This window comes from Macaca nemestrina, chromosome 1 (genome assembly GCF_043159975.1).
Source record: "Macaca nemestrina isolate mMacNem1 chromosome 1, mMacNem.hap1, whole genome shotgun sequence".
NCBI lineage: Eukaryota > Metazoa > Chordata > Mammalia > Primates > Cercopithecidae > Macaca > Macaca nemestrina.
The window spans coordinates 177,868,136-177,940,224 of record NC_092125.1 but is presented as its reverse complement, the minus strand read 5'-3'; the positions used below and the strand labels follow the sequence as shown (position 1 = coordinate 177,940,224).

The window sequence follows — 72,089 nt, the reverse complement described above, 5'->3', positions numbered from 1 at the left end:
AATTTCATACAGAAGAACACTGTGTGCAAATGATTACATAATTGCATTTGTTAATGTCTTCAGGAGATGGCTGGTGGGTGAGTGCCCATGGACTAGAGTGCCTGAGCTAAGAGGGCCCTTGGGCCTCATCCATCAAACCCTCTATCTTGCAGATGGGGAGACTGAAGTTCAGCTAAGTGTAGTGACTTGCTCAGGCCACATAGCAAACTGGTGCCTTAATTTAAAGGTTTGTGTCCATTTCTGGTGCCAGAAGTGTACAATCCAAGAAGCTTGAAGGGAAGGCACATTCCGTTCACACAGATCTGTTCCCTGGGGGTTCTGATGGGGAGCCAAGTGGGTGGCACATACAGATCGCCATTGTCCCTGCCTCATTATGAGCCTGGAGTTCAGCCTGAGGTTCCAATGCAAACTCAGTGTAGCTTCACCTTCAACGTCCAGTTTTAATTCTGCTCCCTCCAGAAAGAGGTCCCAAACTTTTCTAGCACACACCAATCCCTCTCCTCATTCACCTCTTTACATTTTTGTCTATCCCGCACCACTTTGTCTTTCTACTGGGTACACATCTCCAAGGAAAAAGAATTAGCAGGTATTTAACACCTGCTCTGGGCCAGGATTTGCATGATTATCTCATTTAAGCCTCTCAGCAACCCATGAAGAGGATGTCATTATCCCTTTTTTGGAAGGCAGGGTGCTAATTCTCAGAATGGAGAGGTAGTTTGCCCAAGACTACACAGTAGTCTCATTAATTTAGTCAGTAAAATTTTATTATATACCTGCCATGTACAGGCACTGCTGTAGGTGGAGCAAAGCCCTTTATTTCATGCAGCTGATTTTCTAGTGAAAGAGACAGAAAATAAAAAGTAGACCAATTTACTTAAAGCTTTAGTCAAATGAAATTGCATATTGTTCTTGAAAATATTCCAGTTTTCCCAATTTTGTTCCTGCTTCTTTCCCCATCAGGAACTCTAATTTACGAATTTAAAATCTACACACCCTCTTGCCCCTCAAAGTGGGTCATAAAAGCTGACATTTATTGAGCATTTACTCCATGTCATAACAGAGGATTTAAGCTCATGATATGCTTTATCTCTTATCCTTGCAAGAGCTCAATGAGGTCAATACTATTATTATCCAATTTTACAGACAAGGAGACTGAGGCTCAGAAAGACCAAACTTGTCCCTTATTGCCTCCTTGTCAGCTGTGTCTAATATGTGGTAGAGTTAGGATTTGAATCTAGGCAGGTTGTGTCCAGAACCCATGTACTTAAGTATTACTTTATCTCGGTCAGACAGAACTCATTCCACCTCTTAGCTATGTTGGAGGATGCTGTATGAGGTAGTGTGGTGTGGGGAGAGATCATAAGAATGGTACACAGAAGGTCCAGGTCTGAGCCCAAATTCAAGCAATTGTATCACCTTTCTGGACTTATGTTCAAGACAAGCTGAGAGGTTCAAATATTCATCATACAGGACGATCTGTGTAGAAATACCTTCTGATATAGTCCCTTAGATTCATAATAGATGTTCAGTAAGTGCTTTTTTGCTGAATCTGAATCTGGGTGGAGTATATATCATAGCCTTTCCTCCCTGGCACATTGTGACTCTCCAATAAATTAAATTCCATTGATAATCTCTATCACTCCAACATGTCATGTTAGGAAAAGAATTTTTTTTTGTTCATCATCTGATTCATCTACATATAAGCTTTATGCCGACTGGACCATATCTTAATCACTTCCATAAACACAGTAGTCACCCAGCATATAACTTGCATAATACATGCAATAATTGTTTAATGAATGAAATGATTCCAAATAGCAAAGCCTGTTGCATTTGAATACCTGCCTTCCTGGCCACATATCCAAAGCTGCTGGCCCAACCTGAGTCCAGTGTCTATCCCGGGTCCATTTGATTTCTTTCTCTGAGGAATTTGGAATTGAGAGTTGGAGATGGAGTCAGTTGACTGTGGGAAACAAGACTGAGTCCTGTGAAGTTCAAGGCTATTTCTGTTCCCCTGGCTCTAAAACAGATTACCTTAGTAGTGTACATCAACCATTTATTTAGCTCATGGATTCTGAGGGTCTGGAATTTAGAAAGGGCACAGTGGGGACAACTTATTTCTGTTCTACTATATCTGGGGTCTTATGTTGAATGTGTAGAAGTCGGAGGCTAGAATTATCAAAAACCTTATTTACTCATGTCTGGCTGTTGATGCCAGCTGTCAGCTGATGGCCTCAGAACCTTTCCATGTGGTCTGATCACATGGGCCAGTCTGGACCCCTTTAAAACATGGTGACTGGATTGCAAGAATGAGTGTCTTCAGAGAGCGAGAAGCAGGTGGAACCATACTTCCTTTTCTGACCTAGCCTCAGATGTCATTCCATGTCACTTCCATTGCATTTTATTCATCAAGGCAGTCACAAAACCCTGCCCAGAAATAGACTCTGCCTCTTGATGTGGAGTGGCCAGTTTCTGGAAGAACTTGTAGAACTGAAAATGTTGCTGTAGTCAATTTGGAAAATACAATTTGCCACAGCTGCTGAGTAGGCCTTATGGAGGGTCCCATGATGGGTTATACCCAAGAAGAAAAGTTAAAGATAGTTCACAGGAAGAGAACTGTTGAATGGAGCAGAGAAACCAAGAAATGCAGAAAGAAAATACCATTTGGCCCAAAAGAGTCAGAGGTTTGAAGGTTGGGTTGTCCGAAGGAGATACTCAAAGTTTGGGGTTTATTAAGGATCAACACATGGGAAAGGAAGTGGGAAAAAGAAATACTGGACAGAGGGAGAAGTTGAGCCATCCTAGGGGCCTGACAAAGCCTCACCCAATCCAGCAGGTGATCTGGGGTGAAGTTTGCCCATCAGAGTTGCTCATTGTAAGGTTGAAAGTACTGCGCCTTTATACCCTACCTTACTTAGTCATGGAATGTGGGCTACCGGCAAGGGCATGGATGAGGCTGGTCTCTGTAGCTAAGGCAGTCCTGAAGGAGCTGGCAGCTGGAAACTGCCTGCTGATGGCACTTCCCTCAGCTGGGTACTGAGGTAAGTTTTACCTCCCAGGGGATCTGTGTAGTGCGTCTCTACGTCTAACACTGGGGGAGGGCTTTCCAGTTTCTGTGTGTTCTGATTGTCTGTCCTGTAAGTGGATTCCATGAAATTCCTTTCCCTATTTTCAATACAGCACTCTCCATTCAGCTGAATGTATTTCCATATCTTGCAACTCAATATGTCAGCCTGAGGCTCTTGGTCTGTCTCTCTACCTGTAGAGTGGGAGGTTGGATGGACCTTCCTGTTTTGCAATCTGGTGATTCTTATCCTCTTGGCTGATGCCTTTAACATAGCCAGCTCTGCAGAAAATGAAACACAGCTCACTTGTTGCCAAGTGCTTCTTATCAGATACAGACCCAGACAGACACAGTCTGGCTTGGCTGTCCACGTGATTTATTCACCCAGTTTAGAAGAAAGCACCAGGTGATATCTGAGCTGTGGCAGCAGCCAGCTGGCTCCCAACACATTCCAGGTATAAAAATAGTTTACAAGGAGCACCAAGCTCCAATAACTCTTACTTCAGACTCTAGGAACACCAAGACAGCCTGGAAAGTGTTGGCAAACTCAGTTCCTGCCTTGAATCCTCTGGGTTCTCATTTTGTGAGGCAGAACAGTGCCAATGGAGGCAGACTGCTGAGTGCACTTAGGATGTGGGTACTGGGAAGTTCCAGTGGTCAGACCTGATCACAGCGTTCTTCCAAGGAGCAGAGGTACACAGATTTGGGCAATACAGTATTGGAGTTGCACAGACCTGGATTTAAGTTCTTCATGCATCTTGTACTAATGACCTCACCGTAGTCTCTGTTTCACCTTCTTAAAAGTATATCTAAAACCTAGTTCATGGGCTTATTCTAAACAGTGACAAAACGATATGTTATAAAGCATCTAATATAATGCCAGGCATATTCTTGAATGAATATTGCTAGTGTCAAAGAGAAACAAACTTCCAGTTGTTGAGGATGTTTCAGGCACCATGATAAGTGCTAGGAAAATAAATATATCAAAATATGCTTCTGACCTCAAGGAATTTCAGTAACATGGATAAGAAATTATTGTTCTAATAGAAACTCTGTAACGTCCCAGCTAGGTGACCTTGGATGAATCATTCCACTTTTGTGGGTCTCAGTTTTCTATAAAATAGAGAAAATTATACCTAATTCATAGCATTGCAGTGATGACTAAATGAGATGGCACAGGACAAGATGCCTGGTACAGGGCTGCCATTTATGAAGTGTCTCTCATTACATCACAAGCTCTGATCTGGCCTGTTTGCCTTCATGTTTCCAAGGGCCACTCCCCAGAAGAGACTCCTAAACACCCTGAAACCTTAGGGAACCTTGCCCAGCCTCCTTGGCCATTTGACCCTGCTTCATACTTTACAGGCCATGTTAAGGAAAAAGTTTGAAATTACAGTGGACCAGGAGCCAGGAAACCCCAGGTTGAAGCTCTTGATTTGCCACTTTGAGGCTCAGAAAAATTAAAGTGCTACATAGTTATTTCTGCGTTTATCAGGGGAAGAGATTTGGAGTCGGGCAGCTTACTGTACTGGTTCTGCTCTTACTATGTGAAATCTGATGGATGAATCTCTCTTCGAAGCCTCGGCTTCCTTGTCTGTGCAATCTCTCTAGGCTACCCCTGCTTCATGGGAGTATTGTTGTATTCAGTGAGAGCATGTTTTCAATATATTTAGTACATTACCTGGCACAGAGTAGATGGTTAATACATTTTCTTTATTATCAAATATTTTTATAATTCAAGACAAACTTATGAGGTATGTAATAAAAATAGAGCTATAAGATGAAGAAATTAGTACTCAGAGAGGTAACTAACTTATTGTGATGTTTCATATATGTCATTTCAATGCAGGACACCTAGGAAGCACTCGATATATATTTGTTCTATCCTTCTCCAGATAAATGTCATTTTCAGTCCATGTATCATTTCTGAGATGCATTGCTTTTTTTAACATTTTTAGTCCGACTTTTTTTTCCCCCCAAGGAGCTGAAATCCTCTCCCTGTGGATAAAAGTTATTTTTTCTGACTGGGAAGCTTCAGGCAAGATATTCATTGGCAAAAGTTACAAAGGAAGCAAGATGTGTGCTTGTTATCAATCATGAATCAGGCCTGGGAATCCAGGGCCCAGATTACTTGGCATCAAGTCACACTCTAGGCCACTCATAGCTTTATTATTGCTTTTGGTGATTCGTGTAGAGGGAACGAGCGAGTCCCTTGTACTGACACGCACATGTACAAACTCCTAATGACTCACATCCTCTCCTAATGCCAGCCGATCATCGTGGAAAGCTGGAGGGCTCCAGGGAGAGGGGCTCCAGGGAAAGGGGCTCCAGTGGAGTGCCTCTCTCAGCCCCAAAACAGACTATATGGATGCTGTGACTCACGGCTCAAAAGGCAGTGAGAGAGAATGCCAGGGTCTGCTTGGCTACTGTGGATGATCTTGGAAACTATGAAGTCTGAAGATAGATCACATTTCTGGGCTTTCAAAAGAACTCTGAAACCCTCTAAATTTAGATTGGGCTCTCTCCTGGGATCAGTCATCTTAGAGAGATGTCATTTCATTAGGAAAACCTGAACTGAAATCATAATAGCTCATCATGCTGTGAATTCATATTCCTCTGGACCATGGAGCTCAGCCGGCAAGGCCTCCAGTTCACTTGCAGAGTTATTTTCCAGACCAAGCTCTAATCATCCCCAAACTGCTTAAAAGGTGCTAATAATTTCCAAGTGCCTCTTATGTCCTCTGTAGGCTTTCTGTTCAGTCTCTTGGTTAACCCTCTCCACACCATCACGAGGTAGGCACCATTGTTCCCGCTTTGCAGTGAGTTTAAAAAGACTCTCATTGTTTAAGTGACTCACCCAGGACCTCACAGGGGCAGAGCCAGGAAGTAAACCTTGGTTGGTCTGATTCTACAATCTCCTCTCTTTTCACTCCATCGCATGGGACAGAGTTGTGGTCCTGCCTCCTTCCCAAGATTTCTGCACCCCATGTGTCGTTAGATCCTCTGCTAACTTTAGATTCCAGTAAGAGCCCTGTTCCTGACACACTGTAGATACCCAAACAAAACTTAACTGAAATGAAAGTGTGGTGAAGTGTGTGACATTGGACAGGACCCAGGTTTTTCTATTCATAAAATGGGAGGTTGATGAGATGGTTGATGAGAGTTGTATGCTTTAGGGCAGTGGTTCTCAATATAGGCTATACATTTGAATTTCTTGGGGAGCTTTTCAAAAACACCAATACCCAAATATTTTTCCAGAAGTTTTGGTTCAATCAGTTTGGAGAGGGTCCCAGACATAGTATTTTATAAAAGCATACCAGTGATTCTAATAGGGAGGCAGGGTTGAGAAGTACTGAGCTGGAGTTCTCCAACCCTTCCATTCTTGCACCTGGTTGGTAAAAGCGATCGACTCATTGCTATGGTCAACTCTGTTCTATCTTACCACTGTCACATCTAATCTCACAAATTTTTCCACCTCCAATATTTGCTCCAATCTTCCCTGCTTTTTCTCTCTCTCCTGCTCACCCCTAACCCAAGACCATTATTCTTCTGCACCATTGCAGTAGCCACTGTGGTGGGAACTGGTGGTTGTCCATTTATTATTCACGTCCCTCTCCTTGTTCTTAATTGAAACTTGATTTTCTGTAAGCATTAATCTCTCCCACATGACTCAGGGAAGCTGCCATCACCTCCACTGGTCTAGTAGCACCACTCTTGGCATGGGATCCCCCCAGCAAATAGTATTAGACTTGGATTAGGCTTATGACCTAAGTAGCTTAATTAGATTGAAGGGAGGATAAAATTCTCCCTCTTTTCTGCTGCATATAAGCAAGGAAGCATATAGACTAGAATGCCTCTTGTAGCCATGCTGTGACTATGAAGAGAAACAGCTTTAGGCTGACATGGATTGGAGATATGTGTGTGTATATAATTATATATATATGTGTGTGTGTGTGTGTGTGTGTATAGTGACTGTACTTAATATAGTTTCTGGCACATATTAGACATGCAATAAATATATGATGAACTATGAAGGAACGAATGAATGAATGTGCTCATCTCATTGGAATCAAGTCAATCTGGGTCTCAGTATGCTCTCGAACAGGGGTTTGTCGGTAAACTTTTCCTGCAAAAGGACAGTTTGTGTAATTTTAGGCTTTGCGGAGGACAGAGTCTCTGTTGCAACTACTCAACTCTGTGGTTGTAGAGCAAAAGCAGCCATAGAAAATAAGCAAATGAATGAGGAGGGCTGTGTTCCAATAAGACTTTATTTTTAAATATAGACAGTGGGCCTGATTTGGCCTATGGGCTGCATGTTTGCTGACCTTTGGTATGGGGGGAAAAAAGTTTGGACGAGGTTAGGGATGACAATTCTTGGCCTGCCTGCAGACCCTCTGGCTCCCATGACAGACATCCCTAATCAATCATGCCCCCTTTTCATGCTGAGGCTGCATTCTTTCTCCCACACCTCAATCTAGCCCTAAATCAATCAATCAGAGTTGGTTTGCTGAATGCAACCTCTTTGCCATCTTTATCTAGATAGTACTTTAAGTTTCTTACAAAAGCTGTGGTTTGGAGCTCACAGAACTGGGTTTTAGACCTGGATTTTCCACTCATGTGCCGTGTGACATTGTCCTAGATATTTTCTCTGTATCTCAGATATTTCTAATGTTGAGTTTTGCTGACAGACCTATGAGATTACCTAGGTAAAGATTCCATAAAAAGGCCTGCCTGGTTTTAACTCTCCCTGTTGCTTTGTGGGTAATTAGGCAAAGAATAATAATTTAAGCCAGTTGTGATAATAGAGCTTTAGAACCTAAGCTCATGCTTTTTCCTTTGTACCTTGCTGAGTTATTAAGAGCAGACCATGACTTTAGTGGCAGAGAGCGGCCAACGTCCCATTCCAGAATGCCACCTTTCCTCCCATTGTGCCACTTGTCAAGATTTCCAAATATGCCCCCTTTCACCCTGCATTTCAATGCTATTTTCATTCTGAGGCTCCTGACGTGTTTAACTCCTTGGCTAAGCCCTCTCCCCATCCAAATGTCGCCACCCTTGTCATACAATTTATTTTCTACACACACATAAAATCAAACCTGAACATTTTTCTTTACTGTGAACTCTTGAGAAATAGCCTTTGGAGCAGCCATCCATCACAGTGGCAATCACACTCCAAAAGCAAATTCTTTTTTATTTGTTTAGCACTTCCCATTCTAGATCAGATTTCATCAAGGGCAGCCTGTGTCAGCAGGAAAATGCCCCTTCCTTGGGTATGCATCTATCCCATAAATCAATCAAGGAAAGAGAAAAACAATTATGAAGCACCTACTGTGTGCTAGCCATGTTGCTATGTGTGTTTACAAAGCAGTCCTGAAAGGGAGGGAGATTAGTCCCCATCATACTGATGAGAAAATAATTTGAGGGCGGTTAAATTATAAGAGAGGAGTTTGGAATAGGTTTGCTGAATCTTAGTTGTATCAGGGTTCTCCAGAGATACAGAGCCAATAGTATATGTGTGTGGATATGTGTGTGTGTATATATATGTGTGTGTGTGTGTGTATGTATATATACACACATATATATACATATACACACATATATACATATGTATGCATGTATACATTGCATGCATTTTCTCTATTAATCAGATTTATTTTAAGGAATTGGCTCACGCAATTATGCGGGCTGGTAAGTCCAAAATCTGCAGGGCAGGCTGGAAGTCTGGAAATTCAGTTCTGAGTTGACATGGTAATCTTGAGTCTCAAATCCATGGGACAGGACAGCAGCCTGGTAACTCGGGGAGTTTCTATATTACAGACTTAAGGCATAATTCCTTCCCTGGGAAACTTCAGCTTTTACACTTCAGGTCTTTGATTGGATGAGACCTCCCAAAGCATGGAGAGTAATCTGCTTAAAGTCAACTGACAAAACATTTTGTGAGTGTTAATTACATATGCAAAACATCTTCACAGCAACATCTAGTGTTTGATCAGTGCCCAGGGTAATAGCTGGCACATGGTAGACATATAATAAATATTTGTTCAGTATCAAGTGAAAAGAATGCAGTCTTTTCCCTTTCTCTTTTTTACACTGTTTCTAAGGCTTTTGTTCCCCCTCAAGTAAATTCTATCTGAATGTAAGTTCCTCTAAACACCTATCATTGTATCATAAATGTGACTAGGCACCATGGTCTAGCCAAGTTGGCACATAAAATTATTAAAATAGTCTTTTCCCCCCTTATTTCTCATCCTTTCTCAGACTTAAGAAAGCTTTCCTTTAGAGCTCACCTAAGTCTTCTTAGATTCAGTTGCTGATTTAGAGTGCACATAAAGACTGGCATAGGGGCCGGACCTTGGGAGACTCCTGAGTAATGAATGTGGCAGATAGGATCCTTCTATGGAGGATTTTTGGTTAGGATGTTGGTTGGGATCTTTCTTAAAGGACTGGATCTTTAGTGCTCTTAGGAAAAGGTCTGAGCATCCAGCATGGCTCCTAAGTCCCTTCACTGTAGGGCCTCTGCCTATTTCTGCAGCCTCCTGATGATCACTCCTCTGCATTCTCAATGCTCCCACTGCAGAGACATGTCATGTTTTAATAGCCAATGCTCTTTCTTACCTCTGTGCTTTCTCATTCATTTCCTCTGATGGGAACACACTCTTCCCTCCTCTGCTCCTGCCCATTCTCACATGAGTAACTCTGAGATGATCCCTTAGGTCTCAGCTTGATTGCCATTTTCTTGGGAACCTTCCCAAGTCTGCAGTGGGGGCCCTAATCTGCATGTTTTGACCATAGTGTTTATTACACTGCCTGCTTAGCTGTGAGTTCCATGTGGGCGGGGTTGATGTCTCATTTCCTTAGGCATCCAGTGCCCAGGGTAAGAGCTGGCACATGGTAGACATATAATAAATATTTGTTCAGTATCAAGAGAAGAGAAGAATGCAGTCTTTTCCCTTTCTCTCTTTTACAGTGTTTATAAGGTTTTTGTTCCCTCTCAAGTAAATTACTATCTGAATGTAAGTTCCTCTAAACACCTATCATTGTATCATAAGTGTTCCTTAGGAGGGACAATTAAAAGAGCCAAGAGGTGACACTCTTCTCAGAGGAATTCATGGCAAACACACAATTTGCTCTCTTCTTAGGACCAGGATCTGGTGAGCTGGCTTGAGCCCAAGTCATGAAGGATGAGTTGAACATGCAATCATTGCCCCATGGATGTACCCTAAAGCTGCTCCAAGAAGTGACGAAGATGACAGGGATGTGTATTCAAAATTACTTTGAGGTGGTCTCAGTCCTATGTACTGTCCCCAGGAGCCCTACGGACACATGAGCATCTTACATGGAGACAATGATGTATATATGTTTAGTCTGAACTTGTCCAGCATGGCTGCCTCACTACAGAGTACAGCTGCCTTGGAAAGTAGATAGATGGGGGTGTTCATCATTGTGGCAGGTCAGTTTTTCCTTCCTTTATCTATTTGCCAAGGCTGCAGGTCTGGTCACCATCTTATGGGATTTCTATTTTGCTTTTCTCTAAAAGTGAGAGATACGTCCTCCGTGTTAAAAACCTTAAGGAATTCAATTCAAATCCATATATTTCAGCATTTCCAGAATATTTTAAATGTATTCAAACATAATAAACATGCATTAGCTAGACACTGAATTATGCACTAGGAATGCAATCATGAGCAAGGAGTTGTAGACCCTGCCCTCCAGGAGCTTACAGTCTAGTGAGTATCTAGATGCCCAGAGAAGAAAATGCAGAAGTGGAAGACTTCCCCTCTTTCCTGTCTCCCCATAGCAGTTATAGTGTGTGGAGCACTGACTCCATACCAGGCACTCAGCCAGGTATTTTACAGCTGTCGTCTCATTTTGTCTTCACAACAGTCCTCTGAAGTAGGTATTATGATGACTATCTGGTAAGGAAACAGCCTGAGTCCTTATAATTTGCTTAACAGCTTAAAGTCAGGAAACAGTAGCATAGATTTGTACTAAGGTCAATTGGCCTTAAAGCCAAGCTAATTCCTCATCATAGTGCCCTGTTTCTATCTAGTATCAGAAGCTTCACATTGAATTTGATTATTAGTTTATCTAGATATTATAATCAAGGTGAGGACAGGACACAGAGGAAGCACAAAGGAAAAGTCATTTGGGCTGGGCTTCAGAGAATATGTAGCAGTCCATCCTGAGGAAGACTTGGGGAGGGAATTCCAGACATGGGCACAGGGCTGCCCTGGAATGTATGAAGGCTGCAGGGGTCAAGAGGTGGAGGGATGGAAGGAGAGGTGGAGGGATGGAAGGAGAGGTGGGGAAGGAAGGTGTCAAGGCAGAGTGAGATGAGGTTGTAAAGAGGAATCTTGACTGTTTCTTAGGAGATGGAAGCCATTGGTTATGTTTTAGTAGAGTGACAGAATCAGAGTGGAGAGTAAGAACGAACCCGAGAGGCAGTACATAGAATTGGCCAGTAGGGTATGACAGAGAGCACAAGGCTGGGAGAACATTAGGAAGGTTGTAAATCATGATTCTATGTTGTGGACCTATTGTTTCAGTCAGTCTGACATGTTCCACTGGGACATACTTTAGTTACCGGTTTTTTAGGTAGAAATAATTGTCCTACATCTCTCTTGTAATTACAGACTCAGGCCAATATCAGATTTTTTCAGTTATGAGGCAATAAAAAAAATCACTAATTTATATAATATATGATTTATATAATATACAATGTATAATTTATATAATAATGATGTAGGAAACACTGGGATGCATGACTCAGACCTCTGCTCTGTTCTAAAGAGGAGAGCAACTGGAGTTATTTCTCCAGTTGCTGAGAGGGCTGCCAGCAGACAGCCCTCAACTCTTAGTCCCCTTTGAGGATTGTAGCAGTTGAAGAGCACTGCTTCTCCCAATATCACACCCCTTTTCTGGGGCAGCCCATGTCCAGTGACTAAACTTTGCAGAGGTATAAATGCCTGACCCCCTTATCTTCATGTAGGGCAACTCTTAAAGACCCTTCAGCTTCAGAGCTTTCTTTAGTGATGGCTGAGATGTGTTGAGGCTGCACTGAAATTTATTTCTTCCTCTGCCTGACCCTGCTTCCTTCCCTTCCCATCTCACTGGGGCATCCCGAAAGCACTCCCTTATATAGTTTCTGTATGAACATCTCCATCTCAGCCTGCTTTTTGGGGGACCTACTCAATGGCAAATAATTGTAGCTAATGTTTGTGCCTGACTATATATAAGAGTTTATATACAGCCTCATTTTATTCTCACAATAAACATGGGTAGTAGGTTGCCTATAATATATTACCATACTCTTGCATAGGCACCAAAGAATTTTCCTGTCTATGATCTTAGGTGATTTTAACGCTTCCTGAAAGAAAGCAAGACAGGGATTCCTAACTCTTTTAGATGTATTTGAAACTGAGGCCAACAGGGAAATAATTTCCCTATAATCACAAATCTAGCAAGGTTGCAGAATTGTCTAACTTTCTGGTCAATTTCACTACATATAGATATTCCCATTTCTTTTCATGCCTTTTAATGTACTAAGATCCCAGGCAGGGTGGACCAAGGATTTCTGTCCCCTGGTCTAAAAGCTAGACATTTATCAGTTAGCACCCACCTTTAAAACTCTCATTTAAAACTTGTGGCCAAAGACAGAATGAAAAGGAATGACTCAGACAATCTCAGTGGCAAGAAGGCCCTTAGCCTCTAACCCAGGGGTTTTCAAACCATTTTCTACCCATCTGCCCCAGGGACTCTAGAGAGAAAAGAAAAGGGAGAGACCAAGAGAAGAATAGGGGATAAGGCCGGAGAAAGAAAGAAGAAAATAGGCTAGAGAGAGAGAAGAGAGGAGTGGAAGAGAGAGGGAAGGAAGAGAAGAGGAGGGAAGGAAGAGAAGAGGAGGGAAGGGAACAAAAGCTAGCCTGCAGCTCTAGGAAATGAACAATGGCAACTTTCCTGCCCATGAGCCAGTGTGTTATTTGGGGCTTTGAACTCCTCAGGACAGTATGCTTTATCATCTGGAATAATAAACACTGACCTGGTGGCCCAAGGAGCAGGCAGGCCACGGGTTGGGGGTGCAGCTCTGTGCTCTGCCAACAACGGGCAGCCTGCTGTCTGTGTCGGCACAGAGGAGCCTGCCCGGCTGGGTGTCCAGGAGACATTGGGGCCAGGAGGGCTCCCAGCTGGTGCTGAGTGAGCTTTTCAAAGTCAACAAGGTCTCCAGGGCCAGTGGGACCCTCCCGTTGGTGGTAACTCTGACACTATGTGGGCCCTGGAAGGAGCTTGGTATTTTTAGCTCTCCAGTTGCTTTGAAAGAAAGAAACAGAGCCACAGTGTGCAATTTATTATTTTTTAGGACATAATAGCTAACAGCTCCAAAAACATTCTGGATATGCTCCACAGCTCATCAACGAGCACATCACCAAAGAATGAGGAAAGGATAAACACCATATGTATCAGAGTGCTGCTGGTGTGCACGGTGTCGAGCAACCAGATCTGCCATTATCTCTCCTAAGGACTGAGGACAGTCACTCCCCTGTTGGATCCTGTTCCTGTCATGAAAACCATTCTGGTTTGATCAGACCAAAGTTGAAGTCCTAATTGCCTAGGCCACTAAGAGGTCATGGAAATCCCATGGGGTTGGAAGTGAGTTCAGGTCTTGAGCTATTAACCTGCCTGCTGTGGCCCTGGACACATCACATGGCTACCATGAGCCCAAGTAAAGCTCATAAATCTCTGAGCTTTAGCATTAAACACATCTTCAAAAGAACAACTGTAGAGAAGTCCTGAGAGGCCAGATGGGTCCAAGTGCTCAATACAAAACAAACAAGATAAATGTTGAATGAATGAATGAACAGGAGTTGCCTCAGTAGGTGTGGTAGTGGCCCACCTTAACCCTCAAGGGTAGAGGACATTGTTGCCTATGGCTGTCAGCTTTGTAATCTCTAACACTTCCTGGAAGGTGAAGAAGCTTTTATTTGTGGTGGTAAGCAGAGGCAGGGAGGGATAGGGCCAGGAGCTGGTAGCTGAGCAGAAGGTAGGTTCCTGGGGAATGCAGCACTCCTGTGGGGAGCTGACCAGAAGGTTCATGTGTGAGGCAGCACTTGCCCTGCAATGGGAAGAATTTTGACCCAGGATACAGAAGACCAAAGTTTACCATCTATTTGCTGTGGAGACCCTGGGCAGATCTCTCCTCTCCCAGAAGCACAGCCCATTCTGTTGTTGATTCTGCCTGAGTCTCTCTGCTGCAGAGTCCTAGGGCTGCCTGGTGCAGGCTCTCTTCCTCTCCCTCCAGGATGATCCTTCCAGCCCTGGAAATGTTCTCGCTGCCCTTTCTGCCTTGCTCTTCTCCTTTCTATCTTCTCTGCTGCCTCCTTGAAAGTGATCTTCTGACATGAAGATCAGATGTGGCCCCTTTCTGATGTACACACGTCAGTGGTCCATATGTTTCCAGGCTGAAGTCCAAGCTTATTCACCTGGCATTCAGGACTCTCTGAGGTCTGGTCACTGTTCTCTGTTCCCAGGCCAGTGCCTCTGCTCTTCTGCACCTTAGGTGCCAGACACATTGCTGGAAGGCCCCACACTTCTCAAATGTGTACACCTTTATATGCACTGTTCCTTCTGCACATGCCCTTCTAAAACTCATCTCAAGGTTCTACCTTGCTTGGAGCATGGAGCTTGGGGAAGACTCAAAGAGCAAATCCCTCTCTTTGTACACAGCCCCATTATGGCCTTCCTGTTGCCTGTAATACTCTATTTCGGGAGACAGGTCAAAAGAAATCCCCATTAGAACCAGGTTATTATGGTCATGGGTGCATCCGTGGCTATCACAGTTGTTAGTACTTGGCAGTTCTCAGGAGATGATCAATTTGTGAATTTATCTATAAAATAGGGATAAAGAGCCCTTATGTTTCTACTTTACATGGTTATAGGGAGAATCCAAAGAATGCCAAAACATTTTATAAACAGTGGAAGCTGTGTACACTTGAGGGGTTGTCATTGGAATGATCTGATTCTAGAACAGAAAATAGAGGTGCAGGGTACCTAGGCAGAATTTCTTCCTTTATTCCTCTCTACCCTTCTTCCTTTTCTCCCTCCTCCTTTCCCTGTCCTCTGTCTTCCCCTTCCTGAACACCTACAGAAGTGTCCACCATTGCCTAAATGCCCAAGGAAATGCTAAAGAACAAGACAGACAAGATACCCCTGCCCCCATGGAGCATATTTTCTATCAGAGAAACAAATAAAGCAAACAAACAAATAAACATGGTATATATTATTGGTTAAGCAATATGCATGGGTAGCAGGGTATGGTGAGAACAGAAGGCCCTCAGAACTAGGTAGCTATGCTTCCAATCAGGGCTGGCCACCCTGAGCCATGAAACAGGGAGACTGAGAGCCATTTGCAACTTTCTGTCTGTTCCTCTGCTGGTTTGGAATGAGGATGCCCATCTCCATGGATAATTGTGAGGCCTAAAAAATGAAAAGACTGGTTTATGGCTTCCTAGGAACTGATCTCCTGGGGAAAGAACTTACTGAGTCCCCACCAACCCCCAACAATAAAGGGGTTTCTGTGGTTTCCTACAGGGAAAGGATGATCACCCAGGCTGTGTGGCAAAGGTGCCGAGTCCTCCCTTCCAGCCGAGGACCCAGCCATACCAGGGAAACCGCTTTTGATATTTTCTGTATGGATTTCTAGAAGTTTGCCCAGGTCTTGCACCATGGCTTGCTATGGTGAGCTGTGATGGAGCTCTGACTTCCAGCTAGTTCCTGACTCCAGTTGTAATCAGAAGTGGGTGACATGGTTGACCTGCGGCCAGTCACTTCCCATTTCTGGGCCTGTTTTTCATTTTTAAAAAAATGGGGGATTGAATTTTTAAAAAATCACCCTTCAGTATCTTCTAGCATTGACATTCTCTAATTGTGACCTGGGAGTAATTTTTCTATGAGAATACTTGGCCTCTACAACTAATGAGCTCCAATTAGCTTTACTGATCTCTATTAACTGAAGTTTCTAAGATGAAACATGGAGGCCTTGTGTACTTTCTCTCTTTGCAGGGCAGATAATGTACTTGGTATCTTCAAGGTTATGGAAACATGACATTCCTGCCATAAGATCTTGGTAGAGTTCAGCTGGAAAAAAACCAGAATTGGTTCAGATGTATCAGTAATCACAATAGATTGTGTTCTATTTTGTAGTAATGGCCTTGATGTGTGGTCATGTCCAAGTGTGTCTTTGCATTTGTTTACTCCAGAATCTGGATGAAAGTTCAAAGCCTCCTATAGACTCCACAATACAAGTATCTCCCATCATTCTATCTCTTTGCCCTACAGGGTTGGAGGTTATTTTTTGTTCATTTTCTTTCATAATAGATTCACTAACTACTTCTATGCATTAAAAACTGCATATATGTTACTGTCAATCCCTACACCCTCCTTGAGAAATGGGTACTATTCTTCTAGTTTTACAAGTTGAAGAAACTGATATGCAGGAAGATTCAGTACCCAGCTTAAGGTTGTATGACTAGGGAACAGCTGAGCTGTGGCTAACTCTTGTAGGTCTAATGCCAAGGACCATAAGTCTTCAACTAGCAACCTCCTCTTGTTAATTGGATTGTCACTTGAGAGTACGGTAGTAAACTTATGATCTCAGAGCAGGCTAATGAATCTACAAGGTCCATCTGTCAAATTCACAGACTTATTCAGCCAATTGCTAGGACACGCTTTCAAACTTTAAAGTGTATAGGAGTCACCTAGGATGATTTTCACATTTAGAGTCTCTTACTCAACACTCAGCAATTCTGCCTTTTTGGGATACAAGTTGTCTGGAACCATAGACCGGAAAACAAAGCACTCCTGGGGACTGGGGGTCCAGTTTAGTGCTCAAGTCCTCAGAATTATCCCTCCTGCCTTCTGGGGGTACCCTATAGACACATTCATAACAAAACAAAAAATAAAATTCCAAGTTTGTTAATGTCTGGGCAATCATAGAATACCCCACTGCAAAACAGTGGTAAAGGATGTATTGGAGAAAGTGATGCAAACTGAAACGTGCCTTCCTTCCCCTCCTGGAGTTAGATTTGAGTCTACAATTTCAGATCTGCAAAGAAAAATATCTGATTTAGTGAAGCCAATCCCAGGTTTACTTACTCAAGCAGCCACAAGAATGAAGATGTCTTGCCTGATCCTTTCACCTTAACACAAGTCACATGGTGGAAGAATAATCGAGGGATGTCTCCCTGGCAGATGCTTACTGTAGGCAGACAGGAAATGGACAATAGTTCACCATGCTTGGACCCAGAATGGCAGCGGGGAAGAGCCTCCTCTTCCTCTTCATGCCTCAGGAAGCACAATAGGATGTGTTCACAGCTGCATGCTGTGTTTCCATGGTGTGTCATCACCCACTCACAATTCAGGGTATGGTACTGTTAGGGTCTAATCCAACCAGGTGGACAATTCCTCCTCCTCTGGGAAGAGACTGGTGAGGGGCAGAGGCACTGAGTACAAGGATAAGAGTTGTTCTCTCCTTCATGGGCCAAGGCTGCAGTGTGAGGTGAGGGATGACAGGGGTGTATTCCCGCCCCTCAACATCATCCTTTATTGAGAATCAGCTCTGTGCCAGACCCTGGGCCAACAGAGAACTCAAAGAAGAGTTCTTTTTCTCCTAGAGGAGGCATCATCCACTCCACTAATATGAAAACCTACTTCACCAAGGCACCGGCCTGGTGAACAAGACAGTCCTGGCCCCTGTCCTCATGAGGCTGGCATTCTAGATGGGGAGGCAGCCAGAACCTCTACCAAGTAAGTAGGGAAACAAAGAAAATAATGAGCAATTATGATTAGTGTTATGAAGTTCACAAGTGAGGGGCAGAGATAGAATAACGGTGGGAGAAACCACCATACACGGGATGGTCAGGGAAAGTCTCTCTGAGGAGGTAATGTAAATAAATAATACATCTGTTATAAAATTTAAATTATAATACAGTGTTGAAAATATTCTGGGAGCAGAGAGGAGAAAACAGTTAACTCTCTGGCTGCGAAACTTAAGACAATTGAAGCAACTTGCTCAAAGCCATGCCATGGGTCACAGGCAAACCCAGACTAGAATCTAGGGCCAGAAATGTTTCTTTTACTTCAAGACTTTATCTTGCCCCTTTTATTCTTGTGTCTTGGATCACTTCCTTTGGATTAGATCGCCTGGTGGGGGAGAGTTGTCTTCAAAGAGCTAGCCTTTATGTCTTGGAAGAAAAATCAAAGGTCATCGCAAAGAAAACATGTGTCATGCTAAAAGTCTCTTCAAAAAGGACAATGAAAAATTTAAATTGTACTGTGAATTTAAGTGTCCAGCACTCCTTGATTATCAATGGGTTTATCTACTCTATAGACTTATGGTAGGATAAGAAAATAGATGGAAAACACTTTATAGATTATAAAGTAACATACACATGCTAGAATTGATCAGATACCTGACACACACGGCATGAACATTTACTCTTTTATCTTTAGAAAGCCTCTATTCTCATCCCTTCTTTCCTCTGAGAATTAGAAACAAAAGGGACTTGGTTTAGAAGTGGTGAGAGCTCCGACAAAATGCTTTCTTCCCATCCTCCTTTTATCTTTCCCAGGGATAATCACAGCTGCCAGAAATGTGTCACTTTAAGCAGTCTTCTGCATTTCATGGAACATCTTATTTGGATAAAACTTAAATTACTACACCAGTCTTTGCACACTTTTTTCCCTTCTCTTTTCCAAAAACTGCTGTGACTAAGCTTGACAAACTATTGATTTCTACCAAAGCAATTTCAAAGCCTTTTAGACATTAGAGACCAAAAGGATGAGAAGAACTGAAAGCATTGATGAAATTCAGACATTTTTTAGGATTTCAGACCCACAGCTTCCTTGCTCCAGGCAGTCTTCCCAGGTTGGCTGGCAGCTAATGGGGATTTACTCAATACCAGCCACCTGAGCATGGAAATCATGTCCTCTTTCTTTTTCTCATTTTTTATATTTTGCTTTTATCCTTCCAGTCAATGACAAACCTATATTCTGGGCATTGAGGTTACAATGATGAGTCCTGTGAATAAGCTTTCAAGGCATAGTAGACATAAACAAGTAAGTAGACATAAACAAGTAAATAGACTTAAATAAGTAAATAGTAATGGTGGTGTGAAGTGAAATGTTGTAGGAGCACGGAGGGAATGGGAGAGATGATTTCCTACTGGAAGGATGAAGGAAGAGTAGATCTTAATTTTGGATATTGGAGAAGGTGGTCTGTGAGCTGGTCTTTAAAAAATAATGAGAATCTTATAGGCAGAGCTAGGGCAGCCAATGAGGGTGGGAATGGGGAAATTTACATCATAAAAAACTAGCTGCTGATACATTTCAGGTAGAGCAAAAGCAAGAACTAAAGAATAAAACAATCTTTTGGGGAGAAAAATAACTGTTTGCCTAATGCATACAATGCATGACAAGAAAACCGAGTGAATATACTATAACGAAGAAAGCATTTGGATTTGGTAAGAGCCTGAATTCAAAATTAGGTCCATGTTACCCCATTTACTGTGTAATCTTGAACATCTCTACTTGTGTTTTATGTCCTTAATTATGAAGATAATCATGCTTGTCACTCAGAGTGGTGAAGAATTTATGCTCTAATTTATATGAAGGTGTTTAGAAGGGTGCTTGGCTCAAATTAGTTGCTCAGTACATTTGAGAGCCTTGTCAGGCCCTCAGGAGAAGGCTAGAAGCTATTGAGGATGGAAACCCAAGCACGACTGATCTTAGTAGGCCTTCGTATCACAATTTGGGTAGTATGCCTAACCTTGTCGACTATGTGTTCTTGGGTATGTATATTAATCTCCTGGAGCCTCCATTTCCTTGTCTAGATTTGGGGGTTGTTGATCAGGAAGGGACCCTCTCCTCTATTCTTCCCACATTCCCACCTTGAATCATAGAGAGAAGAACTTGCATTCTACTCCCCTCTCAGTGCTGAGTGGAACACCTATCGACTTTCAGATCCTTACACACTTCTCTTTAAAAGGAGTATCTAACACGATATGTACCAGATTATCTAAAGTGATAGGTTTCAATGAAAGTCAAATGCTAACCCCTTCCTATTAAATGAACTCACTGCCTTGGACAACAATCCCAATCTTTTGTTCTGTGTTCCAGCTTTTCCACCTGTAACTGGACAGCTGCTAGTCAGACTGATACATTATGAGGAAAGCGTAGGTCATACCACTTTCAAATGGAAACCTAAGCCATGTTCTCTAACAGAGTTAACCCGTAACTCTAATTTTGAGTTATAGGGACAATAGGTTACCAAAATGGTCACAAATTTTTGTGCCTGTTCTCATTCAGACTTTGTGTCTTGCTTTGGCCAAATAGAGAAGCAGAAGTGATTATGTAAGTCCTGAGCCTGGGCCTCAAGAGGTTTTACCTGCTCCCTTTGTTCTTCTGAAACTCTGACCTTCGTGTGAACAGCCAGGTTAACCTCCTGAAGGGAGACCAAATGGAGAGAGGCCTAGTTATCTTAGCCAGCCTAGCCAAGGCCATCCTAGAATGGGATGGTTTACCCATGAGGTGGTGAAGATGTTTCAATGAGCTCAATCAAGATCAGCTGAGCTGAGCCCAAATCCATAGAACTGCCCAGCTGACCTAAAGATTTGTGAGCAACAACAGATAGTTAACTGCTTTAAGCCTCTACATTGTGGGGTGGTTTGTTATGTAACAGAAACTGCCTGATACATATTATGATAACACATCTGAAAAGTGGTACTTGTTTCCCATTTGGCTGGTAATCTTCATGTAATGATCCATTTTTGCTGCAGAAGGAAGCGGGTATTGAGTACTCAGAACCACTACAGGAATGACAGCTTCCTCATAAGGTTGCCAGCAATCCTAAGAGGGCTACCAGGTATGGCCACTCAAATTATGAACAGCACTATTATAGGAGGCTCTTGAACATCCGTAAAGCAATATACACTCTATGAGATAAATGGTGCCCCCTGGATTTGTGCAATATGAGTGGCCCTTAGGATTAAGCAACATAATATATGTAAAGTCTCTGGCATATAGTTGATGTGAAATAAACATTTTTATAATAATTTCTTGGTATAGAAATATTTTACTCTGTTGAACTTTATAATTAATACTTAATTATCAAATAAACTTCCATTTTCTCATCAGAGAAGTGTCTGGGGAGTGATAATAGTGGCGGTGGTGGACCAGATGATCTATAAGGTTCTTTCCAGCATGGCTACTCTGTGATTCATGGGCGAAAACAAATCTTCTCATAAAAAGAAGCCAAAACACATGGCCAAGCAAGCTCCTTTGGTGAAGTTGGGGGCATAGCCCCAGAAGCACAGCACGGCAGGCCATCCATCAAGCGGCCACGTCAGCAGCCTGAGACGCAGCCCATAAAGATGCCAAAACTGCCCTTAGCAGTGCCCCAATCAAAGAGGAGGCAAGGGCAAGGCCCCAGTGCCAGGATACCCCTGCTTGGCAGGAAAGAGACTGTGCTGTGTTCTGAGCGGGAATCTAAACAGTTAATGGGCCACAGAAGCCACAAATAAATCGTTTGGTTTGAGATCAAAAGCAAGCAGCCTAGGGAACTGGAAAATTGATGCGATGCCTTTTTCCTATCCCCTCCTCTGCCTCCCACCCAGCTTCTGAATGTTTACACCAGACCTAAAGCTCCCAGGGACAATTCTCAAGCAGAATTTTGCTTACTACAAATGGGGCTTTGGAAAGGACACTGAGGCTAGGGGAAGTTGAGTTTCAGTCCTGGGTTTGCTACTCACCAGCAGTGTGACCCTGGACACTAATGTGTGAGCCTCACCCCAGAAACTCTTATTCAAGCAATCTGGTCTGGGGTCTGGTTGTTAGTATTTACCAATCCCTCAAGTGGTTGAGAACCACTCCACCATTCTAGATTTTGGGTCCCTCGCCTGTAAAATGGAGACAGTAAGACCGACTTTGCAATATTGCTGCAAGAACCAGTACAGATGTATAATAGATATATTGCCGTCTGGCACAGCTACTTGTCTGGAAGGATCTTATGCCTTGAGCTAGGTACACATAGGTCTCAGGAAGGCAGCTGTGTTCACACTTAATCAGCTACCTTTAATATCAGAAATGTCTTGGCTCTGCAGGATAGGAATCTGTGTGGGCAGAACCATGTGGGGCCTGAGGAGTGGAGTGGGATGCATTCATGATGTCCTGATCTCAGGAAATACATCCCCCCCAGTCACCCAGGAGCTAGTTTCATTTGTTCCCATGTTCCCTTTATGAGTGGTAACCAGTGGCACTTGAGTGTAGTTAATATTGTCCTATCAAAGAATGAATAAAGAAACAACTTTGCCCCATTTATCCAGCCACTGCTGGGACCTGGTTGGTGTGGGAGGTGGGAGGAGGTCGACGGAACACACAGTTGCATCCTATTTCCTTTTATCGCATGATTTATTTGGGCACACCAGCCTGAATTCAGTCAACAAGCATTTCCATGGGCCTGACTGTGTTGGGTGCCCAGGATACAGAGGTTATTTAGACCTTATCCTTGCCTTGGAGCTGTTCACAGCACAAAGGAGGCAAATCCAGGTAGCAGTGGTAAGGGTCCCGTGAGCAGTCTTCCCATTAGTGGTAAGTTGCTTAGAGAAGGGTGATGCTGGTGCAGGTGAGGAAACGAGGAAAAGTCTATTTTCCCCAAAGTAGAATTCGAATGGTGTCACTCTCCTGCTCATATACTTTTAGTGGCCTCCTGTCCCCAGCTGCAGAATAAGAGCCAGATTCCTTAGCCAGGTATTCACAGCCCTCCTTGGCCTGACCCCTCCCCTTTGCAGCCTCAGATCCCTCTATATTCCTTCTTGTGCTTCAGCTTGACCCACATGTAACTATTTGATATTGTTCTGACACATCGTGTTCTTGCACACGTCTGCCCTTGCACAAGCCTGAAATGCTTTTCTTTCTCCATACTCTCAGTCTCATTTTGTCATGTTAAACTATATTGGCCGTCCACTCAATTGTCCCTTTTATGTCTGTGCACAAATTATTTCCTCCGTTGGGAATCACCTTCCTCCTGTCTTGTGTCAGGAGAAGTACCTTCTAATCTTTCAACAGATTCAAATGTTACTTCTTCTGGTGAGCCTTCTGGTCTCCCCAAATAATGATGGCTTCCTCCTCTGGGCTCCATTTGCTCTTTCGAGTATCTCTACCTCAGTTATGGCACCAGTGTAGGTGAGAAAATAAATGGACATAAGCAGTGGGTCTTTGCTTTCTTGGGAAACCCGGGTATTAAAAATTTGTTTTCTATCCCTCTGTTTAGGGTTACCAGATAGTGGCTAGTAACTTGAATGGATTTATCTTCATATTGATCTTATCTTTCCCTGGATTTGACATCTAGCTGTTTCCTGGAATTAGATTTCATTTCCACACAAAACAGAAAATCTCTTGCAATTATATTTTTGATTTTGCAATGTTTTATGCAATTTGTGAGTTAAAAGGCTTGAAGACCAAAGGATTAAATGCATATGAGGTCGACCTGAAGAAGTTGGGGAGAAGAGCCAAGGGCGGCCCATGGTCAAGTTCTTGGAATCTGAAATTAGGTCAGAAAATTGGCTTTGAGTTTTATTATTCAGTCCCACTCCCAGGTCACAAGCAACATAGATTTTTTTTCTCATTTATTTTTATAACTGACAATATCAAATTTTGGAGAACTCAATTGGTTTTTGGTTAACCTTTTCTGCAATCTCAAAGTACAATGGAACGGAAAGAGCACTAGGTTCCAGTTGTCTAACATGACCATGAGTTCCTGTTCTATAGACTTGTATCTTCAACTATAAAATGAAGAAATTACAGTCTCCAAGATCTCTTCTAACTTGAATATCTTAACTTATTTGCTGTGTCATTCTACAGCAGAATTTATCATACTATTCATTTTTTTCTACTAAGCACCAACCATGGGCCCTTTGTCTTCCTCTTGCCCTCTTATCATCCACCAGTTAGCATCACACAGATTTGTTGACTTCCTACAATAAAATTCCAGGCAATTTGACATTCGAGGTCTTATGTAATCTGCTTCCACCTGACATTTTCTAAGTACTACTTCCCTCAATCACAGGCCCAATATTTCCCAAAATGCCATATACATTCAGACCTTTATGTTTTGGTGGATGCTATTTTCTCTACCTCTAATGCCTTTTCTGATATCAGCATTTGGTGAATCTTGTGCATGCTGTCCCTAGATACAAGCCCATTAGGAGTCCTTATTTGGAATTTCAAGTGCATCAAGTTACTTATTCTGCTTATCCCTTTCCTGCCTTGACCTGTTTTTGATATTCGGACTCTGTTCACCTTCCTAAAAAATTAGCCTTAGGATGTGTTTCTGATGTCATATTTTTATAACTTTTTTGGGGGAATCCAATTAAATCCAAGCCTAAAGTCTTTTCTTGCTTCTTCCCCTAATCTTAGAATCCTAACCTTAATCATTCCTCCCTCATCCAGTTAACAGATCTCCGTCCAGCTGATTGAGAGATGTGGCTAAAAGACAACTCTTAGTCTGTCCCTGGCTCCCTTTTTCTACTGCTGGACTTTCGGAGGTGCTTCTCTTCTGCTTAGGACTTTCTCCTATTGCCACTGACTGACTCCAGCCCCAGCACTGCCCTATCCTTTCTGCTCTGGGGATGGACACGTGTTACATCATTGATGTCAGTGATTTATAATGATCCAGCACAGAGCCACACACCACCAGTGACCCCCTTCACACCCACCTTGGCTCCCTTGCTTCTTTTGATAACAGAGTCTTTTCTTGGAATCAAAACCACGAGCTGGTTCCATTTGCTCCCATATTCCCTGTTTGAGTGGTAACCCAGTTGCACTTGAAAATAGTTAATATTGTCCTACCTAAGAATGAATGAAGAAACAACTTTGCCCCATTTACCAGCCACTGTTGGAACCTGGTCAGTGTGGGAGGTGGGAGGAGGTCGATGGAGCACACAGCTGCATCCTATTTCCTTTTATTCCATGATTTATTTGGGCATACCAGCCTGCATTTAGTCAACAAGTATTCTATTCTGGGAAAGGACTTCAAGTTTAAGGACTGCTTATTGGTTAGTAGGAGCCAGACCAAAGTGCGTTTTTGAATGTCAATCAGAAGCATTGAGATCTTTGAATTTTCACCTTCTTATTGCCCATAATACTTATAGTCACAGAGCTGACTCAATTTGTATGCATAGCAATCTAGTTTCAACATGCTGTCACTGAAACTTTTAACCACAGGGATCTTGGGAGACCTCTGCCTGAACTTCTGTGGGTAGAAAAGGAAGACAGAGCTCAAAGAGCAGTTGTTTATGAAGGTCTTATGACAAACGAATCTGTATTATCAGGACTTCAAGAAGATTTTATGTGATTTATTTAAATTCTAAGGGATGTGTGGGCAGTTACTGTGATTGTAGCTGCTACTGCAGCTGCTATTACTATTACTCTTATTGATAATATTAATGACAATTGAGAAGTATTAACGTAGTAGTTAAGGTGATGGTCACTGAAGCTAGAATGCCTGTTTCAAAGCCAAGCTCAGTTTTCTTATCATATATTTGGAATGAGGATGTTAGCAGTATCTATTTCATGGCATGTTTCTCAGAATTCAGTGTGTTTATATACATGAGGAGCTTAGGGAAGTATTTGGTTAGAGTCAGCACTACGTAAGTTGTCATTGCTGGCATGATGTTTAGTAGTATTATCACTGTGTATAGTCATGACTTATCTTCAATTTCAGGCAATCTTTAATTGATACAGAGAATCTATGAACACTCCAAATGCCTAGGACTGTCCTGTGCATATTGCCATAGCATAGTGTGAAATTTCCTGAACTTTTCAGGCACAGAACCATGCCCAAGAGATATAGGAGAATAAAAAAGTACTCAAGGGCTCATGTTTCTCAAACTTGGAAAGACGTATGTGGGGGAGGAATGGTGGTATGTCAGTGCTATATACAGAGTTAGAGAATAAAGATAGCATGTTTTTACAGAATATGACCTTTACTAGGAAAATGTAAGTAACTTAATATTAGGTAATATTGAACCATCCAGAAATATCACAGAACAAAGGTAAAGTTGACATAATTCTTAGAGAAGTCATTGGTCTTAGAAGGACTCTTGTAGAGCTCTGTTTCAGGCTTTACCTTTAGGACCTTCAGGGACACTTCATCACTTTTCTGTGACCTTAAGGGTCCTTTGGGAATAATGTTTGAGAAGCATCAACACCAGCTGCACCCTCTGGAGAGTGATGACAGAAGGCAGAGTATGAGCATGGCCTTGAATAGTAACCAGGAATTCTACAAGCAACAGGGGTGGGAATGGGCCACAGCTTTCTGAGAACAATGTGATCAGGGTAGCATTTTTTGAAGTTCATGGTGGCAAGTTATAGTGGAGAAAAGGAAGTGAAAGGGACTAGAGTCAAGGGGACCAGTTCAGAGGCTTCTGTAGTCATTCAGAAAGTAGGTAAAGGTGTCAACTTATCATAGAAAACGTCTCATGAGGATGTAGGGTGCAGGCTGGGAGATAGAAGGTAACATAGGAGTGAGGACCATGGGCATTTGGGTCACTTCACGTAACTTACTTGTGCCTCCAGGGCTTGTTTGAGCCCCATCTCCTATATATCACTTCCATTTGATGGTAGAGTGCTGATGAACACACCCAACTTTATGGCTTGGTGGGCCAGACAACAGCCAGTTCATCCTGGGAAGCTCAGGTCACATGGTAACTTGTAGCCCATGGTTAAATGTTCAATATCTACTAAGGCCCAGTAGGGAAAGCCAGATGAGTGGATATGGAGATAGAGAGGAGGAGAACAAAGTGAGAACAGTGTGTAGGGAGGTAGGAATGACACATCCATCCCAAGGTGGAAGTAAGCCAATGTGCCACTGGCCTGAGACAGACAATGCCATAGGGCTGGGGGAAGCCTTCAGAGTGTATAATCTTGGGGAAGTAACAGGACATAAATTTGTATTTTCCTTTTTCACATTTTAATTAAAATATGCTGGGTGTGGAATAGATTTTAGAGACAGTATTTTAGAAGTTCGCAGAAGAGAGCGATAGCTTTGGACTGGGTGTTGTGGAGAGGTGGAATGGGAGAAGCCTTCCAGAGGAGATGGCACTTGGCCTGAGCCTCAAAGACTCAGTAGGACTTGGAGGGAATGAGAGGGCATTGCAAACAGGGTAAAGGCATTGAGTCTGAAGTCCTTAAAATAATGCAACTTGGCTTCTGACTTTGATTCATGGGGGAGGAATTCATCCAAGGCCATCAGCCAACTGGAAGAGCTCGAAGGTCAAGGACTGTACATTTTTTTCATAGCATTTCTCATTTGTTTGAGCTTAAACGAAGCTGAACCCTGCAGGGAAATGAGCACATGTTACGCCTCTCCAAAGCCAGGAGGCTTCATGGCCAGGAAACTATGCTGGTCGGATAGTAATGCAAATGACTAATGCACCCTTCCGAGGTCTTATGTGGTTTGAGACCCCAGGAATCTGGGCCAGGCAGGAGACACATAGGCGGTGGCTCCGAATGAGAATGAGGGTGATTACACAAGAGTCGGCTCAGTTTGGTGAAGTGTTGTTCTGGGAATCAGGAGTGAGTTTTGCTCTCCAGTGTCCCTGAACAGGCCAGGTTCCTTCTCTGGTTTCAGTTACCTTATGAATGTCTGGATCTGACATACTAGGGGGCTATGGATGGCGTGGCAAATGTTTAGCCAGGTCTGCATCCTAATGACAGATGTTAAAATCCAACCACATAGCCTTACTTGTTGCTCCCTAAACACCTGCTTTACACATCACTATGCCTTTAAACAGTAAGTTCCCTTTACCAGGACCAGGCTCAGGGACAAGTCACTGTGCACATCTTCCTACTCCCCCTTTAAGATTCAGTTCATTTCTACCTCTCTGGGAAGCTCTGACTCTCACAGACAGAGCTGGTCATTGCTGCCTTGTGCCCCCACAGCACTTGGGAATACAAAATTTGCCACAATTGGGATCTTGCAAAGAAATGTCAAAGGATTATCTCTTGCTTTTCTCCTGTGGGCTTTTCAAATTCAGGGAGGTCTTTGACTGCGGCTTTTCAGATCAGAATTCTCAGCCTCTAACACTGAGCCTGCCTGGAAAAAGGGCAAATAAATGAGACAATCTTCAGAGATATAAAATTGTTCCTAATGAAGTTGGAGAGACTAATCTGTTACTTGGGTCTGTGTGAGTGGGCAATCTTTTCACCTACTTGAGAGTTAAAAAAAAAAAAATTATCATGAGATAGCCTCCCGATTTACTTTTCTTTCCCAGATTTGTACATTACAGGTGCAATATTAGAAAGATCACAGGGCAGAGTTAGATGTGGGTTCAAATGCAAGGTTCACCACTTGACTTGTTATGTTTTATTAGAAAATCCACTTAACCTTCTGAACCTTCTTTTCTTCATCTACAAAATTCAATAATATTGACTCCAAAAGATTAGCGTGAGGATTAAGTGAAGCAGGATACGTAAAACTAGCATCCAAGGTTTTAGAAAGTATGTTGAACACCTACTGTGTGCCAGTCTGACACCGATAACCTTTAGGGAATCCTAATTGTGTATCTTGAAAGTCAGGCCAAAGTATTTTTTTTTTCCCCAGGCAGAGGACTCAGAGGTGAATTTACTTTCTTCCTAATCAGAAGAGAATTGCAGATGGGTGGGCAAGGTTAGGCCAGCTTCAAGCCTGGCAGATACCCAGTTAGGCTTAGCTGTGTCTATCTTGGTGCCAAAAATGCTCATCCAGAGAGCAGGGCTTTATCCTCAGGGAATGAGGGAACAGCTGCCCCCAGCTGTGCTTGCCACATGTGACTTTGCTCTGTTGAGACAAGCACTGCATGTGACCTGCTGCCCAGCGATGTCCCTTCCTCTGAGGCTGGCAGGGCTCTTTCCAGAGCACCCCTCCTCAAAGGGACCAAACAGTGTGATTCAGGTAACAGCCACTGATCTCCTGTTCTTCAGCACCAGGCTATTCGATCTGCGCTTGCTCATTGAATCTTCAACTAGCCTAAGAAATAGCCACATTGTGCCTATTTAATACATGGGAGAACTAGAGCCAGAAAATCTGTGATACTAGAATTATTTGATTTATCTCAGCTTTAAAAATGGAATTCTTTCTTCTGTATAGTAGTATAGAATGGGGAGATTTGTACTTCATCTTCAGAAGACGTTGATAATCACAACACAGTAATACAAATCACAGTAATAGTTAATATTCATTGAGCTATTATTGGGCATTGTGTAGGCAGCAGTGTTATTTATTTATTTATTAAATGAGGCAGAGTGTCTCGCTATATTGCCCAGACTGGAGTGCAGTGGTGTGATTTCGGCTCACTGCAACCACTTCCCAGGCTCGAGCATTCCTGTACCTCAGCCTCCTGAGTACCTGGGATTACAGGCACCCACTACCACGCCTGGTTTGTTTTTGTTTTGTATTTTTAGTAGAGATAGGCTTTTGCCATGTTGGCCAGACTGGTCTTGAACTCCTGACCTCAAGTGATCTGCCTGCCTCACCCTCCCAAAGTGCTGGGATTACAGGTGTGAGACACCATGCCAGCCTAAGCAGTGGTTTTCAATGGAAATTAATTTTGCCCCCCAACCCCTGAAACATTCGACAATGTCTGAGACATTTTTGGAGTGCTATGGCATCTGGTGGGTAGAGGCCAGCCATGCTGCTAAACATCCTACAGTACATAGGACAGTTCCCAACAACAAAGAATTATCTAGTCCAAAATGCCAATTGTGTGGATGTTGAGAAACCCTAATACAAATAATTTCAATGGATTATGTATTTTCATTTTTATTAAGGCCAGGCATAGTGGCTCACACCTGTAATCCCAGCACTTTGGGAGGTCGAAGTGGGAGGATCATGAGGTCAGGAGATAGAGACCATCCTGGCCAACATGGTGAAACCCCATCTCTACTAAAAATATAAAAATTAGCTGGGCATGGTGACACGTGCCTATAATCCCAGCTACCCAGGAGGCTGAGGCAGGAGAATTGCTTGAACCAGAGAGTCAGGGGTTGCAAGTGAGCCGAGATGGTGCCACTGCACCCCAGCCTGGCAACAGAGCAAGACTCTATCTCAAAAAATAAAACAACAAGGTAGATATAATTTTGTCCCTTTAAGACAAGAAATCTGAAACACAGAGAAGTTAGGTACTTCTTGCAAGATGGCACCAGGATGTAGTGATACTAGGAATTTCCCAGGGATCCTGAGGCCAGCACTCCTGACCAAAACAGGGTCATTAGCTCATTTAAAGTTCCTCAAAGTACCCAATAGAGTGCCTGGTGCTTACAGAAATGAAGAGGCTGTCCTGTGAAAAGATAATCACGGAAGTCCTCCTGAAAGGAATCCTGAGCTAAACTTAGACTCGTCTGAGTCCCACACTACAAGTAGGTGGCAGGCTTTGGGCCTCAACCCACCCTTTGTGCTTCTCAGCCAGGACGCTCCACAGGGTCACGCTGTGTTCAAATGAGCAAATGGATGCCAAAGTGCTTAGAAAAGGACCAGAGCTATAGGAACATGAAGGATAAATATATCACATGGGCTTTTCACAGGAAAATGCCTTAAAGCCTTTAAATTGTACACATCTCTACAACCTGCCTAATGTGAAGTATTCATGGGTGAAGGCTACAGTAGGGGAGACTCTTCAGGCAATAAAGTCTTCCATATTGCCACCCTCTCGAGCCCAGGGCAAGCTTCCATCTATGGCTTAATGCTCATTGCCAATCATGCACAAATGTAATCCTATTTAGGTGGCCCCAAAGCATGTGTGAACTGATTTTCTAAACTAATTGGACAAATTGGTTTTCTAGATTTGTCTTCTGGGGTTTTGATGGCTTTTTTCTTTGAGTTTTCATCAAGGTTCTTAAGTTGACAGTATTTGACAGCACCTTGTTTTCAGTTTACATTGCTATCGTCTCAGCCAAAGGAGGTCTCCCCAGTGTTTCTTACACCCTAGACCCTTAATTTCTGTACTTAAAAATCTCATGATTCTTTGCTAATAGAGCTCAGAGGGTCCTAGAAACTGTTTGGCGAAATCTAAACATTTTATGGTTGTGGTAATTGGGGCTCAGAGGAAAAAGGAAGTGACTGCTATTATAATAATCACAATCATAATAATCAAGAATCATCATCATGACTAATATCTTTGCATATGTGTATAAGGTTTTAAAGCTTATAAATCATTTTTATTTAACTGTTCTTGCTTGAACATCAAAGCAAAATCATTAGGCAAAAAGACAATAGTCTTACATTGCAGGTGCAAAACAGATAGAGTTTCTTAGAATTACACAGTTAAGAGAAAGTAATTCTTGTCCCTTCCCCTAAACTCAGGTCTTATGGCAAATTATTGTGTACTCTTGCCACTCCACATCTCTGCACACAGCTACTGAATAAGCCAAACCAATTTCCTAGCTTTTTTATTGTTTTGAAGGGCATGAGGAAGCCATGTTCGATGAAGTCAGATGGATCTGCGTTCAGGGTCTGTTTTTATAGCCAACAGAAGTGTGACCACAGACAAACTATTTAACTTGCCTGGACCTTAATGTCTCTAATCTGAAGAACATATTTTTGTATAATTACTGATGTGTTAGTACCTATTATAACAAAATGGTGGCTTTCACTATTAAAATGGATTGCTCTGACTTTTGACTTCAACTGGCCACTAATGAGGTCACTATGTGGTGTTCTACCGCTCTTGGAGACGTAAGGTATTATTCTGGCTGAACTCTTATTCCTGTGGCAAATAACGAACCATTCTCCTTCCTTCAAGGGTGACCTCCTGCTCATGGAAAGTAAAACAAGTTATGAAGACTTGCTGCACCCAGAGGCATCCTTCATGATTAAAGGATAAACACACAAGTCTTTCGAGCAAAATAGAATGTTTCTTTACAACAATTAAAACAATCTTCCCCAATCACATACGATGGCTGTTTTGAAGCTGTTTTCCCACTCCAAGGTCAGACAGGGGCCAGGACTCTATTATTCTTTCATCTCCAGAATTTACTTCATTTGTAGCTTAATAAGAACCAAGCATGCCTCTGGCCAAAAAAAAGCTGATTACATACAAGGCTGCATTATTGCTCTACAGCCTCCAGTAGCATATCCCCCATGGCCCCTTGCTTCTGTGCATGCCTGTGCATGCTACATGGTCCCTACTTCTCACTGAAAAGTGTGCTAACCTATCTTGCAGACCCCCAGTCCCCACAGCCTGCTCCTTCTGGGGCATATCAGTTTCAGTGAATGACACCAACATCACTGTTGTCAATCACAACAGAAATCTGGTGGTCAGCTTTGGATGGTGGAGAGAAGAGAACCATTTCCTTCGGAGTTTAACTTTGAAGGGCCTTCCAAATCTAGCCCATTTCTAAGCTCCAGTCTCACTACCCTCATTATGACTACTCTCATGTCCTACTTCAACTGTTAAAATAACCATTCCAAGTCTACCTCCAAAAGTTCAACATCACTGGAGAGTAAAGGTGAAACATATCAGAGATCATATCATGAAGATCTTCGTATGCTGTGCTAAGGAGAGTTTATTTGGTAAGTAATGGGGAGCCAAGTGATGGGAACAGATTTGCATTTTAGAAAAGTCATTCTTACTGCAAGTGTAGATGGTGAACTAAAGATATACGAGTAGAAGAGAGAGCGCGCAGGCTACAGAGGCAATCGCAATAATCTCTGTGAAAGGGTAATCATAAACTTAAGTAGTGTGGTGACAGTGGAGATGGAGCAGATGGGATGGTGTGAGAAACAGTAATGTGGTAGAAATAAAAGGATTGGCATTTAACAGGGCCCAGGGGATGAGATGGACCAGAATCTCAGATAATGAAAACGTTTGTGTCTTAGAATGGCTGGAAACATTTACACTGGAAAACAGAAAATGCAATGAGATGAAATATTTCTTTAAATACCTCAAGAGCTGTCAGAGGGGAAAAGAAACTCTGATGATTCAGTTTCTGAATGTCTTCCGAAGGCAAAACAAAGGCGGCTGAAATTGGGAAATGTGGATTTGAGTTTGGTATAAATACAGCATTCTCTGAAAGATTTCTACTAAAGGTTGCCCCAGATGGGCTCAGATGGGGAGTTCATTAATTCACAGATAGGTTCAGTCTCTAGTTGCAAAATGTGGATGATTCATTTGTAAACATGAAGATTCCTTCAAATGTGATGATTCTAGGATTCTCTGTGGCCCAGAGGACTAACCTCATGAAGAGGCACAACAATGTCATCAAGATAGCGCTGGGCTGGTAATCTGGTGCCCAATGGTCTGGCCCAGTTCTGTGCCTGCCTAACTTACAGGGTGACATTAAGTCAGTTGCTTTTTTTTCTCCCTGGGTCTTCCCTCAACATAAAAAAACAAGGAGTTGGTATAAATAATAATAATAAAAACAAAAATAGCAAATACCCCGTGAATAGTAGCTGCTTTTGTTGTGGTCAAGCATCACGCCCCATCTTTCATGTATTTTATGGTCTTTAATCCTTACAACCACACTATGGGCATTATTCATCTCTCCATTCTACAAACAAGGAGGCTGGGGTTCACAGAGATTATCTCCTTTGTTGTTCTTACATGTTGTGATTCTGTTGTTCCAGTGTCAATGGAGGTTGAAGCTAAGTCTTGTTATTACAGCCCACTAGAGAAAAGACTCACAAACTGCTCAAGAAGTCCCTGCCTTTTCTGGGGTTTGATTATTGCACCTTCCCTGGCTTCTGAAAGAGATCCCAAGATCCTGCTTCTTACTCAAACTGGCTGGCATTTCCACTCCACAAACCATTACAATACTCTAGTTCTTAGGTAACTTAAAGCTGAGTGGAGGATATAATTTTATATACACAAATAGGCACAAATGGCCATCTTTCCCTCTCTTGAGATCAGGTACCATGTCTGATTCACTTTTGTTCGCTCAGTAACTAGTGCAGGGTCTGGCATTTCTCAGGCACTCTACCAGTATTTGTTGAATGAAAGGCTTGTGAAATACTTCATAATGGTTATGAAAAATGTATTCACAATAACTGTTAGAGTATATATACATTCCACATCTACTATGAGCACAGAACTGAACTCAAAGTGGGAAAAGGGCAAATTTGCAGGAGAAAAAAAATTTTTCCTTTTTTTTTTTTTTTTTTGGAGACAGAGTCTTGCTCTGTCACCCAAGCTGGAGTGCAGTGGTGTGATCTTGGCTCACTGCAACCTCTGCCTCCCAGGTTCAAGCAATTCTCCTGCCTCAGCCTCCCGCGTAGCTGGGATTACAGGAGTGAGCCACCACACCATATTAATTTTTGTATTTTAGTAGAGACGGGGTTTCACCATGTTAGCCAGGCTGGTCTCGAACTCCTGACCTCAGATGATCCACCCTCCTCAGCCTCCCAAAGTGCTGGGATCACTGGCGTGAGCCACCGCACCCAGTCAGAAAAATTTTTAAAAATTAGAACATACACTATTTGAGATGCCCACTAGCACCCAACTGGAGCTCTCTAATAGACATCCAGATATACCAATAGCAGAGCAACACAGGAGGGTGGGTCTATGAATAGAAATTTCAGAGTGATAGTATCTAGATAGGTGGCATTTAAGTCCATGGGACCAGGTGGGATCACCAAAGGAGTAAGAGTAAAGACAGAAAATAGGACATAACCAAAGGAAAGCATCCTTAAGCACTCCAATATAGAAAATGGGGAAATGTGGGGATGTGGGGATGTGGGGAGGTGGGGAGGGAAACCAATAAAAGGGACTAAAAGTCATAGCAAATGTTTAGGAGAAAAGCCAGAAGTTAAGGGAAGTGTCCCTGAAGCTAAGTGAAGAAAAGAAGAAAAAGAAATGATTGATTCAAGTGCTGTTGAGAGTTTAAGAAACACGAATTTACCATAGTATTTGGCAATGGGCAGGTGACTGGTAATACTGATGAGGACAGTTCAGAGACGTGGTGACACTGATGACGGCACAGAGATGAACATTTGCACAGAAGGCTGTGTTGATCCCTTGCTTCTTTGATTTCACATCCATCCCATTCCACACTTCGTAGTTTTACTTTGCAAGGAAATTCAGTTTCTAATATTCCTTGCCAAGTGGCTTCAGAGCAGATCGTATTTATGGGAGAAACTGGCAGAAAAATTACTGGTGGACAGAAGGAAAAGACCAGCTAGAATATGTCTCTCCCTGCTTTGAGTAGCCCCTCCAACAGGGCTTGCATCTTCTCCATGATTCTGTCTACCACTGGACAATCCTCTCTTTGTGGATCCAAGTTCTTACTGAGTAGACCTGCTGAGGCTCCAGCTTCCTTGGAGCTTTGGAAACAATAGCTCCTTCCTCCATCTCCCTCATCGTCCTTCTGGTAGTGGCCTTCTACTGTGGTTAATATTGGAGTTACCTTACCTTTTCCTGGCCACTCTTTCATCTCTTCCCCATGCACAGCCCACTCCCAGAGACACGTCTGACTATCCATTTTATTTTTGGTCAGCAAAATCTGGAGCCCTGCGTTCCACACATTCTGGGCTATTATCTAGGCATCCCTGTGGTTTCCAAGCACATTTTTGAAAAGGACATGGGGACCTGATCCATTGGGTGTTTTAGGGAATGGCCCCTGGGGTGGCTGATAGCCTATTAATAGCTAGAGTAGATTATGCCTTCTCCTGAGGCATAATCCCTCTCCCAGGTACAGTGGGCAGAGTCATCCGCAGGAAAGGTTTAAGCAAATAAATGTGCTACCGTTATTTCTAAGTGTCCCATCTGAAGAATGCTGAAAAGAAGGCACACACATAAATTAACTTAGCATGCTTTGCATAAATGAGTGGGAGGCAAATTCAGTGGGCTACAGGAATGGGAAGGGGAGTCTCAATTTCACCCAATTATTTTCTCCAGGTGAATAATGAGTTTGATATTTGAAAATATTAAAATCTGAGCTTCTTAGATTTTGAGTTTCTTGGTGTAATTCTTGTATCTCTAGGACTCCCAAGTCTATTCACGTAAATTGTGTCCCTTTAATAATAATAGCCCATATTTCACTGGCCTTTCCCCCAATCTGCTTCTGCAGACCCTTTAAACCATCCCAAATGTTCTACTGGGCTGGCTCTTCTCTGTCTCCCCAACACCCATCACATGGTGCCAGTTCTTGGCTAGGTTCTGATAACACCTTCTTCCCTTCTCCCTTCTGACCTAAGGGTGGTAAATCTTTCCTTTAGGTGCTGGCCCCTGGGTGCCTCACCATCTGTAATAGTTAATGCTGAGTGTCAACTTGATTGGATTGAAGGATACAAAGTATTGATCTTGGGTGTGTTGGTGAGGGTGTTGTCAAGAGATATTAACATTTGAGTCAGTGGGCTGGGGAAGGCAGACGCACCGTTAATTTGGTGGGCACAATCTAATCAGCTGCCAGCGAATGTAAAGCAGGCAGAAAAACGTGAAAAGCAGAGACTGGTCCAGCCTCCCAGGCTACCTCTTTCTCCCATGCTGGATGCTTCCTGCTCTCGAACATTGGACTCCAAGTTCTTCAGTTTTGGGACTCTGACTGGCTCTCCTTGCTTCTCAGCTTACAGACAGTCTATTGTGGGACCTTGTGATGGTGTAAGTTAATACTTAATAAACTCCCCTTTATATATATATATATGAACCATATAGATATGAACCATATATATGAACCATATATATGAACCATATATATGAATGTTATATACATATGAACCTTATATATATATAACCTTACATATAAGGTAATATATATATAACCTTGTATATAACCTCACACATATATAAGGTTATATATATGAACCCTTATATATATGGTTCCTATATATATGGTTCATATATATATATGTGGTTCATATACACATATATATACAAAGGGGAATTTATTAAGTACTAACTTACACAATCACAAGGTCCCACAATAGACCATCTGCAAGCTGAGAAGCAAAGAGCCAGTCGGAGTCCCAAAACTGAAGAACTTAGAGTCCAATGTTGGAGGGCAGGAAGCATCCAGCACGGGAGAAAGATATAGGGTGGGAGCCTTTATATTCGCTGGCAGCTGATTAGATTGTGCCCACCAAATTAACGGTGGGTCTGCCTTCCCCAGCCCACTGACTCAAATGTTAGTATCTCTTGACAACACCCTCACAGACACACCCAGGATCAATACTTTGTATCCTTTAATCCAATCAAGTTGACACTCAGTATTAACCATCACAGATGGTGAGGCACCCAGGGACCAGCGCCCAAAGGAAGGATTTACCACCCTTAGGTCAGAAGGGAGAAGGGAAGAAGGTGTTATCAGAGCCTAGCTGAGAACTGGCACCATCTGACAGGGGTGTTGGGGAGACAGAGAAGAGCCAGCCCAGTAGAACATTTGAGATGGGCTAAAGGGCCTGCAGAAGCAGATGGGGGAAAAGGCCATATAAGGTTTATACATATATATAAAGGTTCATATAAAGGTTCATATATATATATATATATATAAGTGTTCATATAAAGATTCATGTATATATGAAGGTTCATATATATAAAGGTTCATACATATATAAAGGTTCATATAGAGAGGTTATATATAAAGGTTCATATTATATATATAAATACACACACACACACACACACACACACATATATATATATATATATGAACCTTTGTGCCAGAAGGAACAGCTTTCCCATCCCCAGTAGTGGCAACATCCCCTCCCTGACCCATGCTGCCATCAGTCTTTCCACCTTTGAGGAGATAAGCCCTGCACTGCCTGAGGCAACAGTGATGACCTCCCCTGAGGCAGTTTCCAGGCAAGATAATGTTGATTCTCTTCAGGAGTCACTTTAACACCTCTGTTTACTTCTAGACCTATAACTAGATTAAAGTCCCAGCAGGCCCCTAGAGGTGAGGTTGAGAGTGTGACCCACGAGGTGGTGCGCTACACTCAAAAATAACTGTTGGAGTTCTCTAATGTATGTAAACAGCAATCTGGACAACAGAAATGGGAATGGATATTAAGGCTATGAGATAACAGTGGAAGGAACAGAGTTGGATCAGGCTGAATTTGTTGATTTGGGTCCACTAAGTAGGGACTCTGCTTTTGATGCAGCTCAGGGAGTTAAAAAAAAAAAAAAAGTTATAATAGTTTATTTGCTTGGTTAGCTGAAATATGGATTTAAAGATGCCCCACTGTGAGTGAGCTGGAAATGCCTGATCTCCCTTGGTTTAATGTACAGGAAGGGATCCAAAAGCTTAGGGAGATTGGGATGGTGGAATGGATTAGTCACTTTAGACCTACTTATCCCAGCTGGATAATTCTTTCCACAGGAATTAATTTAATTTACCCTGATACTACGAATGATTGGATAGACTGGTTTAACCGTATATTTATTAACTTTAGTTACTATTATTTTGAATAAAATATTGCTAATTGAGTAGTGGAAAACATTACTTCATTTCAACAAACTTACTAGATAGTTTGAATCTTATGCCATGCCTTTATCTGTGAAGTGAATTTCTTATGTGTATTGAGTTTTAGTTGGTAATGATTAACTTTGAAAAAATAAATTGCTTTTCACAGCTTGCTTTTCTTTGTGGATAGTGCATGTCACAGAATATTCTGAATCTCAAGCTTTCTTCCCTATCCAGACCAAATTCCCAACTTCTTACCACTGAAAGATGTTTTTCATCAAGTGAGCTCAGACCTGATCACCTAAAAGGACAAGTTGTTCTTTGGCCAATGCCCTTGCAAGATACCCTTGACCAATGCCTTGCAAAAAATAGATTTGTGAGGGTAGCACCTACATCTTTGAAGAGCCCTGTAATTGCTTTTCTCTGTATGTCAGATGTAACAGTGGAAACTGCAGTCACTCAACTACAAAATTTAAATACAGTGGGAATAATTGGATCTTGAGGTGTCAGGGACCAAGTGGCAGCACTGAACCATCAAAGGCAAGGTGGGCCTAGCTACTGTAATGGACAGCAGTGGTAAAGCTGCAATCAGCATAGTCCGACTTGTGTAGAGCTCTGGCATTGGCTAATTAATCATGGTGTTCCTAGAAGGGAAATTGATAGGTAGCCTACTGCATTCCTACTTAATTTATACAAGCAGAAAACTTCTAGGTCAAATGGACAAAATATTAATTTGAATTATAAAAACAGAATCATGGCCCCTCATTAAATTTCCAGACGAACCAGTTTACAGACCCAGAACCCCTTGAAAGAAGGGGAGGCCGGGTCCCCTTGAGGAAGGACCCCACTATATTACTGACAATTTATGTAGTGAATCTTTCTCCCATGCTTCCCTGAGGAGACCTCTGGCATTTTACTAGTGTAATTGTGCACTGGGGAAAGGGAAATGATCAGACATTTGGGGGACTACTGGACACTAGCTCTGAGCTGATGTCGATTCCAGGGGAATCAACCCAAAACATCATTGTGGTCCTCCAGTTAAAGTAGGGGCATAAGAAGGTCAGGTAATTAATGGAGTTTTAGTTCAGGGCCTATTTACAGAGGGTCCAGTAGGTCCCTGGATTCATCTTGTGGTCATTTCCCCAGTACCAGAATGCATGATTGGCATAGGCATACTTAGCAACTGGCAGAACCTTCACATTGGCTCCCTGACTGGTAGGGTGAGGGCTATTATGGTGGGAAAGGCCAAGCAGAAGCCATTAGAGCTGTCTCTACGTAGAAAAATAGTAAATCAAAAACTATCAAAACAAATAATAAATAAAAAAACAAATAGTAAATCAAAAACAATATGGAGATTAGTGCCACCATCAAGGACTTGAAAGATGCAGGGGTGATGATTCCCACCCCATCCCTGTTCAACTCTCCCATTTGGCCTGTGCAGAAGACAGATGGATCTTGGAGAATGACAGTGGATTATCATAAGCTTAACCAAGTGGTGACTCCAATTGCAGCTGCTGTAGCAGATATGGTTTCATTGCTTGAATAATGTATACCTGGTATGCAGTCATTGACTTGGCAAATGTCTTTTTCTCCATTCCTGTCCATAGGGCCCACCAGAAGCAATTTGCCTTCAGCTGGCAAGGCCAGCAATATACCTTTACTGTTCTACCTCAGAGGTGTAGCAACTCTCCAGCTCTGTCATAATCTTATTTGGAGAGACCTTGACAGCTTTTTGCTTCTGCAAAATATCACCCTGGTTCATTACATTGGTGACACAATGCTGATTGGATCCGGTGAGCAAGAAGTAGCAAACACACTGGACATATTGGTGAGACATTTCTTTGCCAGAGGATGGGAAATAAATCTAACTAAAATTAAGGAAACTTCTACCTCAGTAAAATGTCTAGGGGTCCAGTGGTGTGGGGCCTGTCAAGATATTCCTTCTAAGGTGAAGGATAAGTTGCTGCATTTGGCCGCTCCTACAACCAAGAAAGAGGCACAATGCCTACTGGGCTGATTTGGAGTTTGGAGGCAATGTGGTCCTCATCTGGGTGTGTTACTATGGCTCATTTAATGAGTGACCTCAAAGGCTGCCAGTTTTGAGTGGGATCCAGAACAGGAGAAGGCTCTGCAACAGGTCCAGGCTGCTGTGCAAACTGCTCTGCCACTTGGGTTACATGACCCAGGAGATCCAATGGTGCTTGAGGTGTCAGTAACAGACAGGGATTCTGTTTGGAGCCTTTGGCAGGCCCCCATAGGTGAATTGCGGCAGAGACCTCTAAGATTTTGGAGCAAGGCCCTGCCATCTTCTGCAGATAACTACTCTCCTTTTGAGAGACAGCTCTTGGACTGTTACTGAACTTTGGTGGAAACTGAACATTTGACTATGGGTCATCAAGTCACCATGTGACCTGAACTGCCTATCATGAACTGGGTGCTTTCTGACCCCCCTTTGCCATAAGGTGGGTCATGCACAGCAGCATTCCATCATCAAATGGAAGTGGTATATATGTGATTGGGCTCGAGCAGGTCCTGAAGGCACAAGTAAGTTACGTGAGGAAGTGGCTCAAATGCCCATGGTCTCCACTCCTGCCACCCTGCTTGCTCTCCCCCAGGCTGTACCGATGAACTCATGGGGAGTTCCCTATAATCAATTGACAGAGAAAGAAGACCTGGTTCAGAGATGATTCTGCATGATATGCAGGAACCATGCAAAAGTGGACAGCTATAGCACTACAGCCCTTTTCTAGGACATCCCTGAAGGGCAACAGTGAAGGGAAATCTTCCCAGTTGGCAGAACATCAAGCAGTACACCTGGTTGTGCACTTTGCATGAAAGAAGAAATGGCCAGATGTGCGATTATATACTGATTTATTGGCTGTAGCCAATGGTTTGGCTGGATGGTCAGGGACTTGGAAGAAGCATGATTGGAAAATTGGTGACAAATATGGGGAAGAGGTATGTGGATGGACCTCTCTGAGTGGCCAAAAACTGAAGATATTTGTATCCCATGTGAGTGCTCACCAACAGGTGACCTCAGCACAGGAGGATTTTAATAATCAAGTGGATAGAATGGCCTGTTATGTGCACACCACTCAGCCTCTTTCCCCAGCCACCCCTGTCATTGCCCAATGGGCCCATGAACAAAGTGGCCATGGTGGTAGGGATGGAGGTTATGCATAGGTTTAGCAACATGGACTTCCACTCACCAAGGCTGACCTGGCCACGGCCATTGCTGAGTGCCCAATTTGACAGCAGCAGACACTAACCCTGAACCTTGATATAGCACCATTACTCAGGGTGATCCGTCAGCTACCTGGTGGCAGGTTGAATATATTCAACCTCTTCCATCATGGAAAGGGAAGAGGTTTGTCCTCACTGGAATAGACACTCTGGATATAGATTTGCCTATCCTGCACACAATTCTTCTGCCAAGAAGTCCATCTGTGGACTCACGGAATGCCTTATCCACTGTCATGGTATTCCACACAGCATGGCCTGACCAAGGCACTCACTTTATGGCTAAAGAACAACCTGCTCCTGAATGACTACTGGGTATATAATGAAATGAAGGCAGAAATAAAGATGTTCTTTGAAATCAATGAGAACAAAGATACAACATACCAGAATCTCTGGGACACATTTAAAGCAGTGTGTAGAGAGAAATTTGTAGCACTAAATGCCCACAAGAGAAAGCAGGAAAGACCTAAAATTGACACCCTAACATCACAATTAAAAGAACTAGAGAAGCAAGAGCAAACACATTCAAAAGCTAGCAGAAGGCAAGAAATAACTAAGATCAGAGCAGAACTGAAGGAGATAGAGACACAAAAAACCCTCCAAAAAAATCAATGAATCCAGGAGCTGGTTTTTTGAAAAGATCAACAAAATTGATAGACCGATAGCAAGACTAGTAAAGAAAAGAGAAGAATCAAATAGATGCAATAAAAAATGATAATGGGGATATCACCACCGGCCCCATAGAAATACAAACTACCATCAGAGAATACTATAAACACCCCTACGCAAATAAACTAGAAAACCTAGAAGAAATGGATAATTTCCTGGACACTTACACTCTCCTAAGACTAAACCAGGAAGAAGTTGAATCCCTGAATAGACCAATAGCAGGCTCTGAAATTGAGGCAATAATAGCCTACCAACCAAAAAAAGTCCAGGACCAGATGGATTCACAGTCGAATTCTACCAGAGGTACAAGGAGGAGTTGGTACCATTCCTTCTGAAACTATTCCAATCAATAGAAAAAGAGGGACTCCTCCCCAACTCATTTTACGATGCCAACATCATCCTGATACCAAAGCCTGACAGAGATACAACAACAACAAAGAATTTTAGACCAATATCCTTGATGAACATCAATGCAAAAATCCTCAATAAATACTGGCAAACCAAATCCAGCAGCACATCAAAAAGCTTATCCACCATGATCAAGTGGGCTTCATCCCTGGGATGCAAGGCTGGTTCAACATATGCAAATCAAATGTAATCCAGCATATAAACAGAACCAAAGACAAAAACCACATGATTATCTCAGTAGATGCAGAAAAGGCCTTTGACAAAATTCAACAGCCCTTTATGCTAAAAACTCTCAAATTCGGTATTGATGGAAGGTATCTCAAAATAATAAGAGCTATTTATGACAAACCCATAGCCAATATCATACTGAATGGGCAAAAACTGGAAGCATTCCCTTTGAAAACTGACACAAGACAGGGATGCCCTCTCTCACCACTCCTATTCAAGATAGTGTTGGAAGTTCTGGCTAGGGCAATCAGGCAAGATAAAGAAATAAAGGGTATTCAGTTAGGAAAAGAAGAAGTCAAATTGTCCCTGTTTGCAGATGACATGATTGTATATTTAGAAAACCCCATTGTCTCAGCCCAAAATCTCCTTAAGCTGATAAGCAAATTCAGCAAAGTCTCAGTATACAAAATCAATGTGCAAAAACCACAAGCATTCTTATACACCAGTAACAGACAGAGAGCCAAATTATGAATGAACTCCCATTCACAATAGCTTCAAAGAGAATAAAATACCTAGGAATCCAACTTACAAGGGGTGTAAAGGACCTCTTCAAGGAGAACTACAAATCACTGCTCAGTGAAATAAAAGAGGACACAAACAAATGGAAGAACATACCATGCTCATCGATAGGAAGAATCAATATTGTGAAAACAGCCATACTGCCCAAGGTAATTTATAGATTCAATGCCATCCCCATTAAGCTACCAATTACTTTCTTCACAGAATTGGAAAAAACTGCTTTAAAGTTCATATGGAACCAAAAAAGACCCTGCATTGCCAAGACAATCCTAAGCCAAAAAAACAAAGCTGGAGGCATCACACTACCTGACTTCAAACTATACTACAAGACTACAGTAACCAAAACAGCATGGTACTGGTACCAAAACAGAGATATAGACCAATGGAACAGAACAGAGCCCTCAGAAATAATACCACACATCTACAGCCATCTGATCTTTGACAAACCTGACAAAAACAAGAAATGGGGAAAGGATTCCCTGTTTAATAAATGGTGCTGGGAAAATTGGCTAGCCATAAGTAGAAAGCTGAAACTGGATCCTCTCCTGACTCCTTATACGAAAATTAATTCAAGATGGATTAGAGACTTGAATGTTAGACCTAAAACCATAAAAACCCTAGAAGAAAACCTAGGTAATACCATTCAGCACATAGGCATGGGCAAGGACTTCATGTCTAAAACACCAAAAGCAACTGCAGCAAAAGCCAAAATTGACAAATGGGATCTCATTAAACTAAAGAGCTTCTGCACAGCAAAAGAAACTACCATCAGAGTGAACAGGCAACCTACAGAATGGGAGAAAATTTTTGCAATCTACTCATCTGACAAAGGGCTAATATCCAGAACCTATAAAGAACTCAGTCAAATTTACAAGAAAAAAACAAACAACCCCATCAAAAAGTGGGCAAAGGATATGAACAGACACTTTTCAAAAGAAGACATTTATGTAGGCAACAGACACAAAAAAATGCTCATCATCACTGGCCATCAGAGAAATGCAAATCAAAACCACAATGAGATACCATCTCACACCAGTTAGAATAGTGATCATTAAAAAGTCAGGAAACAACAGGTGCTGGAGACGATGTGGAGAAATAGGAACACTTTTACACTGTTGGTGGGATTGTAAACTAGTTCAACCATTATGGAAACAGGATCCTCAAGGATCTAGAACTAGAAATACCATTTGACCCAGCCATTCCATTACTGGGTATATACCCAAAGGATTATAAATCATGCTGCTATAAAGACACATGCACACATATGTTTATTGTGGCACTATTCACAATAGCAAAGACTTGGAATCAACCCAAATGTCCATCAGTGACAGACTGGATTAAGAAAATGTGGCACATATACATCATGGAATACTATGCAGCCATAAAAAAGGATGAGTTCATGTCCTTTGTAGGGACATAAATGCAGCTGGAAACCATCATTGTCAGCAAACTATTGCAAGCACAGAAAACCAAACACCACATGTTCTCACTCATAGGTGGGAATTGAACAATGAGATCACTTGGACGGGGAAGGGGAACATTACACACTGGGTCCTATTGTGGGGAGGGGGGCAGGGGGAGGGATAGCATTAGGAGATATACCTAATGTAAATGACTAGTTAATAGGTGCAGCATGCCAACATGGCACATGTATACGTATGTAACAAAGCTGCACATTGTACACATGTACCCTAGAACTTAAAGTATAATTAAAAAAAAAAAAGAGGCATGGCAGTGAACTCATGCTTATGGAATTTGCTAGTCTTATGTTCCCCATCATCCTGAAGCAGCTGGATTGATAAAAGTGGTGGAATGGTCTTTTGAAGTCACAATTACAACACCAGCTAGGTGACAGTACTTTGCAGGGCTGGGACAAAGTTCTCCAGAAAGCCATGCATGCTCTGAATCAGCATCCAATATATGACACTGTTTCTCCCATAGCCAGGATTCATGGGTCCAGGATTCAAGGGATGGAAGTGGAAGCGGAAATGGCACCACTCACCATCACCTCTAGTGATCCACTAGAAAATTTTTGCTTCCTGTTTCCACGACATTATGTTCTGCTGGCCTAAAGGTCTTAGTTCCAGAGGGAGGAACACTGCCACCAGGAGACACAACAATGATTCCATTAAACTTGAAGTTAAGATTGCCACCTGGACACTTTGGGCTCCTCCTACCTTTAAGTCAACAGGCTAAGAAGGGAGTTACAGTGTTGACTGGGGTGACTGACCAGACTATCAAGATGAAGTCAGTCTACTACTTCACAATGGAGGTAAGTAAGAGTATGCATGGAATACAGGAGATTCATTAGGGCATCTTTTAGTATTACCATGTCCTGTGATTAAGGTCAACGCGAAACTACAACAGCTCAATCTAGGCAGGACTACAAATGGCCCAGACCCCTCAGGAATGAAGGTTTGGATCACTCCACTAGGAAAAAAAAACACAACCTGCTGAGGTGCTTGCTGAATACAAACGGAATGAATACAGAATGGCTAGTAGAAGAAGGTAGTCATCAACACCAGTTACTACCACATTACCAGCTGCAGAAATGGGAACTGTAATTGTCATGAGTATTTCTTCTTTTGCTAAAATCATGTTTGTACATGTATACACTTGTACTAAGAAAATATCTTCATTTTATTTGCTTTTTCTGTATGGTGTGACATAGGATTTATTGACTTCATATCAGCATTTAAGTATTGTTAACTTTATATAATAGTATTTGGGTTGGGGATTGGTGCCTTTCCGGTTGTATGAAGGATAGTTGTATTATGTTAGGTGTAATTATGACATTATTGTCTTTATGATTATGTATGATCTCAGGAGATGTGTATAGGTTCAAGTTGACAGGGGTTGGAATTGTGATGGTTAATGCTGAGTGTCAACTTGATTGGATTGAAGGATACAAAGTATTGATCCTGGGTGTGTTGGTGAGGGTGTTGTCAAGAGGTATCAACATTTGAGTCAGTGGGCTGGGGAAGGCAGATCCACCCTTAATCTGGTGGGCACAATCTAATCAGCTGCCAGCCAATATAAAGCAGGCAGAAAAATGTAAATGGAGAGATGGGCCTAGCCTTCCAGCCTACCTCTTTCTCCCATGCTGGATGCTTCCTGCCCTCGAACATTGGACTCCAAGTTCTTCAGTTTGGGGACTTGGACTGGCTGTTCTTGCTCCTCAGCTTACAGATGGCCTATTGTGGGACCTTGTGATCATATACGTTTATACTTAATAAATTCACCTTTATAATATATCTATGTATATCCTATTAGTTCTTTCCCTCTAGAGAACCCTAATACACCATCCTTGATTAAATCCCTTCACCCTCTCTCGATCTTTGTAAAAATTCTCCTCATTAAATTATTGTTCAGTGAAGCCCTGCTGACTTTACTGCCTCTTTCCTGCCAAGACCAAGATGCTATATAAAGATACTTCTTGGAGTCCCGGGGGAGCCAGATTAAATCCAAGGAAACTTTTTCCTTTGCCATTATTAGCATTTAACATTGGATGTATTGATTCAGTGCCTGCCCTGGGTTAGGCATCCTCTCTTGTTCTAACTGCCCTGACTGTGGTTTATACTTTGACACTACAGGAGGACCTCTCATCCCTGCTGGGTTCTGCTTGGCATGACTCACTTTGTGCCACATTGCTGTTGCTGCCAGTCTCCTGATGTTCAGGAGTGCTTGCTGTGCCCAAGTAGAGTCATGTTTCCTAGAGCCTTCACTATGCTGAGGCCATGACAGTTCCACCCAGGGTTGAGGAGAACATTCCCCTCTCCTACCGTGACAATCTCACTGAGCACAGCTGTCTCTAGTTACAAAAAGCATCCTCCCTCTCCATGAAAATAGTTCCCTTTGGCCTTCTCCTGGAGGCCCCTTCCATGGTCTCGAACACAGGTTTGTGCAGCTGGTCTAGGAGTGGTAATAGTATTATGAGAAAAAAGATTCTATGACCAGGTAAGTCTGGGAAACACTGGATTTAAAGAGCTAAGAAGGAAGTTTTTTTTTCCCCTAATTGCTCAGAGCCTCTAAGTGCACTGTGAATTTCCAAAAGGGGGTTTATTCAATACAGCATCTTCCCATGTTATTTGGTCACGAAACACTTCTATCAATGAGCATTTCACAGAAAACACTTCCATGAAATCCTGGTTAATGGTTGTATTAGTCTGTTCTCACGTTGCTATAAAGATATTAAACTGAGACTGGGTAATTTATGAAGGAAAGAGGTTTAAATTGACTCACAGTTCCACATGGCTGGGGAGGCCTCAGGAAACTTACAATCATGGTGGAAGGCAAAGGGGAAGCAAGGACCTCTTTACATGGCGGCAGAATAGAGAAGATCAAGGAGTGAAGGGGGAAGACCCCATATAAAACCATCAGATCTCATGAGAACTCACCCACTATCATGAGAACAGCATAGAGGAAACCACCCCCATGATCCAATCACCTTCCACCAGGTCCCTCCCTAGACACATGGGGATTGTGGGAATTATAATTCAAGGTGAGATTTGGGTGGGGATACAGCCAAACCTTATCAATGTTGTCACTGCTTTCCAGTAAAACTAGTATATTAGTATTTTCATTAATTTATAGTAACAATAAATTTTTTCATTTTTTACATTTTTACCTTAGGCAGACAGTATGGAATTGTCCATGAGGGGCTGCTTCGAAGAGAGGCAACATAGTGGAAAATAACTGGAGCTGGGCTCAGCCAGACTTGAGTTGGAATTCTCTCAGTCATTGGGTGGCATTAGGCAAATCACTTAACATTTCTGGGCCTCAGTTTTCACTTCAGTAAAATGGAACCAATATATGCCATTAAATGTGATGAAAATAGAAAAGTATCTATCCCAGTTTCTGGAACATAAAGGGTGCTCAACAAATGTGATTTCCCCTCCTTAGAACAAATCTTTCACATGGGCTTATCTTTTATCAGGAGCCTCATTGACTATTTCTAGATTTTTCTCCAGGATCTAAAAGGATGGGTAGGACTAGAGAGGCAGACAATAGGTCTTAGTGAATTAGAGAACATTACATCAAGAGGGAAAAAAATCATCTTTATAATCTCAACTCATTTGCTATGGCTGCAGCTGGAATAGCTTTGAATTCTTGGAACTGACTTTTGATAATACCCTTCGAGGCAAAATCTACAAGGATTTCTTTTTCTCATGTAAAATCTGGAAAAAAGTATTTTCTCCTCTAGTTTCTATTTCTTTTTCATGATGTTACATAATCCTTGTTACAAAAATAATTCACACAAAATTCCACCACCCAAACACATCAGATATTTTCATTTTTGTTGGTGACTTTTGGTCTTTACAGTGTATCCAGGTTGATGCCTTGTCTTCAAAATTATTCCTAATTATTACATTATATTCAAAGACTATTATGAGGATTAAATTATGGTAATGTTTGAAAACAAAATCTGCTCTACTGATTGGTACAAGATTATGTTCCCACTATTAAATAATTTTGATGTTTGCAATCTTTCTATCGTTTTTTGTCATTATGCATGACAAGGATATTTTGAGATACAAATTTTTTTCTTCTATATCTCTGACCTCCCACTCAAACTCAGAGAAGCTGTTCTTACTCCAGCCTGGAGGTAGCTTGAGGCTGGGCTAAAAGCACAGCCATCTCCAAAGTTCTTCTGTTCCTGACTTTTGTTTTCAAAAGCTTGAGGTGGGAGTGAGGGTGGAGCTGAAAGGAGAGGACAGCCAGGGGATCTGGAGAGAGGCAGAGTGTCTTGGAAAAAGTGGGAAGAACATAACTCTTCCTTTCTTTTTTTAATGTTACTATCTCCCAAACCTCCTTGGCATATTAGGGTGTAGAGAGAGAAAACTACATTCCCAAGAATATCCAAAAGGCAGGAATCTTATGTCTTCATCCTGGGAGGACAACTGGGAAGGTGGCAAGACCTAAGAAGGGCTGGGAATGGTGTGGGATGTGGGACCTAGAGGAAAGGGTTTTTGGCCTTATGAATGATTCTTTTCTCTTACAGATGACACAGAAACAAGAGAGGGAAGCTGAGTCCCTGAGTCCCAAGGCATCGTGAAGGGTGAGGGTGGGTAACAACAGGTAACTCACCACCAACCTCTTCCTAACCCCACAGAGCTTCAGCATCACACATGATCCTTGAGCCATGACACAACTCTGTATTTAGAAAAACCCCAATAATGGAAATTAAATTTCCAGGGCCATGGGAGAAATTGGTTTCAGAGTCAGAAATTGAACTGAATGATAGAAATAGGATACTTATTTTACTGTGAGCGAGCTAAAATTTATATTTGCTACAAATATACGTTGTTTTATTTTTTTCTTTCTAGTTTGTTTGCTCAATGATTGATCGGATCTAAAGAATATACATACATATGTATATATATTTTGTATCATCTAGATTTTTGTACAATAAATTCCCTTATGGAGAAATATTGGGTCAAAATATATAAACTTTTTAGATCTCATTTCGTAGTTCCAGATTGCTTTCCACAAGAATTTAATTTACCTTGATATTTAGCATGATTGGATAGACTGGTTTAACCATATATTTATTAACTTTAGTTATTAGTATTTTTAAAATATTGCTAATTGAGTAGTGGAAAATGTTACTTCATTTCAACAAACTTACCAGATAGTTTGAATCTTATGCCATGCCTTTATCTGTCAAGTGAATTTTTTATGTGTATTGAGTTTTTGGTAACAATTAACTTTTAAAAAATAAATTGCTTTTCACAGCTTGCTTTTCTTTGTGGATAGTGCATGTCACAGAATATTCTGCATCTTAAGCTTCCTTCCCTATCCAGACCAAATTCCCAACTTCTTACCACTGAAAGATGTTTTTCATCAAGTGAGCTCAGACCTGATCACCTAAAAGGCCAAGTTGTCCCTTTCAGTTGAGATGGACAGGTTCTAATTAAGCACTACTATGATTATAAGGAAACTATTCACTTATGAAATATAGAGGAAATGTGACAGGGAGTGAGGAAATCCATTGCATTATATAAATGGTTACAGGCACCTGGGAGTTAAGAGTCACTACCATTGACTGCACATTTTCTAAAGGAAATAACCCAGATGAAAAATATGCCTTGGGTGGAGACACACAATATAAGCCTTGTGTAAGTAAACTCACATTTCAAGAAAAAATTTTAGATTCAAGACATACATAGGCAGGTTTGCTACATGAATGTATCGTGTGATGCCAAGGTTTGGGCTATAATTGAACCTGTCACCCAAACAGAGAAAATAGGACCTAATAGGTAGTTTTTCACAATCTCTTCCTCCCTCTCTCCTTTTGGAGTCTGCAGTGTCTATTGGTAAATCTACATTTATAAAAATGGGTCTAGAAAAATTACAACTGCACAAAATGTTACCCTGGAGCACTTTCTTCCATTCAATTCAAGCAAGTTTAAGAGTCCACAGTGCTGAAACTGAGAAGAGCACTGGATAAGGAATGCCCTATTTTCTTCATCTGCTCCCCTTACATGGAGAAATTTTGCTCATCTTTTAGGTAGCTTGACTCAGGTATTATTGCCTCCCTGTACCATCAGGAGGGATAGGTAATCCTGATCTATGCTTTGGTTTCCATCTTCTTTTGTATTCTTGGAAATCATATGCCTCCTTTCCCCCTGTGTCTTCAATTTTTCCCTCTCAACTGTACTTTCTTTTTTTAAAATTTAAGTTCTGGGATACATGTACAGGATGTGCAGGTTTGTTACACTGGTAAACGTGTGCCATTGTGGTTTGCTGCACCTATCAACCCATCAACTAGGTATTAAGCCTTGCATGCATTAGCTATTTATCCTGATGTTCTCCCTTCCCCTGTCTCGCTGATAGGCCCCAGTGTGTGTTGCTCCCCTCCCTGTGTCCAAGTGCTCTCATTGTTCAGCTCCCACTTATAAATGAGAACATGCAGTGTTTGGTTTCCTGTTCCTGTGTTAGTTTGCTGAGGATGATGGCTTCCAGCTCCATCCATGTCCCTCCAAAGACATGATCTCATTCCTTTTTATGGCTGCATAGTATTCCATGGTGAATACATGCTACATTTTCTTTATCTGGTCTATCATTGATGGGCATTTGGGTTGATTCCATGTCTTTGCTATTGTGAATAGTGCTGCAATCAATATACATGTGCATGTATCTTTATAATAGAATGATTTATATTCCTTTGGGTATATACCCAGCAATGGGATTGCTAGATCAAATGGTATTTCTGGTCCTAGATCTTTGAGGAATCCCCACACTGTCTTCCACAATAGTTGAACTAATTTACACTCCCACCAATGTGTGAAAGTATTCCTGTTTCTCCACGGCCTCGCCAGAATCTGTTGTGTCTTGACTTTTTAATAATCACCATTTGAATGGCGTGAGATGGTGTCTCATTGTGATTTTCATTTGCATTTCTCTAATGATCAGTGATGTTGCACTTTTTTTCATATGTTTGTTGGCTGCATAAATGTCTTCTTTTGAGAAGTGTTCTGTTTATGTATTTTGCCCACTTTTTTATGGTTTTTTTTTTGTAAATTTTTGCTTAAATTCCTTATATATTCTGGATATTAGACCTTTGTCAGATGGATCAATTGCAAAAGTTTTTTCCCATTCCATAGGCTGCCTGTTCACTCTGATAATAGTTTCTTTTCCTGTGTAGAAGCTCTTTAGTTTAATTAGATCCCATTTGTCAACTTTTGCTTCTGTTGCAATTGCTTTTGATGTTTTTTTGTCATAAAATCTTTGCCTGTGCCTATATCCTGAATGGTATGGCCCAGATTTTCTTCTAGGGTTTTATAGTTTTGGGTTTTACATGTAAGTCTTTAATCCATCTTGAGTTAATTTTTGTATAAGCTGTAAGAAAGTTCAATGTCAGTTTTCTGCATATGGCTGGCCATCCACTGGAACCTCGCTATCCATAATCAAGCATGCTTCAGTCTCTTTCAATTTATAAAAGACTCTCTGAAGCCCACATATACCTCCAGATACTGACATCTTTCTCTCCTTCTCTTCAGTGCTGAATTTCTTGACAAAACTGTCTATGCTCTGTCTCCACTTCATTTTTCATTCCTTCTTCAACCCACTGCAATCTGGTTCTTTCTTATAATTCCACCAAAACAGCTATCACTAGACTTACCTTCCTGGTGCTGAACCCAGTGAACAACCAGTTACCATTGTACTAGCCTTTTCAGAAGAACTTATCACTGTTGAACACTGGCCCCTCTGTCTGTATTTACTCTTGCCTTACCTATGTGACACCACATTCCCTTGACTTTAACACCTTTCCGGCTTCTTCTCCTGAGCCTTCTTTGCTGGATCCTCATCTTTGTCCTGACCCCTAGTAGATGGCAACTCTTCCACTTCAAGCACCATCTCCACTCCCAGGGTTTCCATCCATATCTTTGCCAGTATCTGCTGTCTTTGTATGTCAGCTCTACTCATCACTTTCTAGTTTTACTTTTGTGTATCCAAACTCCAATATGGCCTCTCTCAAAGGAATTTTGAAATCAGTATACTCCAGAGTGAATTCATCATACTCTCCCCTAAACTGCTCCTTCTCCAGTATCTGTCACTTAGCAATATTCTTCTATAAGTTTTGGGTTTTTTCTTTCTTGTTTGTTTACTCAAGGATTTACTGACTAATTGATTAGACCTAAGTTGTGGTTTTTCCAACAGTCAAGGAGAAAGCTTTACACTTCATTGTCAGCCTAGAAAAACTTCCTGTTTTACCAAAATTACTTCCTCAATTCTCCTTTTGAATGTGTCCCATCAGTATTGTCAGTGATACGTAAATTCTTTGCAAATCCTGAGTCTTTTAAAAAATTGAAGATATATCTTTTTATTTTACAATTTTAACTTTGAAACCATAAATTTTCAATGCTCCTTATGCACTGGAAGTAGACTGAATGCAAATAAAGCAGAGCTTGCTTAAAAAAAAAAAAAGATCTGATGCTTTGAAATGTTTCCAACTATGTGAAAAACAATCACAAAAAGCTGATTCTATCCCCTTTGTGGCTATTGGATGAAGCTGCAGTGGAAGAAGCTGCTCAGCTGGGACATATCTTAATCATGTTTCTAGCCAAACTCTTGCAAAAACACATCAGTCAGAAAAATTCTGAATACTAATGACAATCCCTTACGTTTGCATAAGCAAAAACATGCATAAGGGATTGCTTCACAATATGCAAAGTATTTTAGAGTCATTATCTTGAGTCTTGCAGCTGCCCTGACAGATAGGCAGGGTTTACTTTATATTTTGCAGATGAGGAAACTGAGGTCCAGAGAGAAAGATTTTCAGCATGTCACTTATAAGCCTTACTGCAGGAGATTGAATTCAGGTCTATGTATTCTGAGTTTAGGACTACCCTCCCTCACACTACACCTTGCCCTGCCTTTGACTGCAGGAATTCCAGCAAGTATGCTGCACCGTCTTTTCCAGGGAATAGAGCAGATTGGTTTTAGCAGAAGGGGAAAAACATGGAAGAGAGATAATTTAGAACACCATTATAAAGAAGCATAAAATTATTATAATGGCAAAAACTGCAATTATTTTTGCACCAACCTAATAGGTTGGCCTGAAAATTAGGGTTTAGAGAGGAGAATAGCAGGAGATAAGGCTGGAAAAGTTGGCTGAAGTGGCACCTTAGGATTGCCTGAATTCTTTCCACACTGCAGGACACATAGTTAGAAGTAACTTTCCAACATAGCCTGTTCTGACTCCTACATCCAAAACTGTGCAATGGACCATGTAAGCTGGGAATAATCTTCAAAGTGGCTCCAAGTCAGTATGGAAAGTGGGTAGCTAAGTTATGGTAGTCTGTGCTCACATTTAGCATATCAACTCCCCACCATCTCCTTGCACCCCAACTTTACCCTTCATTCACAATTTAAAAAAGCATTGTGTTTGAGAATGTCTACCTTACTGCATTTCAGGCTCTTTGTGGGCAGGAACTACATCATGTTCATGTGTAATTACATGCCTTCATCTGTGCCTAATACAGAGCCTTGCACACAGTAGAAACTCAATATTAGATAAATAGACAAGTAGGTAAAAGGAATTTGGGGTCTAGAGAGGTTCAGTGATTAGGGATGGAGGAGGAGGTGGCAAATTGGGAAAATAGTGGGTTTTATAGAGAAACAATGCATTTTATCGACAAATGGGGCTCTCAACTGTGTTACTTGGGTAAGTTCCTTTACTACTCTGATCTTCATTTTCTTTACATGTGAATTGGAGATACTAACATTAAGTTTATATTGTTTTAGTGAGGATTACATTCAATGTAGTTAGATTAACATATAGATATTTAAATATATCTGTCACTAAATGTTTTCACATTTCTCATATGCAATTTTCTTTCTGAATGAAGCAGTTCATCCATTCAGGTGTGCAAAACTATATATTACTGTGTTTTGTTTTCCCCTTAAACTTCATTTTGATTGAACTTCTATCCAACTGAGCTGGTAAGAATATAAGTCTTAACTATTATTGGGGCTTTATTCTGCCAAGTGTTGTGGAATGGTCCCAAAGTCTTATGCAAGTCAAGGACAAGGGAGGTCTTCTCTGTCTATCGACCAACTCACCAGATTTTCTCATGACTGGCTTTTGTCTTCATGAAAGCTCTTAGCTCAAGTATGTTTTCTGAGAAGACTTCAGGACCAATAATATAACTCTTCCCCTGTCATGCTATTTTATTTTCTTTCTAGCACACATCACTTTTTTTTTTTTTGAAATAGTCTTGCTCTCTCCCCCAGGCTGGAGTGCAGTGACACAATCATGGCTCACTGTAGCCCTGACCTCCCAGACTCAAGCAATCCTCCCACCTCAGCTTTCCATGTCACTGGGACTATGACATGCACCACCATACCTGGCTAATTTTTCAAAGATTTTTGTAGAGGTGGGGTGTCCCTATATTGCCCAGGGTGATTTCAAACTCCTGGGCTCAGGCGATCCCTCCCAACCTGGGGCCTCTCAAAGTACTGGGATTATGGGTGTGAGCTGTGATGCCTGGCCAATATCTTATATTTTAATGTTTGATATTTCTGCCTTTACCAAATATCATGTAACCTCTATGAAAGCAGTATTTCCTGTGCCTAGAATACAGTCCCCTTTTGCTGATTTGTCTCCATGGGCCTTACCATTAGGTAACACTAAGACCTGAAAACAAAGAGAACTGATGACTGTCTTCAAACTTTCCTTTGTTTTTGCCCTCTCCCCTCCTCCCCACAGATACCTGTGTACTCTCTTCAATACATTTAGGCCTTTAAAATCTAAAGGAAGAGATATGGACTTCTGGCTGCTTCTATTTCCAGCACCTGCCAAGATATCTGAAGCAATGGATTATTAATTGGATTTTGTATTCAGAGAAGTGGGGATTAGTTTAAGAAGAAAAACATTAGGAGAATAAAAGATTTATTCCAAAATTTCCATGTTCTCTTGATGTTGCTGTTACCCAGAATATATCTCCTTGGCACTAACTTCTACATGAAGAAGTCTGTTTCTACCAATATTCAAAATGTCCTGTCTAGGGGTAAGGTAATCAACCATCCTAGAGTGCTTGGAACTGTCCTGATTTTAGCAATAAAGGTTCTGCATTTCAGCCATTCAGTCCTAAGCAAACTGAGATGGTTGGCCACCCTACCTGGAGTAGCATGGTATTTAGCCTTCAGAAAGGGCAAGCAAGAAGTTTCAGAAAATTAATGCCCAGGAAGCAACCCTCAATCAATGAGGAACAGGGAGTTGGTAGATAAATATCCTCTACCAAATGGCAAAAAAACTGGATAACTATAGGTGTGTTTTCTTCTGTTTCTAAGAGTTCAGCAGGATTGAGCCACAGTTGCCCACGGCAGTCTCTGATAATACTACATTTATTTGCTCCCTTCTTTTCTTTCTCTTCTTTTCTACATCCCTATAGGTGTTTCCTGGCATTCCTTCCCAGATAACCTACTTGCACCTCAAATTCATCTTAGGGTTTGCTTCTGGGAAAACCTGAAGCCAAATGACTTACAAAGTGCAGAGCTGGGCTGACACTTGGAATTGATGAAATTCTCATCCTGGTATAACCACGTTCAAATGTAGTGGATTCTGTCTCAGTTTTGGATGAAGCTTTCGATAGTTGGGTACAAAACAGTTGGTGAAAACTCTACACAGGCCTAACAAAGTTGGCAACCAAAGGGGGTTTTTGTGACTCTTGGCCTGTTCAACCTCAATTGTTTCTATACCCTAGAGGTGTGTATTGGGCTTAGAAGAAAGTTTTTTGAATGCGGAGGCATTTTCTTTTCTCTGGCTCCTCTGTGGATATTTTCTCATCTTAAGGTTAGTATCCTAGTCTATTTGTGCTGCTAATATGATACCTGAGACTGGGTAACTTTTAAAGAACAATTTATTTCTCACAGTTGCAGAAGCTTAGAAGTTCAAGATCAAGGTGCAGGCAAGTTTAATGATTTGGTGAGGGCTGCTTTCTGTTCCCAAGACGGCAGCTTGTTGCTGCATCCTCCAAAGAGAGGGGAATGCTGTGTCCTCACATGGTGGAAGGCAGAAGAACAGAGCCAAATGCTTTGTGAAACCTCTTCTATAAGGGCCTTAATCCCATTCATGAGGGAGGAGCCTTCATATGGCCTTATCACCTCTTAAAGGCCTCCACATCTTAATACTATCACATCAGCCATTAAGTTTCAACCCCTGAATTTGAGGGGACACATTCAAACTATAGCATTTTGCCCACTCTCCAAAAATAATGTCCTTCTCATATGCAAAATATATTAATTGCATCCCAATATCCCCCAAAGTCTTAACTCATTCTTGCATCAACTTAAAAGTCTAAAGTATAGAGTCTTACATAAATCAGATATGGGTGAGACTCAGGGCACAATTCATCCTTTAGCAAATTTCCCTGTAGCTATGAGCCTATGAAATCAAACAAGTTATATGATTCTAAAAGGTAATGGTGGGACAGCCATAGGATAGACATTCCTATTTCAAAGGGAGAAATAGTTAAGAAAGGGGTAACAGATCCCAAATCAGTCCTAAACCTAAGTGGGCAAACAATATTGTCTTAAGGCTTGAGAATAATTTTCTTGACTTCATGTCCTGGCTTCCAGAAACACTGGGGTGGGGGTTGGGTCCCCAAGACTCCAAGGGACCATGCCCCATGGCTTTACTAGGCATAGCCCACACAGTAGCCCTTACAGGTTGGAGTTGGGTGCCAGGAACTCTTTCAGGCTGGTGTTGCATGCTGGTGGCCCTACAGCTCTGGGGTCTAGAGGTGTCCCTCCCACCATAGATCCACAAAGCTTTATCCTAGGAAGGCTTTCTTCAGGGCCCCCCCTCCAGTGACCATTCTCTGTCTGGGCCCTGAGCTCACTGAGGCATCCTTTGAAACTTAGGTGGAGGTAAACAGTACTTCCACAGTATATACGCTTTGCAAGCCTGTAGAATTAGCACCATGTGGATGTCATCAAGTTTTACAGCTTGTACCTTTCATAGTGGTAGCCTGAGCCATATCCAGACTCACTTGAGCCACAGGAATACCTTGGCTTAGAGGCCAAGGAGTACTGAACCAAAATGCAGGGAATGGAGAAGACATTAGGCAGTCTTGGGCTGTAAGTTCTAAGGTCTCACAGTTGTTCTGACTCCCCACCCCACCAAAACCTGTTCTACCCTCAAGGCTCTTGTGCTCTAGGCCTGTGATGGGCATAGCAGACTTGAAGATATCTGAAATGCTTTTGAGATTATTCTCCCATTGTCTTGGTGAATAGCATCTGGCTTTCTTCTACCCATATTAATCACTATCAAACAGTCACTTGGCCATACCCTTGGTTTTATGTTCTACATATGGTTTTTTCTTTCCATGGCCAGGTTTAGAATTCTCTAAGTCTTTAAGTTATACTTCCCTTTTAATTATAAAGTTTGTCTTTAAATATTTTCTCTTCTCACATTTTACTATAAGCAGTTAAGAGAAGTTACACAGCACCCTGAACACTGTCTGCTTGTATATTTCTTCCACCTAATGTTTTAGTTCATCACTCTAAAGTTCTGCCTTTCACAAAGTCCCAGGACACAGTCACAATTCATCCAAGCTCTTTGCCACTTGGTAACAAGGATGACCATCCCTCTAATTTGATAAGACAGTCCTCATTTCCACTTAAGACTTCATCAGAATGACCTTTACTATTCATATCTCTACCAGTATTATGATCACATTCACTTAGGTAATTTCTAAGACAACTGAAACTCTCCAGCTCTTTTTTCTGAGCCTGCATCAGAATCACCCTTAATGGCCCATTCATGGTAACCTAGGGTCCTTCTAATATTCACTTCAAAGCTGTCTCAGCCTCTACACATTACCTAGTTCCAAGGTCAATAACACATTTTTTTTAGGTATTTGTTATAGTGACACCCAACTCCTGGTAATCATTTTTGTCTTAGCCTGTTTATGCTGCCATAACAAGATACCTGAGCCTGGGTAACTTATAAATAGAATAAAATTTTTCTCTCATATTTCTGGAGGCTGAGAGCTTCCAGATCAAGGCAGTGTAAAGTTTGGTTGTTTGGTGAGGGGTGCTTCATGCTTCCAAAATGGCATCTTTTGGCTGTATCCTCCAGAGGGGAGGAAGGCTGTGTCCTCACTTGGTGGAAGACAGAAGGGCAAGAGCTGAATGTTGCATAAAGCCTCTTTTAGAAGGTCCTTAATCCCATCAAGAAAGGGAAGCCCTCATGACTCAATCACCTCTTAAATGCGCCAACTGTTAATATTATCACATTGGCCACTAAGTTTTAACACTTGAATTTTGGAGGGGACACATTTAAATCATAGCAGCTAGTGAAGAAGGCCTAAAAAAGTCCATCCAAGAGACATGCATGTGTTCCCTGAACCTTGTTCTTGACTCACATCTAGAAGTATTAAGGACAAGAGATTTTGCTATTTCCCTAATGGTGGAGTAAAGATAAGGGGCTATTTTGGGAGCAAGCCTCACTCCCCTGGTGTCTGGCCCAAAGCCACGTTTCCCATAAATGCCAACCATGTGTTCTTTTGGAGTGATAAGATTGAATATGAGACGTGACTCAAAAGGACTTCATGATGAGGTTGGGTGAAAGTGTTGTACGAAACCAGCTGCAATGTCGTGAAAACACGGGAGCAGTTTTAAGAGGAGATTCACACAGCTAGGAACTGAGCCTTCAAACTAACAGTCATTTGAATGCAGCCATCTTGGCAACATCTTTCAGCCCTAGCCACACCTTCAGATGATTGCATTTCTGGCCAACAGCTTGACTGCAGCATCATGAGAGAGCCTGAGCCAAAACCAGCTAAGCTGCTCTTGGGTTCCTGAACACAGAAACTGTGTGATATAATGTTTATTGTTTTAAACTGCTAAGTTTGGGGATATTTTATGAATACCTGTGAGATCACAGATAGCTAATACTTTCTGATAAAAAAAAAAAAAAACAAAAACTGTTGAATGTTCCCAAAAGGTAATCACTGAAGTATCCACAAAAGCAGCCCACGAGTGAAAATGTCAGCTTTGAACATTTGCCAATCCCAGAGGGCACCGATGGCAAATCACAGCCAAACCAATCAGAAAGTTTTTTTTTTCCTCTTGTGACCCCGCCTACATTCTGGGCTAACAAGATGGGGAGAAAAAGTGAACCAGGGGACCAGACACAGAAAAGACACTGACTCCTCAGATTTGTGAAAAGATGTTTTAACTTTCAAGTAGAAATGTTTGACTCTTACATGCAGCTGGGATTTTTTTTAATTGCTGAGATTAAAAATAAAGAGCAGAACGATTAAGAGAATTGCCTTAGCTTTCACCCACTGGGCAGGAAAAAAGTAGCCAGTGTGGCTATGAACAGACTATGGGGGAGAAGAATAAAGTTCTGTGTTTAGTGAAGTCGTTGTCTTTTAACCTTGTCCTTACATTAGCATTCACAGTCCTCCATAGCTTAGGTTCTCATCTTTTCAGCATCAGCTCCTCTTTTGCTAGTGATAAACCAACTCGTCTTTGCAGTATAAGTATCACCTGTTCTAAGCAAGGTCTCGTGGGTCCCCAAGTAAAAATTATCTTCCTCTCCTAGGATATTTTAGCTCTTCTTGGCTGTGCCTTCCATATTGCCACACATCCTTTGTGGCATTCTTTCTTTTAAGAGGCAGGATCTTGCTATGTCACCCAACCTGGAGTGTAGTGGCTATTCACAGGCATAATCATAGTGCATTTTAGCTTGAACTCCTGGGCTCAAGTGATCTTCCTGCCTCAGTCTCAGAAGCAGCTGGGACTACAGGCACGTGTCACCATTTCTGGCTGCTTTGTGACTTTTTTTTTTTGAGATGGAGTTTTGCTCTTGTCACCCAGGCTGGAGTGCAATGGCACAGTCTTGGCTCACTGCAACCTCTGCCTCCCAGATTCAAGCGATTCTCCTGCCTCAGCCTCCCAAGTAGCTGGGATTACAGGCACCTGCCACCACTCCCAGCTAATTTTTGCATTTTTAGTAGAGATGGGGTTTCACCATGTTGGCCAGGCTAGTCTTGAACTCCTGACCTCAAGTGATCTGCCTGCCTTGGCCTCCCAAAGTGCTGGGATTACAGGTGTGAGTCACTGCACCCAGCCATGACATTTTAAAATGTAAACAGTTTAAGTTGACTTATCTTGCTCTTGTACTGGATTGTGAGCTCCTTGAAGTTGATCCTACATGGATAAAGGTTATAATAGAGATCCAAGGACTAATAATGCAGAGATTAAGAAGATGATCACTTTGTATTTGAGTTACTACATAGGAAGTATGGCTGAAAGTCCTTACCTTCCAGAAAGGTATGGAGTGGGGATAAAACATTAATAAACAAAGGTCCCATAAACTGCCAGAACTCACTCAAAGATGAAAATAGGGTATGCACTTGAGGTCAGATGCAGGAGTCATAGTCAGGTGACCAGTTAGCATGCCTAGAACATGCTAAGTAAGCAAACTGAGGTCAGGAACCAAGTTGAAAGGAGACAGGAAGTCCAAAAAGAGACAGAATGGACAACAGTGAGAGACAAAACCAAGATTGACAAGAACTTAATTTTTTTCAGTAGTGTGCAAGAATCCAGTGATGAGTACATACTCCCAGAGCTCTTCAACTTGACTTAGAAGCGTGGTACCCTGATTCTGATACATGATAGCGTTTATAAACAGGCAGAGCTTAGGACTGCCGGCTGGATCAGAAGAGGACCCTTGTAGTACATTTGGATTTTAATTTTTTTTTAATAAAAGATTAAGACAATGTAAGCTGTTGACATTGAAAAGTGAGGGTGCACTGGGATGTTGAAGGTGATGAAGGGCCAATGATCTACTGCCACAGGCATTGCTTATGGTGCTATCCTCAAAAGCTGTGCAAAATAAGGAAGGGGGTACATACTATAAGCTGAATGAACACAATTTCATCAGACAAACTTAAAAGTGATCCTACAGCCTATCTGGGTGTTAATATGGAGTGGCTCAGTTTCTCCTCTTTCCTTTAATACACTCTAGGCAGGAGATCAGATCTCAAGTCCCTCAGAGGGGGCTCCCTCAGGTTATCTAAATAGGGAATCAATCACTGCTTTCCTCCGAATGGAGACTTCCAAGTGATTAACACTACACAAACAGCAATGGTAGGGAGGCAAGACCATAAATTTTACACTAACTTCCTTCTAATTGATGAGTTCACCCAGCACTTTCTGCCACATGAGGTTGAGGTGCCTTGGCCTATGACCCAGACCCAGTTTCTCTGCACCCCATTTCCCTACCCTTCTACTCGCTCCCCTTCCAAAGTGAATCAGTGCTATTTGCCTTGAAAGTTTCCAATCCTGGCTGGTTAGCAGCCAGCTGCAACCCATCAAAACTCTGATTAGGCATTTGAAAGGGTGGAGCATTTTTCATAAAATGATTGACAATGGCTTCTATCTCACACACCTGCTGCTTTAAACGCCCCCATAAAATGTCAGCAGGGAGTGTAAGTGATAGATTGCAGTGGTGCTGCCCAGTGTAGGAATGTTAAGTGCTAGGAGATGGGAGTGTCTGAACCTCAGCTACTGGAAAGAAAACAAAACAAGAACCCCATCGAATCCGTTTCTGAAGAGAGCCATGAGGGCACATTTCACCCATCCCAGCTTACTTAGTCCAATGTAGCACGGTTCTCAGCACTGGTAAGCATTGTTGTTAGCGTCTGACACCCACAAGGTTGTCCCTGCCCAACGCAGGGCCTGGCTTCAGGGAATCAAGTCAGGCAGCCCTAGAGTCATTTCTGGCCACCAGGCATTTTTATGTGGTTCAGAAACTGGCCATTTAGGATTGATTCAAGTTTGAGGGATTCTGAGGGCTTTCTCGGTGCCTTCATAGGTAGGACCTGGCCAGTTGCAAGACTCTGATAGTTTTCTTGCAGGCAGGTTGCCAAATCCAAATGGCCCAATATTAAACTCAATGCAAGTACAAACTTTTCCTCAGGCCAAATTATTCTTTCTGGATGGCCCAAGTTAAGAGGATGATGAAAAGGATTCCAGGTGGAGTCTGAGAGAAAGGGTTAATGAGTTAAGTACAGAGCTGGGTCACTAAAGTTGGAGGGTAACCTGAGTCCAAACACTTGGAAAGGTGGTCTTCAGATAGGCAGAGTTCAGTGGTAGGGAACCGAGAAGGAGCAGTCTTGGAATATCACTCTTGAAGGCAAGTAATGGATGAGGTGAACCCAATTTATGTTTCATATCTGGTGGGAGTGGCTCTTCTCGGATAGTTACCGATAGTGAAGAATGGATACTAAGAACTTTATAAATTAGTTTCAGTTCATAAGTGTCAGGACGTCACCTGGGGATATACACCAGATATTCTCCCTGTCCTCACAGTGCTAAGAAGATATAGTCAAGTTTGATGAATGTTGGATGGAATGGAAAAGTGCAGGGAGCTTTGAGAGTTCCAGGTCTTTTGAGCTTTGAAAGCACAGGGAATCTTGGGAAGTAAGGACATTTCTTATCAAACATTTATTGAATACCCATATATACTGGGTACCATAAGGGTATGGGAGACTGCCTACTACTGTAAACAACTTAGGATTTATTTGCAGTTTTTTCTCATCTCTATGTCCACAAAAGCAGAGTGTAACAAGACAGTATAGCCCAGTACAGGAGTAGCACAGAAGTAGGAGTGATTATAGATTTAAGCTATTCTTTTTAAATCTATAAAAATAAGAAAACATGTAGGTATATTCATTGTCTAGATTTAATAGAATCGTGTTGCAAAATGTGCTACATTTCTTTCTTGTGTCCAAGAATACAACAATTCCGTATACAACTAAAGCCTGGCTCCTCCAGTCTGTTCCTTTATCCCTCTCTGAGGTCAGAGCGCTCCTGAAGTTTGTATCATTCCCATACATTTAAAAAAACGTTACAACATCTGCATGCCAGATGTATTCTATCTTGTCTTTCCTTTTCAAGTATGCTGGCTTTCATTAAAACATTTTTATTTCTGATTTATTCAGGTTTATCAATCTCTTTATGTACTTTGTGTTTTACAAAAAATCTTTCCCTACTCTGGAGGCATGAGATACTTTTCTCTCTTGCCTAACAGTTTGAGTTTTGCTTTTACCTTTGTGGATTCAAACCTTCTGGAATTTGCTTTTATAAATTTTGAATTTAAAAAAATCTAATTTTACTCTCTTCCACATAGCCAATTTCCCCAATATTTATTGATTAGTCCTTCCTTTTCTAACAGACATCTAATGTCCTGTATTATCTTCATGGTTCCCATATTTGTATAGATCCTGACTCTCATGGTTTGTCTATCCCTGTGTTAACACCCTACTGTTTTTTCATAACTATTCATATCTGGTAAGGTACATCTCCTACTCCCATTGCCTGGTTATTCCTGACCCTTCAGTCTATTATAAAATGTTGTGATCAACATCCTGACTTTCCTAAAAGCCCATTTTAGAGATATCACATTTAAATTATATAGATTTTTATCTTAATTTATGGAAAAATGTCATCAGTATGATTGTCTTCCCTGATATAAACATGATTTTTAAAAATATTTATTTTTTGAGACAGTCTTGCTCTGTCGCCCAGGCTGGAGTGCAGTGCTATAATCGTGGCTCACTGCAACCACTGCCTACCAGGTTTCAGCAATCCTCTCGCCTAAGCCTCCTGAGTACCTGGCACTACAGGCATGTACCACCACGTCCAGCAAATTTTTGTATTTTTAGGAGAGATGAGGTTTTACCATGTTGGCCAGACTGGTCTCGAACTCCTGACCTCAAGTGATATGCCCATCTCAGGTCTCCCAAAGCGCTGGGATTACAGGCCTGAGCCACCCTGCCCAGCCAACATGATTTATCTCTACATTTATTTAGATAATTTTTTGTGCACTTCAATCAAGTTTTATAATTTCCTCAGTAAAGATGTCAACAGATACTTACATATGTTTTGAATGATTTATGTCTAAATGCTTTGTATTGCTCTATTGTAAATGGTATTTATAGTTTCTAAATTTTTTCAGGTTTGCAGCAACAACCGAAGTTTGTTGATACAGTAACCTGAAATCATGATGAAATATTAGTTTCTATGTAGTTTATCTTGGATTTTAAGTAGATAATTTTATCTCTGCTTATGATACAATTTTATTTCTTATCTTCTCCAATCTTGATATCTGTATTTTGTATTTTTGTATTTAAGTCAGAGTTTTGACTTATTGTGGTGTTTAGGACCTCTAGTATAATTGCTCTGCTGCATTCTGAGTAATTTGTCAGGTTTTTGGTTTACTAATTTTTCATTTGCATTATTCTATTTTCTTCATTGTATCTATAATCTATTTCATTAATTCTCTTTCACATTGATCTTTTTTTCCAGTGTCTTAGATTAGATTAGGTTAGGTTATGCTGCAATAACAAACCATCCAAAACTTGTCTTAAAACAACAGGATTTTGTTTATGTTTCATGTCCTGACAAAATTAGTGGAATGGTCCCTTCCTCACAGTTACTTATAAATCTAAGATGATGGGACCACCAACATTTTGTTTCTGCATAATCTGAAACATGTGGTTTCTCAGTCATGATGGCAGGGGAAGAAAATATGTGTTACAGACTGAATTTTGTGTCCTTTCACCCCCAAATTCATATGTTTAAGCCCTAACCCACAATATGATGATTTGCAGGTGAGGGTCTTTGGGAGGTAATGAGGGTTAGATGAGGCCATAATGGTGAAGCCCTGGTAATGGAATTAATGACCTTACAAGAAGAGACAGAAAACTTGCTCTTTACCATGTGAGGACACAGTGAGACTAACTTTCCACAAGTCAGGAAGCCCTTATCAGGGACTGAATCTGCCTTGATCTTGGACTTCTCATCTACAGAATTATGAGAAAATAAATTTTTGTTTAAGCCACCCAGTCTATGGTATTTGGTTATGGCAGCCTGAGCAGACCAATATAGCATGAGGAGTCATGCACCAGTTTTTAGTGCTTTGATTCCAAAATGACAGACGTTTCTGATGACTATCAGACAGAATGAGTCACATTCCTCCATCTATCTATAATGTAGCTAGAAAATACATTCTTCCTGGGGATGAGAAAGAGGAGAAGCAGATATTGGTATATAATGTCAAAGTAAACTATATGTTTTATGCTTTGTAGCTGTGATGTGTGCAGTTTTTGTATACTTCAAACATTGATATTTTCCCTTTCAAATTAAAATTTTTAATCTAATTATCTCCAGTTTGGGGAGGGGATTGTCTGATCTGATCCTCTCACTCTATTTGGCTATTGTTATTCCATAATCATTTATTTCTTCACATTTTAAAACTTTTTAATATAAACTGATCTTTAGCTGTATTTTCCCCACCTGATGCAATCCTGTTTGGTCTTGTTTTTTAAAGTATATCCCCAGAATATTTTGTTGTTTTTGCTTTCTTTTGCCATATATCCCAAGAATATTACTGATCAATGATCAATTTTATGCTCATTGATTGGTGTAGTGATTTCTGAATCCCATGACTAGGTAAAATTCAGTCTCCAAATATGAGAGATTGGCAAAAAGGATAGAAAAACCTGTCTATCTCTACATTCTGATTGGAGAGTTTAATCCATTTTATATTTAATTACTGATAAGCAGGGATTTAGGTCATGTTGTATTTGTTTTCTATATGCCTTACAGCTTTCTTTGTTCCTCATATCCTGCCATACTGTTTTCTTTTGTACTTTGATTTTTTGTAGTAAAATGTTTAAATTACCTTCTCATTTTCCCTTGTGTATATTCTATAGCTATTTTCTTTGTGGTTCCACAAGAATTACACTTAACATTCTCAAATTATAACACTCTAATTTGAATTTATACCAGTTTAACTTAAAAACACAGACTCTGCTCCTCTGTAGCTCAATTTCCACCCCTTTGGTGGTTGTCACAAAATTATATCTTTAGTTTATGGTTTGAGGCACACAATGTCTAATTATTTAAGTGTACAAGTCTCTTAAATTATGTAGAAAGCAAAATATGGAGTTGCAAACCAAAGTTACAGTAATACTAGCTTTTAGACTGTTTTTCTAAAAGTATACATTTTTAGGAAGTGCATTTAAATCATGTAGAAAACAGTAAGTTACAAGCTGTTGTTACAATAATATTAGGTTTTATTGTTGCCTATGTATTTACCTTTATTGAGGTGTTTATTTCTTTATATGGCTTCAAGTTACTGTCTAGTGTCCTCATACTTCAACCTGCAGGACTCCCTTGAGCATTTCTTGCAGGAAAAGTTTAGTGGTAATAAATTCCCTCAGCTTTTGTTTATTTGGAAGTGTTTTAATTTCTTCCTCTCTTTTGAAGAACAGTTATACCAGATATAAGATTTGTGCTTGACAGGTACTTTTAACACTTTAGAGGCCAGAAGAAAGTATACTAATATATTCAAAGTTTTTGATATCTGCCAATAAACTCATTGAGGATACTTTATGTGTAACGAGTCACTCTTGCTTTCAAAATTCTCTTTGTCTTTAAACAGTTTGATTTTAATGTGTCTTTCTATGGGCTTGAGTTCATCTTCCATGGAGTTTGTTGAGCTTCTTGGATGTTTATATTTATATATTTCATTAAACTTGGGAAGTTTTCAGCCATTACTTTTTCAAATATTCTCTGCTCCTTTCTCTCTTCTCCTTTGGATCTCTGACAAGACATATGTTGATCTGCTTGGTGGTATCCCATTGGTCCCTTGCACTATTCACTTTTCTTCACTTTTTTTTTCTTCTAAGACTTCATAATTTCTATCATCCTATGTTCAAGTTCATAGATCCTTTCGTCTACTAAAATCTGCCTTTGTGTCCCCCTGGTGAAATTTTCATTTCAATTATTCTATCTTTTAGCTCCAAAATTTTTTTTGTTTTATTTTAGGTTCTCTTTCTTTGATATTTCCATTTGGCTCATCCATCATTGTCTTATTTCTTCAGATCTGCCCTTTAGTTTTCAGAGCATTTTAAATACAGTTGTTTTAAAGTATTTGTCTAGTAGATCTGCTATCAGATATTTTTTCAGGGAGAGTTCTGTTGATTTTTATTTTTTTCTTTGAAAGGGCCATATTTTATTTCTTTGTATGCCTTGTGTTTTCTTCTTCAGTTGAAAACTGAATATTTGTAGTAACTCTGGAAATCAGACTCTTTCCATTTTTTAGGGTGTGCTGGTTTTGTTATTTTTATTATTTTTGTTTTTTGGTTGTTCTAGGCTATCTCTGTGCTAAGGATCAGCCTGAGGTATAAACTTAAGGTTTTTACAGGTTTTTCTAAACCTGCACCTTTCCCTGGGTATGCAAAGTCACTTTTTAATTTTCTTCATATATATAGTTGCATTTGAATGTCTTAGTCTCTAATCTGGCTCCCAAAAAGGAAAAAAAAGACAAAAGGCAAGAGGAAAGTATTCTGGCCCTTTAAGTCCCCTGGAAGTCACTTAAGTCAGAGTGGGAGGTGCTTGTAATATGAGGAGACTTACAACAATGGCCACTGGCCCCCTTTGCCTGCACCTCTGTGATCAGAAGCAGAAATCAGCAATCAGAGCACAGATCCCTGATATTTGGAGACAGAGTCCTTTCCTATACTTCAGCTTTCACAAGCTGTTTGCAGGTTGCTTCAAGAACAGCTGCCTGCCACTGGTCTTGGGGTGCGGATGGGTACTGTCCAAAGAGCTAAAATGGACCAAAATTAATGGTAATTTACCATCAAAGCCCTCCCCTGAAATTTTCAAGCCTTCAATAGACTTCAGAATTCCAAAGTAGTTATGTCAGATAGATTTGGCAGCACAAACATTGTCTAGATGGGGAGACAGACTGCTGTTGTTTACTACTCCTCCATCTTCTCAGAATCCTATTTTTGGGTTGATTTTATAGAAATTAGTGTTAATTTTTGTCTCAGATATTCCAAAGGAAAGGAACTAGCATAAGTCTTGAGTCCCGAAATGAATGAATTCATAGAAGCAGCCTGTGTTTTCAATGTTTCTATATTTGAGCTTTGTAAGTTCCCTCGTGTTACAAAAACACCTCCTTTCTGCAATTCAAAGCAACTGATACCAGGTTGATAATGATGCCAATACTTTGGGTCCTGTAGTTGAAACTGACTGAGATTGTTAGCAAAGAAAGATAATTTCTATTTAATTATGTTCTAACTTTAGAAAATGTGTATAATAACTTTAGAGTTGATAATAAATTTTGCCATAAAATAGGAGGCCTTCAACCATGAACAATTCAATTGCTTTTATACTTTTCAATAAATCTTTAATCTTTACCTATAAGTTTTGTCAAATTATTAAAAGTGCTTTATTTTAAAATTTGACCAACACATGTCATAGTATATTCATTAAAAATCTAATTAAAAACATGATTCACAACAGTTGATAATTGTATTTTGTTCTATGTTATTCCATTTATATTTCTGCAATATCTATGTTTAGCTAGTAAACAAGCTGAATTTTTTTCTTAATGGGTTTTGCAAAATATATAGATGTACTATGTTTCATTTTTATTAGTATGATCAAGTTTAAAGATCTGAGAATAGCATTTCTTTTATATTTACTTTGAAATATACCTGCAAGCTATGCCTACATCCTCAGTATAGTAAGTCAGCAAAATTGTGGAATACTACATGACTGATATAGGTATCTACTTCACACTCAGAAATCTGAGGTAGGTATTATTTTTCATTGAAGCAGAAGGAAACAGAAGGACTTTATTTTCAGTAACAGTGAGCAAAGCAATTGGTAATTTTCTACAAAAAAATAAAAGACTGGACAACATTGTAAAAAAAAAAAAGTTACTTCAGGGCACTAGGACTGACTAAAAGGCAGACAAAAAGAGAAACATTTACTTTTGAAAAACTTCTAGAGCTTTGGGTAAAAATAAGAACTCTGTGGTAGTCTTGTCTGGGGTTTGTCCCCTCTTTCTTCCTCCACCAGACTACTGGGGAGGAAGTAGTCTGGGGAAACAGCAGCTTTGTTGGCCTGGAATTGACTACCAAACCCTGCAGCTTTACTGCCAGAAGCAATGAATTCAATTTGAGGAAGGAAGCAAACACTTACTTTGCTAGCTAAAATGGCAGACTTAGTTGGGAGTGGATGGAAACAACCCACAGCACTGAAAGAACAAGACTGCCATTCCAATTTGGGTTGACTGACAGACCAGTCAGAAGCTGTATGGAGAGACTGTGGAAAGTCCAAATTAAACTTTTCTGCTGTATGGAAAACTACACATGCATGGAAAGACCAGAGAGGCCCCCCACCACCAAAAAGAAAAGAAAGCCAAGGGAGCCTTGAGAATTGTCTGACACTTTAAAGGTATTCCTCAACTCACACAGAATAACTGGGATGAGACGCAATAATCCAGATGTTTTATTTCCTAGACAAAAAGTTCAAAGTAGCCCTTATAGATACATTTAAGTATTTAAAGTAAGCCATGTTCAGTGAATTAAAGAAAAATAGCCTAGCAGTAAATCAAACAGAATCCAACAAGTAGAAAATTAGATATTTGAAAGAATCAAATGAAAATTCTAGACAAGTAAAATAATTGAAAGTAATTTTTAAAAATAACTGGATGTCCTCAATAGTGTAGTTGGGAAGACAGAGAAAAGAATCAGTAAACTTGAAGATAAGTAGAAATGATTCAAACTAAGAGACAGGAAATTGTTAAATTTAGTATAGTCTCAGTTACCTATGGGACAATGCCAGGTGTTACCATACATATATCAGAGACCCAGAAGAAGAAAAAGGATCTGTTTTGAAATATAATGCTTTAAATTCCACACATTAAATGAAAATTTTAACTTACAGATCTAAAAATTTTAGTGAACCTCCAGTAGAATAAATACAAAGATAACCCCATCTAGATACAACATAGTCAAATTGTTAAAAGCCCAAAGGAAATAGAGATATTGAAAACAAAGAAAAAATAACTCATCACATATAATGAAACAATTCATGGTTACAGTGGAGTCCAGATAGAAGTGGATGATTTTTTCAAAATGTTGAAAGAAAAATTGTCAATCAAGATTTCTATACCCAGTAAAATTATTCTTCAAAAGTTAAAAGTGAAATGAAGAAATTTCCACAAATAAACAAAAACTAAAGGAATTCATTGCCAGCATACTTGACCTACAAGAAATACTAAAGTCCTTAAGGTTGAAAGGAGATGATACTGTATGATTACCTGGATTCACAGAAACAAATGAAAAATTCCAGAATATGCACTTTTATTCGTCTATTAATTTCTTTAAAAAAAGAAATCATTAATTTCATCTATTAATCTCTTCAAAAAAGCATAAGCAATAGCCATAATTCAGTAAAATTGAATTTAGAACACATATAGTTGTGATATATATGACAATATTGGGGGAAGGAAATGAAAGAAGGGAGAAGGAAATGAAGCTATACTGGCTTAAAGTTGCTATCTTTTGCTGAAATAAAGTGAGTATTAACTTGAGATGAGTTGTGACGTTACAGATAATATTAAAATCCCTAGAGCAATCCCTAAAAACACTTCAAAACTATAGTTAAAACATCAAAATAAAATAGTATACTGAAAATATTTGTATAACACAAGAAAATAAAGGACAGAAAGGGGAACAAAAATCATGAGACATGTATAAAACAAATAGCAAAGTGGTAGACAAATCCATCCATATCAATAAGTACATTAGATATGAATGGACTAAATAATCAAGAGGCCTAGATTGTCAGACTGGATAAAAATGCAAGATCCATCTTTAAGTCTTGGATTTAAAGATAAATAAGTTGAAATTTTTTAAAAAAAGGAAAAAAACAAACCATGCAAACAACCATGAGAGAGTTGGAATGGCTTTCTTTTTATCAGAGAAAATACTTTAAGAAATATCACTAGGGTTGCTGGCAATATGACTGAATAGGAACAGCTCCAGTCTGCAGCTCCCAGTGAGATCAACACAGAAGGCAGGTGATTTCCACATTTCCAACTGAGGTACCCGGTTCATCTCATTGGGACTGGTTGGACAGTGGATGCAGCCCAAGGAGGGTGAGCCGAAGCAGCGTGGGGCATTGCCTCACCCAGGAAGTACGAGGAGTCGGG

At 41.0% G+C, this 72,089-nt stretch overlaps 1 long non-coding RNA gene across 2 annotated transcripts; it reads left to right on the top strand.

Annotated features, from left to right (window-relative positions):
- The first annotated feature begins 31,893 nt into the window (after positions 1 to 31,893).
- Positions 31,894 to 55,995, top strand: LOC139356827 (uncharacterized). Of its 2 annotated transcripts, none has more exons than XR_011609271.1 (3): positions 31,894 to 32,660; positions 49,548 to 49,624; positions 55,761 to 55,995. It is a non-coding gene; the product is annotated as an uncharacterized lncRNA (long non-coding RNA). The 2 variants fall into 2 exon arrangements; XR_011609273.1 differs by lacking the exon at positions 31,894 to 32,660 and adding an exon at positions 45,899 to 46,054.
- The last annotated feature ends 16,094 nt before the right edge of the window (positions 55,996 to 72,089 follow it).